The sequence below is a fragment of the Hevea brasiliensis genome, unplaced genomic scaffold (assembly GCF_030052815.1).
Source record: "Hevea brasiliensis isolate MT/VB/25A 57/8 unplaced genomic scaffold, ASM3005281v1 Scaf1, whole genome shotgun sequence".
In the NCBI taxonomy this organism is placed as follows: domain Eukaryota; kingdom Viridiplantae; phylum Streptophyta; class Magnoliopsida; order Malpighiales; family Euphorbiaceae; genus Hevea; species Hevea brasiliensis.
The window spans coordinates 11,227,151-11,299,239 of record NW_026614585.1 but is presented as its reverse complement, the minus strand read 5'-3'; the positions used below and the strand labels follow the sequence as shown (position 1 = coordinate 11,299,239).

Sequence of the window (72,089 nt, the reverse complement as noted above, 5' to 3'; positions counted from 1 at the left end):
GGAATGGCATGAAGAGAGACATAGCAGACTTTGTGTCCAAGTGCTTGACTTGTCGAAGGTGAAGTTTGAACACTAGAGACCGCCGTGAAGTTGCAAGAGCTCCCTATCCCGCAATGGAAGTGGGAAATGATCACTATGGATTTTGTGATGGGTTGCCTCGCATCACGCGAGGATATGATTCGATATGGGTAATTGTAGACCGCTTGACCAAATCACCACTTCTTGCCTGTGAAGACTACATACTCGTGGCACAAGATGCCCGCTCTACATTCGAGAAATAGTCGATTGCATGGAGTTCCGCCCATAATATCCGACAGAGGGCCCCGATTCACTTCTGCTTTTGGAGAAAGTTGCAGGAGGCACTTGGCACATAGCTTGAACTTTAGTACGGCTTTCCACCTCGCATGCACGGACAAATTGAAAGACAATCCAAACATCGAAAGACATGCTTCGCATGAGTGTTTTGGATTTTGGAGGTCAATGGGATGATCACTAGCTTTGGTGGAGTTTGCCTACAACAACGATTATCATTCCAAAGATAGGGATGGCACCCTATGAGGCAATATATGGAAGAAAGTGTAGGTCTCCTCCGTGTTGGACAGAAATGGGGAAGCGAAGGTGCATGATGTAAACCTAGTGTAGTACACTTGAGATAGTTCCTTTAATCGTGGAACGATTGAAAACTTTTGAGGCGTAAGAGTTATGCAGACCCTGACGGAGGGATGTGGAGTTTGCGATGGCGACTATGTATTCCTAAAGGTTTCTCCAATGAAGGAGTCATGAGATTTGGAAAGAAGGGCAAGTTGGCACCTCGGTATATTGGACCTTTTGAGGTTCTTGATAGAGTTGGAGCAGTTGCTCAGGTTGGAGCTACCACCCAACCTTTCTCACGTTCATCCCGTGTTTCACATCTCCATGCTCAGAAATACATTCCGATCCTTCTCATGTACTACAAACGGATGTAATAGAGCTAAAAGAGAACTTGACATTTGAGGAGCAACTGTAGCCATAGTGGACTATCAAGTGAGACAACTAAGATCAAAACAGATCCCTATGATTAAGATTTTGTGGAGGAGCCACTGGAAGAGTGCACTGGAGTCGAACGGGACATGCGTAGTAAGTACCCTTATCTGCTCAATGTGTAATCATGTACTTTATTCTGCTTGTGTAAAATTCGAGGACGAATTTTCTGTAGGGGAAGAATGTAACACCCCGATTTTTATATATTATTATGGACTTCGTAGGTATCCTCGATTCGCGGAAATTCGGCGCTTATCCGGATTCATGAATTTCCGGCATGCACCAACCACGGAAAAGTCTCCGAATTGGACCGAGGTTTTGGCTAGCCCACTATTGTCAGACGTCCCGAGCGCGTTTCCGAAGTCGGAATCGGTAAAGGTAAACCCGAACCTTGTTTTTACGTAATTTTCTAGTGCTTAAATAGGATTAAAAATCCGTAAAATATTCGTGGTAACTTAGAAAATTATGATTCTTTTTGCAATAGCTTAGTAATATTGCTAAGGACCGCGGGGCAAAGTTTTAGAAATTTTAGAGCTTATTTGGGCAGTTTTTGCAAAAATTGTCAATTATAAGGACTAAATTGAAATATTACATACTGTGATGGATGATTGATTTGATGGGCCCAGGAGGGGCTGTGCGATATGATTGAGCTGTGGATATATGGATTGTGAGTATAGAAGTGTGTTTTGAACCCTTTTGCAGGTTGGGTAGGTCCTAGGTATAGGGGAGACTCTGCCGGATTTTCGGCACGACTTAGGACGTATTGGTCTTTTTCTTTGTTGTATTGAGTCATTTGTATTAAATAATTGTAATATAATTGTCGTGAGTGACGCCTTTCTTCCTTCGCCCACCGCCAGGTGATTGTCGTCAAGTCTGTGAGTAAAATATTAATTTTAATTGTAATTTCGATATTATTATATGTTCAGCATGCCCATGCATCACTTATATGCATATATTTATGTAGTTAAACTCTAGGCACGATTTATGTTGCATTGATAACTGTTAAAGTGCCGTGAATGTTGTTGCGGTAATTTGGAGCAGTGTGCGTGCATTGGCGTGCGTGTGATGTGGTGTGGACTATGGATAGGATGGGTAGTCACGGCTTGAGTTCTTATTGATCGTGACACCCTACAGGTATGAAGATACCGAGTAAGTAATGCCACACGGCACACTCTAATATACCTTAATTAATTTATATCATGCTTTTGCATATCATTTATGAAATATACTTTATTTAAGCCATTTAGCAAAATTTTTATTTATTTGAGGTTCCGAAAATTTATAGAAAATCCGGCGGAATACCGACTAAAAATGGAGGAAACCGTTCTTCGGAACCTGTTAAAAACACTTCCAATAAATAAATTCATTCATTCTCAACTCCAATATCAAGATCTCAACATTTCAATTTCAACTCTCATTCATCATTCACATGTGATGATCACATATAAATCACAAGTAAACATTTACTTTTCCATTAACAAATACAATTATCATAATTTACATAAACATCAATATACATTACACAAGTTTAATTACATATGAAGAAAAATCAAAATTAAGTTACAAAATGTCAAAATGACACCTAGTGTCCTACCAATGCAATGAAGTTGAGGTGACACGGACATCGGCAGAAGCTGCGGATGGACTCACCCGATGCGTGGTCTCGGGCTCACGATCGGGATCTCCAGTACCTACGCGTGGCAAAAGCAACGCGCTAAGCAATAATGCTTAGTGGTGCAATAATATAATAGAAGAAAATAGAAAGAAAATGAATGTGTATAGAATGTGTATGCTTTCTTTGTTTGGTATTGGTATATCCGTTATTTCGTTAACGTTGTTCACTTTTATCCATTTGGTTGCCCCAAGTAACCTATACTAGACGCATCGGATTTGGATAACGGGTAACCGCGCTGGGTACCTAGTACCTCGGGCCGTCACACCATCGGTCACATATGCATCTCCCGGTGTGCAACAGAACAGCTAACAAGCTGTAAATAATATCAGGCACAAGGCCAAATCTCAATACAAAGTCAGAATGGCTAAAAGCCATGAAATCACGGAATGGCATATTGCCATGTGCAGTACTGCTAACTGAACCCTATTGGCATGCCAAACTATCCAAACCAATCTTGTTAGGTATACTAGGGCATTTGAAACTTTTAAATTCTTCAATTTGTGAATTTCATGTTTTTGGTGTTACTATTCACCTCATTGGTCAACAAAAATGTTGACTTTTGGATAGAAAATATGTACATTGACTTTGGCACTCCCAACATACCACATTTGGTGTTTAAAACTTGTTGGCATTAAGTGTTAATACCATTTCAAAGTGTAAACCAACACAAGCAGAATTTTCAGTTTTGGTGAGTCAACTTCACTGTTCCATTAGACACTGTTGCTGTAGGAATTTGAAGAAATGTAAAACATGAAAGTTGTTCCTTATTTTGTCTAGTTGAATTTATTTTTTTGAATCACTCCATTTGGAGTTTTGTAGCTCCAGATATGGTCCACAAACCACAGCTGGCCGGATTCTCATTCTGCAGAAATTACCATATCTACAGTAACATGAACAGTAACTTCCACTGCCATTTAGGTTAGGTTCTGGCCATAATTTGAGGTAGATTCCTTCATGAAAGTTGTTTGTCTATGTCTTAACTTATTGCTGTAAAAATTTCAGGTCAATTGACCATATCTACAGTGAGTTATGGCCAAATGAACAGTTACTGTTCATTTGGTCAATTCTGCAGAACCAGTTGCAGGGTATCCAGATTGGGGCCAAGTTTTGGTCCTCTTGCTTTGGTCTTTTGGGCATGGTTTCTTCAGCAAAAATGTGCCATTATAAGCCTAGTTTCATGTCCAATTGGCCAAACACCAATTGGACTAACACAGCCCAAGTTATGGCAGTGCAAGTGGACTGAAATTTCAGTCCCTATGCTGCTGTCCTAGGGCAGCCTGCAACCTCACTTTGGAATCCCATTCTTCAGTCCATTTGTTGGTCAAATTACCTAAAATGGTTACTAATTGACCATTAAAATGCTCTCTAATAATTTCCTAAACCAAGTTTACATTTTGCTCACAAAACCCTAATTCAAATCCATGTTTTTATACAATATGTCTTAGTTAGCTTTTTAATCATTGTTCTTGTATTTATAAACTTCCAACATAACTCTAATTCACTTCAAGCTCATAAAAACACTCCCTCCTATTCCATAGCTAGGGCAGCCGAAATTCACAAGCTCAAACACATAGGTTTATGTTCATTTAAATCACAATTCTCACTAAGTTTCAAGTCCCAAACCATGAAAATAAAGAGTTTAATGAATATAGGTGCACTAACCTCAAGTGGCAGAATTTTTCCAAGCCCCAAACTTCAATTTCCTTCCTCTTGTTGGCTGCCAAGAGCTTGTTTAAGGTGTGGGGTAAAGTTTTAATGAAGAGGGGTTAGGGAAATATGGTGGAAATGATGGAGATCTAAAGCTTGAAAAAGCTTGAATGGAGGTGGCTATGGAGGTGAGTTTCGGCTGGTCTTTTGGGGAGGGTGGCTGCTGCAATTTCTTTCTTATTTTGGTCTTCTTTTATGTCTTTTAATAGTTTAGTCAAATGGTAGATTAATTGTGATTGGTCATAGTTTATAAATGACATCATCAAGATGTCATAAATGAGCTTTTCTTGATTTTTCTTTTCTTTTCATCACTACTCAATTTCAGTTTAATTTCTAGTAATATTTCTTCATATTTATGTCATATTAATTATTTACTTAACTGGACAAGTCGGCCAAAAATCACCTCTGAAGGCGAAATGACCAAAATGCCCTCCGTTTGGCTTAACGGGTCAAAATTGTCTGTACCGATTGAAAAATTTTTCTAGGTATTTTCTTGGCATTCTAATGCCATAGGAACCTCAATAACCCTTCTCTGGAGTCCCAAAAATTATTTTATAATTTTTCCTGGGTCTAGGGCTCCTCGTTGCGAGAACCGCAACTTCCCTCCGGTTACCCATTACTTGGGCACCGGCTCGTTTTACTTGGTTGTATTTTATTTCTAAAATTTTTACTAAATTTTTCTTATTAGTATTTGAGTTAATTATGGTTCCTGACTTTAGTTTAAATATTTTTCCGGACATTCTAGCTATCCGGACCGACACCGGTCACCGGAACAGTAGGATGTACGGAGTGGTTATCGGGAGGGTGTTATAACTCTTCCCCTCTAATTTAAATTTCGTCCCCGAAATTTACCTGATGCAAACAGTTGAGGGAACTGTTTCCTCATCGACTCTTCACTTTCCCAAGTTGCCTCCTCGGTGTTGTGGTGCCTCCAAAGCACTTTCACCAATGGAATTTGCTTGTTTCTCAACTCTTTCACTTCCCGAGCCAAGATCCGTAGAGGTTCTTCTTTATATGTCAAATCCAGCTGTATTTCAATTTCTTCTCTGGAGATGACATGTGAAGGATCTGAGCGGTATCTTCTGAGCATAGACACGTGGAACACGTCGTGGATCTTGTCCAGCTCTGGTGGTAAAGCTAGCCTATAGGCCACTGGACCCACACGTTCAATGACTTCATATGGGCCAATGAACCTAGGGCTTAACTTACCTTTCCTTCCAAACCTCAACACTTTCTTCCATGGTGACACCTTGAGGAACACTTTGTCGCCAACCCCATATTCTATTTCTTTTCTCTTCAGGTCGGCATAAGATTTACATGCATGCGAGGCAACTTTGAGATTGGCTTTGATTGATTTTACCTTCTCCTCACTGTTTCACAGTGCAGCCCTACCGATTTGTCTTCGCCCAATTCAGTCCAGCACACTGGAGTTCTACATTTTCTCCCATACAGTGCTTCATACGGAGCCATTTGGATACTAGCTTGGTAGCTATTGTTGTATGCAAATTCTGCTAGTGGGAGGTATCTATCCCAACTTCCCTCAAACTCAATGACACAACTCCTCAAAGATATCCTCAAGGACGACATATATTTCATGTTATTGTAATAATTTTAATTCATTAATTGTAATAATTCAATTGGTTCAATTGTTTACAGGATTACTCTTTTCGGATTGCCCATCCGTCGAGGATGGAAAGTCGTCTTTGAAATGGAGTTGTGTACCCAAGGATTCATGCAACTTCTTCCAGAATCTCGATGTAAACCTTGGGTCTCGATCAGATATGATGGAAAGTGGAATTCCATGCAGTCTAACTATCTCACTAATATACAATTCTGCTAACCTCTCTAGTGAGTAGTCAGTCCTAACTGGCAGAAAGTGTGCTGACTTTGTCAATCTATCAACTATCACCCATGCTGCATCATGTTTCTTCCGGGTGAGAGGTAGACCACTTACAAAATCCATGGTGACCCGATCCCATTTCCATTCAGGTATGCGTATAGGCTGTAGCAAACCCGATGGAACTTGATGTTCTGCCTTGACTTGCTGAAATGTCAAACATTTAGTCACGTAATCAGCTATGTCCTTCTTCATACCAGGCCACCAATACTAAAGCTTCAAATCATGATACATTTTTGTACTTCCTGGGTGCATAGCATATACACTGGTGTGTGCCTCTTTTAAAATACTGACCTTCAATTCCCCATCATCTGGTACACACAGTCTTCCTTTATAATACAGACACCCATCTGTTTTCACCCCATAATCAGTTGCTTTTCCCTCTGAGATCTTGCTCATAATGGCCATTAACTTTTCATCTGCCTTTTGCCCATCTAAAATCTGCTGTAGCAGGTTTGGCCTCACTTGCAACTCGGCCAAAATAGCTCCATCTCGAATCAAAGATAGACGGGCATTCAATGATCTCAAGGCTATCATGGATTTTCTGCTCAAGGCATCAGCAACTACATTTGCCTTCCCAGGGTGGTAGTCAATTACACAATCATAATCCTTCAGGAACTCAATCCATCGCCTCTGTCTAAGGTTGAGCTCCTTCTGGGTTGGCAAGTATTTCAGGCTTTTGTGGTCTGTGTAAATGTAGCACTTTTCCCCATACAAGTAATGCCTCCATATCTTCAGTGCGAAGATAATTGCTGCAAGCTCTAGATCATGGGTAGGGTAGTTCTGTTCATGTGGCCTTAGCTGTATGGAAGCATAGGCGATCACTTTCCCCTCTTGCATCAATACACACCCTAACCCATTATGAGAGGCATCACTGTAGACCACAAAGTCCTTTCCTGACACTGGCTGTGTTAACACTGGTGCCTCTGTCAACATAGCCTTCAACTTCTCAAAACTAGTATGACACTTGTCATTCCAGTCAAATCTGACATTCTTGTGTAATAACTTGGTCATTGGAGCAGCTATTAGGGAAAATCCCTTCACAAATCTTACCAGAATACCCACTAGCCCTAAGAAGCTTCGACCTCGGTTGTATTCTGGGAGGCTTCCATTCCATAAATGCTTCTATTTTCTTGGGATCCTAGCTAATCACATCAGCTGACAATATGTGTCCAAGGAATGCAATTTCATTCACCAAAAGTCACACTTGGACAACTTAGCATACTGACTTCTTTGCGCGAGGTTTGCGTAACAATCCTCAAATGTTCATCATGTTCTTCCTCGGTCTTGGAGTACACGAATATCATCAATAAAGAACACTACGAACCGATACAGGTATTGATTGAAGATACGGTTCATAAGGTCCATGAATGCCGCTGGTGCATTTGTTAGGCCAAAGGGCATCACCAGAAACTCATAATGCCCATACGGGTCTGACGCAGTCTTGGGCACATCTACATCTTTCACCCTCAACTGATGATACCCTGATCTGAGATCAATCTTAGAAAATACTCCTGCTCCCTTCAACTGATCAAACAGATCATCAATTCTAGGCAACGGATATTTGTTCTTAACTGTCACTTTATTCAACTGCCGGTAATCAATACATAGCCTCAAAGTCCCATCCTTCTTTTTCACAAACAGCACTGGAGCTCCCCATGGTGACACACTGGGGCGTATGAACCCCTTATCTAACAACTCTTGCAACTGAGTTTTCAACTCCCTTAATTCAGTGGGTGCCATCCTATAAGGAGCAATAGAAATGGGTGCTGTACCCGGCAGTGTCTCAATAGCAAACTCGACTTCCCTTTCTGGTGGCAAACCAGGCAATTCTTCAGGAAATACTTCTGGGAAGTCTCTTACTGTGGGTATATCATTCAAGTTTGGCTTAGCCTGCCTAGTATCCACCACATGTGCTAGGTAGGCTTCACAGCCTTTTCTCATCATTCTTCTTGCAACTGTGGCTGAGATGACATTAGACAGAAAATCTGTCCTTTCCCCCACAACAGTGATCTCATTACCCTCTGAAGTTTGCAGAGAAATCCTCTTCAATTTGCAATCAACCATTGCCTGATGACGTGACAGCCAGTCCATTCCCAAAATCACGTCAAACTCGTGGAAGGGCAACTCAATCAGGTCTGCCAAGAATTCATACTCCTGAATCCTTAACGGGCAACCCTTGTATACCTTGTTCACTACCACACTGTGGCCCAATGGATTAGTGACTAGAATGTCTTGGTCACTCTCCCCTACTAGTATCCCCTTTTCTACGGGTAGGTTGATGCAAATGTAGGAATGAGTGGATCCTGGATCCACCAATGCATGCACAGGAGTATTGTAGAGGGAGAACGTACTCGATGACGCCCGGCATCTTGCTCCTCCCGAGCTCTCAAGGCATAATTTCGGCGGTGGTCCATTATCCGCCTCTCTGTGGCTCGGATGCAGCCTCGAGATGGTCCAACGACTTCGACTTGCCGGATTTTCTACCTCTACGTAGTGCGGGGCGGTGCATGCTTGTGTCGGAGCAGCTGTAGTAGTTCTGCGTGGGCAGTTCTTCAGTTGATGTTCTGTCGACCCACATCTCAAACAGGCACCAGTTACTCTCCAACACTCCCCCTTGTGCCATTTAAGGCAGTGTGGACATGCAGAAGATGTTGGGGCTGGTCCCCTGAACCCCATCCCTGGAGAGCTGCCTTGATGGTGTGGGTGACTCTCTTAGGGGTGAACTGTGGCCTGGGCCCCTGAGACTGACCCTGACCATGTGGCTGAGCTGAACTCTGTGCAGGTGGACCCTTGAACTTCTTTCCAAATGCAGGAGCTGAGCTAGACTGACCGGGTCCCCTCTTCTGCTGTCTCTCCCTTCTGGTCTGCTCACTGATTCTCACTTTTTCAACCCTTATTGCTGCTTCCACTAGCTTGCTAAATTCTGTGATTCCCAAGGCAGTGAGCTGTATCTTAATATTGTCATTCAATCCCTCTTCAAATCTCTTGCACCTTTCAGCTTCATTAGGGACTATCTCCCTTCCGTAGCGGCTTAATCGAACAAATTCCTTTTCATATTCGGCCACTGACCACTGCCTCTGCCTCAGGTTAATAAACTCTCTCCTTCTCTCTTCCAGGTATACAGTACCCACATATTTCTTCTTAAATTACGAAGAAAGTCCTAAATTCTGACTTACGCTGCACTTCACTGGACACAGTGTCCCACCATTCGTAGGCATCGTCTTGTAACAAGGATACAATAGCTTCTAAGTTCTGCTCTGGGGTGCAGTGAAGTTGTTTTAGGACTCTGCCCGTTCTGTTCAACCAATTCTCGGCTGCGACAGAGTCATCTTCTATCTTGCCGAAGAAATCCACCGCCCCAAACTTTCTTAGCCTTTCCAGGTGTGATTTCTGCTGTGGAGCTGGTGGTGGTGGTGGGGGTGCTGGCATTACTCCAGCCATCTGTCTAAAGAAGTCGGCCATTTGCTGGAACATGGCCTGTGGAGGCTGAGCTGGCTCTGCCTGAGCTGGCGGAGTAGGTTCTCCCCTACCCCCAGTCTCAGCTGCTGCAGGTGGAGCATGACTCTCCACTTCCTCCTCAACTGCCCTCTGAGATGAAGGGTCCATATCCTATTCAAAATAAGAAAAACAAACAGATCTGCATTAGTGTCACCTCGACTCTTACAAATGCAATGCATGGTATGGACTCAATCTGGGACCAAAAACGCCTAAACCGTGCTCTGATACCACTAAATGTGACACCCCTTACCCGTGTACAGTATACCCGAGTAAGTAATGCTACACGGTGTACCGGCACACTCTAATATACCTTAATTAATTTATATCATGCTTTTGCATATCATTTATGAAATATACTTTATTTAAGCCATTTAGCAAAATTTTTATTTATTTGAGGTTCCGAAAATTTATAGAAAATCCGGCGGAATACCGGCTAAAAATGGAGGAAACCGTTCTTCGGACCTGTTAAAAACACTTCCAATAAATAAATTCATTCATTCTCAACTCCAATATCAAGATCTCAACATTTCAATTTCAACTCTCATTCATCATTCACATGTGATGATCACATATAAATCACAAGTAAACATTTACTTTTCCATTAACAAATACAATTTTCATAATTTACATAAACATCAATATACATTACACAAGTTTAATTACATATGAAGAAAAATCAAAATTAAGTTACAAAATGTCAAAATGACACCTAATGTCCTACCAATGCACAGCAGAAGTTGAGGTGACACGGACACTGAGCAGAACTGCCGGATGGACTCACCCAGTCTGTGGTCTACTGGGCTCACGATCGGGATCTCTAGTACCTACGGGTGGCAAAAGCAACGCGCTAAGTAATAATGCTTAGTGGTGCAATAATATAATAGAAGAAAATAGCAAGAAAATGAATGTGTATAGAATGTGTATGCTTTCTTTGTTTGGTATTGGTATATCCGTTATTTCGTTAACGTTGTTCACTTTTATCCATTTGGTTGCCCCAAGTAACCTATACTAGACGACTGGACTGGATAACGGGTAAACTGGCACTGGGTACCTAGTACCTCGGGCCGTCACACCATCGGTCACATATGCATCTCCCGGTGTGCAAATGTAATGCTAACAAGTCAGAATAATATCAGGCACAAGGCCAAATCTCAATACAAAGTCAGAATGGCTAAAAGCCATGAAATCACGGAATGGCATATTGCCATGTGCAGTACTGCTAACTGAACCCTATTGGCATGCCAAACTATCCAAACCAATCTTGTTAGGTATACTAGGGCATTTGAAACTTTTAAATTCTTCAATTTGTGAATTTCATGTTTTTGGTGTTACTATTCACCTCATTGGTCAACAAAAATGTTGACTTTTGGATAGAAAATATGTACATTGACTTTGGCACTCCCAACATACCACATTTGGTGTTTAAAACTTGTTGGCATTAAGTGTTAATACCATTTCAAAGTGTAAACCAACACAAGCAGAATTTTCAGTTTTGGTGAGTCAACTTCACTGTTCCATTGGGCACTGTTGCTGTAGGAATTTGAAGAAATGTAAAACATGAAAGTTGTTCCTTATTTTGTCTATTTGAATTTAATTTTTTGAATCACTCCATTTGGAGTTTTGTAGCTCCAGATATGGTCCACAAACCACAGCTGGCCAGATTCTCATTCTGCAGAAATTACCATATCTACAGTAACATGAACAGTAACTTCCATTGCCATTTAGGTTAGGTTCTGGCCATAATTTGGGGTAGGTTCCTTAATGAAAGTTGTTTGTCTATGTCTTAACTTATTTTTGTAAAAATTTCAGGTCAATTGACCATATCTACAGTGAGTTATGGCCAAATGAACAGTTACTGTTCATTTGGTCAATTCTGCAGAACCAGTTGCAGGGTATCCGGATTGGGGCCAAGTTTTGGTCCTCTTGCTTTGGTCTTTTGGGCATGGTTTCTTCAGCAAAAATGTGCCATTATAAGCCTAGTTTCATGTCCAATTGGCCAAACACCAATTGGACTAACACAGCCCAAGTTATGGCAGTGCAAGTGGACTGAAATTTCAGTCCCTATGCTGCTGTCCTAGGGCAGCCTGCAACCTCACTTTGGAATCCCATTCTTCAGTCCATTTGTTGGTCAAATTATCTAAAATGGTCACTAATTGACCATTAAAATGCTCTCTAATAATTTCCTAAACCAAGTTTACATTTTGCTCACAAAACCCTAATTCAAATCCATGTTTTTATACAATATGTCTTAGTTAGCTTTTTAATCATTGTTCTTGTATTTATAAACTTCCAACATAACTCTAATTCACTTCAAGCTCATAAAAACACTCCCTCCTATTCCATAGTTAGGGCAGCCGAAATTCACAAGCTCAAACACATAGGTTTATGTTCATTTAAATCACAATTCTCACTAAGTTTCAAGTCCCAAACCATGAAAATAAAGAGTTTAATGAATATAGGTGCACTAACCTCAAGTGGCAGAATTTTTCCAAGCCCCAAACTTCAATTTCCTTCCTCTTGTTGGCTGCCAAGAGCTTGTTTAAGGTGTAGGGTAAAGTTTTAATGAAGAGGGGTTAGGGAAATATGGTGGAAATGATGGAGATCTAAAGCTTGAAAAAGCTTGAATGGAGGTGGCTATGGAGGTGAGTTTCGGCTGGTCTTTTGGGGAGGGTGGCTGCTGCAATTTCTTTCTTATTTTGGTCTTCTTTTATGTCTTTTAATAGTTTAGTCAAATGGTAGATTAATTGTGATTGGTCATAGTTTATAAATGACATCATCAAGATGTCATAAATGAGCTTTTCTTGATTTTTCTTTTCTTTTCATCACTACTCAATTTCAGTTTAATTTCTAGTAATATTTCTTCATATTTTATGTCATATTAATTATTTACTTAACTGGACAAGTCGGCCAAAAATCACCTCTGAAGGCGAAATGACCAAAATGCCCTCCGTTTGGCTTAACAGGTCAAAATTGTCTGTACCGATTGAAAAATTTTTCTAGGTATTTTCTTGGCATTCTAATGCCATAGGAACCTCAATAACCCTTCTCTGGAGTTCCAAAAATTATTTTATAATTTTTTCCCCGGGTCTAGGGCTCCTCCTTGCGAGAACCGCAACTTCCCTCCGGTTACCCATTACTTGGGCACCGGCTCGTTTTACTTGGTTGTATTTTATTTCTAAAATTTTTACTAAATTTTTCTTATTAGTATTTGAGTTAATTATGGTTTCTGACTTTAGTTTAAATATTTTTCCGGACATTCTAGCTGTCCGGACCGACACCGGTCACCGGAACAGTAGGATGTACGGAGTGGTTATCGGGAGGGTGTTACAGGGACCCTCGATTTGGTTATTAAGTGGAAGTCCGAGCTGAGTTCTTCGCTGGCACCAGGTTGGATTTAAGAGAGCTGTATAGGGGATCAGCTCCCATATATTATGATTGATGTTACAGGGTGCGTGATTGCTCCAAATTACCTTTTTGATGTTATGATGTGAAAATGTTGTTGATGTTGCATTTCACTCTACAGGGTGCATTAGTTCTAGATAGTTATAGAGATTATGGTTAAAATTGATATTTTACTCTCTGAGTCGAACGCTCACTCCTGTTCAAAAATTTTTACAGGCCACAGGAGGATATTTTTTGAGGTTAACCTGCTTTCTCCCTCGCAGGTCAATTATTACTATTTGTATAAACTTGTTAAATCTTAGAATTTTCGCATGTGTTAGAAATGTTTATTTGATTTGGGTCTGTAAACTAAATTATTATTTTGGGACCTGTAAACTTAATATGCTATGCATGTTTGATGGATTGGATGAGGGAGCTGAGCTCCCATTTATTATTATGTTGATGAGTATGTGGAGAGTGAGCTGAGCTCCCCAATTGACTACATATTGTGTTTACAGGTCGGGTGAGTCGAAAACTCCCCGTTGGTAAGTCCATTTTATTGCCGGACTCTGTCCGTTTGTTTTCTTGAAATTGGGCCCAAATGGGCCTTAGAGTTGGGTTAATGAACAGTTAGGCTTACTACGGGCCTCGGGGGCTTTAGGCTGGCCCAGGTCCTAGTGCCGGTCCGGCCCATAGGTTGGGTCGTGACATTGCTCCTGCCTACAAGTGTTGTAAGAACAACAATAAAATTTATATGGATTATGATACATGAATAAAAGAAGTAGCTTATTCTTAATATATTTGAGTAACATTATTTATATTACTTGAGATACTTGTTCATATATAATGCTTGTGATATTTTTTTCAATTGATTTATCAAGTTAATAATGCTTGTACTGAATCTTCAGCTTTATATAGAAGACTAAAGATATGTTTAGTTTAATTATTAGACACGATTGATTATTAATAACTAATTATAGTTATATACTCTGAATGTTTGATAAAAATATATATAGATTTGGCTACTTTATATGAAATTAGTATGGTACATTTCATATTATTTATTTTATTATTTAAATAGATATATAATTATTAATTTATTAAGCAGCATATTAAAAATATAATTATATTCAACTATATATAAAAATGAACATTATAATTATTATGTTTATAATATTTTATATTTATTATATTTTTAAATAATCTATTGATATAAAAAATTATTTTAAAGACAAATTTTATAATTAATATTTTTTTTAAATGATAAATTAATTTAAATAAAAAAATAAAAATCAAATTAGCTATTAATTAATAAAAACAATTTTAAAAATAGAGCTAATATAAACTAAAACTATTAACTATCAACTCTATTTTTAGAATTTTATCAAATATTTTGATTGACCTATTTGAGATTATTAAGTTCAATTATTGGGTATCTAAATAGTTTAATTAACATTTTTAATAAAAAATTTTAAAAAGTATACAGGCGCAACTGATAGTTGAAAATATATATATAAATTTTTAATAGTTACAGTTAAGTGTTAATTAAGCTAATTTTTTCTTTGATTTTAATTTTTTCATTTTTTTGGAATGAGTTGATACATCCTCCAAACATAATTTATACATATGCAAATTTATCTTTTAAATACTAATGATAAGAATTAAATTTAAAATAAATAATACAATATAATAAATCAATAATTATATTTAATTTTATAAAAAAATAATATGATATAATAATTTAATAACTATATATTTATTTTAATAATAAAATAAATTATATTATATATATATATATTAATCATTTTACTTATAGTAGTATCAATTAAATAAAATTTTATCAAATGTTTAAATGTTTAATAATAGCAGTTAAATTTTAACAGTCAAATGTTTATCAAATATTTGTTGTTAGAAAAAATAAAAACAAATCAAAGAGCTAAAATGTATCCTTTTTGGAATTTTATCTTGTGAGAATGAAAAGCTAATACGTGTTTAAGTAGGGGAAATCATATAAATGACTTGATTAAATAGTAGTGCGTATATATATATATATATTTATTTATTTATTTATTTTAGATATTATTACAAAAATTTAAAAATTTTTTAATTACAAAATTAAATTAATTTTAAGGATCAAATGGTAATAACGATGGTCTCCTCCAACCGGTAGGAAAAAAATTAAAAAACTCATTCAGATTCAGAGTGTTACGGTTGTAAATAAGCTCAACGCAATAGCGCCATAAGCTGAGGCTGAACATCTCGTATAAAGCACGCGAGGGTAGGGCCGGTTCGCCAATAAAATAGGAAAAGGCCAGCTCCAGTTCTACCACAGCAATTGCCAGCGAGGGACTTGGCAGAGAACGCCAATTTCTTTTCCTTCATTTCTCTCGCTCCCTTGCAAATTCCCTCAATGGCTCTCTCCGATTCTTCTCGCCAATCCCTTATCCCTAGCTTCATCTACTCCTCTGCCTCTCCCAAAACCCTTTCTCTTTCCAAACTCCTCCACTCTAATCCCACCCAACCTTCCCCTTCGCCGTCGCCATCACTCATGAGGAAGACCGGCAGCTTCGTGATCCCCGCTCCAAGCGAACCTGGGAAGATCGCGATGTACTCTCCAGCTTTCTACGCTGCTTGCACTGCCGGAGGTATTCTCAGCTGTGGACTTACTCACACGGCCGTCACTCCCCTTGACCTTGTCAAATGTAATATGCAGGTATCATTTCCTTAGATCTGTGCTCGTTTTTGCTTTGTTTTGGTGTTTTTTTATGGTCGATTAGATCTATATTTGGGTTTGATGCTCTATGCAGCTTGATTTTGATCGTTTTAGCATTTGATCTATGTTGGTTTATTTTTAGTGTTTGGTGAACCTTGTTGAGATTTAGATATCGTTTTTGCTTGATTCGATCGCGTTATTGTTGGATCGGTATTTTATTGCTTTCTTTCTGTGCCTGAATTGCATGGTGTAGTTTTCCTTTTATTTTCATTGTTGTGGTTTTGTACGTTTAGAAATCGGAGAATTACTAGATCTCTCTTCTATTTTCTTAATATATATTATAGATTTGTCAAGAGATCTGTCAGTAGTTTTTTTTTTTTTAAAGCTTTGGAAATGATTTTTATTTCTTTCAGTGTTCTACTTATCTTGTGCTATTGACAGTTTTTTATGGAGTTGTTTTCCTCTAGTAGTTTGTCTGTGCAGATTGTTCCTTTAGGTTCTACCGTGTAATTTTCAATCTCTCACCAAATTACATCCATAATCTTATGTGGGCTACTATATCACTCGGATTATCTTAGGAGGACTTTTAGATTCTTCTGTACCATTTTTTTCTTTAGTTATTTATTTGTTTTGATCATTGCACATGAGGAGGTCTGAATTTTTATTCATTTGGGTGTCGTTGAACGTTTTACTTTCTGCTTTGGATCATACTTTGTTGCAAAAACCGTTTACTTTATACGAGGCAAAACCGGTTACTGTATAGGAGGCATGTTGCCATTTTATAGTACAGTAGCAGGAATGAATTATGTTCAAGATTCCTTGTTAATATGACTTGTTGCAATTACTTTATTCTGGATTGTTTAACCTTGATTTGCTCATACATTACCTGGGTGAGAACTCAAAAATATTAATTATCTTACAGGCTGGCCAATATGTTCTATATCCATGCACTGGTTGTTAGTGAATCGATGGCAATAGTACTTTTTTGTGTCATCTATGGTTCATTATCTTATGCATTTAGAATTTGAATATTAGAATATTCAATATTTGGACTTTTGGATCAGGTTTCTTATGTAACTCTGAGAAATATTTGGTAGAACTGCCAGGATATGCTGCAATTAAAGTGAATGTTTGCTTCTTGAAATGTTATTTTAATCTCATTTTCTTTTTAGCAGTCAATCAAACTTGAATTTTGATATAAAATTATATAATGAAGGCCATAAACTAAATTAAAGATGGTATGGCTTGTCAGATTGATCCTGCAAAGTACAAAAGCATCTCATCTGGTTTTGGAGTTCTGCTCAAGGAGCAGGGAGTGAGAGGGTTCTTCAGGGGTTGGGTGCCAACCCTCCTTGGTTATAGTGCTCAGGGTGCCTGCAAATTTGGATTCTATGAGTTTTTCAAGAAATACTACTCTGACATTGCTGGGCCAGAGTATGCAGCCAAGTACAAGACCTTGATTTACCTTGCTGGTTCTGCATCTGCTGAGGTGATTGCAGATGTTGCTCTTTGCCCGTTTGAGGCAGTAAAGGTACGAGTTCAAACTCAGCCTGGTTTTGCCAGAGGCCTGGCTGATGGACTTCCCAAATTTGTAAAATCTGAAGGCGCGCTTGGGTATGATTATGAAATTCATCATTGATTTTATTTCATTTAGTCTGTAAACTTGTATCTGTAAATAACTTGTCATATTTTTTCAGGTTGTACAAAGGTCTTGTTCCTCTCTGGGGTCGTCAGATTCCATGTAAGTCATCATCTATGCCACTTTTTCTTTTCTTTCTGCATAATTATTTCAAAGAAGTTGAGGATCATCATCTTGCTATTTCTCCTCCTCAGTATATTTGATTTTTTTTTCTGTTCTGTGGTTGATGTATTAATTATTATTTAGCATTTCATTTTTAATAATTATTGATAGCTTTACTGGATTTGATGGCAATGTGTAGGCAGTGATTAGTTTGGAACTTGTCAGTTTTTTCAAAAATAAAAAATAAAGTTAATGCTTTTCTCCTGTGCAAAAGTACTCAAGGTCATTGTCCTGTTCTTTTCACACTGGAGCAGCCAAACTTGAGCTTCCTATCAATGTGAACTTGGTTTTTAGTAAACTTTGCAATAATTATGGTGTGATCTCATGTATTGATCAAGAGGAATTATTATTATTTTTGAAACAAGGAATTTTTAATAATTTGATTGTGTTACAGTGTGACTGCATTTAATTAATATCTTATGTATAAGCTTAGGCTAGGGGTGTAAATGAGCCGAACACGCTTGCATGATGCTCGAGTTTCAGTTGATAAAAGTTCGATCTAATTCATTTTCTTAATGAGTCAAGCTTAAGCCTAATTTTTAGACTTGTTTAATAAACAAGCCAAGTTCGATCTCGTTACTACTTGGCTTGTTAAGGCTTGCATGCCGGCTAACTTGTAGGCTTGTTGAATGGGTCTTGAGTCGGCTTATTGAATAAGCTCATGAATTAGTTCATTAAATTGACTTGTTTATTAGCCTGTTTGCAAGTTCTATAGCTTAGCACGTTATATTGAAATATGGATCATTTATGTTAATTATTGTATTTCATAATGTTAATAAATTATTTTTGTTTATGACTATTCTATGAAATAATATATTATTGATTATTATTTAAAATTATAATATACTTAAATTATTTGAAATATAGTTATAAAATTGAAAATATAATTAAATAGAGCTAATTTTCTTTATGGCATTATTATGATTTATTGAATCCATCGTTAAACAATGTTTAGATAATAATTAATAAAATTATAATTTTTTTAGTAATTTGACTAATTAAGCTTAATGAGTGGAACTTGAGCTTACAAGCTAAATATAAGCTGAGCTCGCAAGCTTGAGAAATGAGCTAAATGTAAGCTGAGTTCATAAGCTCGATAAACCGGTTAAATGCGAGCCAAGCACAAGCTTGAGGAAAGTATGAACGTGCCAAGCTGAAGGCTCAAATCTGAACTCTAACCAAGCTCAAGCCCAGTAAAAGTTTAATGAGCCGAGTTTGAGCTCTTCAAAGCTCAGCTCATTTACACCCTTAGGTTAGCTTACAGAAATGTTGGTTTTTACAGATAAGATTTGTGTTTAATGATTACCATTTCATTCTCAAAAGATCTTACCATTTCTTCCTGTTTCTGGTTCCCTTAAATATCCACTCAAGTCATTTTTTTGTTGCATGCTTCAGGAATCACTTTCTGGCTAACTATGCTGGGAAAATATATGCTAGTTTGATATTCATCTTTTTGAACCCTGTGTGTGTGTGTTTTCTTTTTCTTTTTCTTTTTTCGGTTTTGGGGGAGGGGGTGGGTGGGTTGGGTTGTTTGGAAAGAGTCATGTTGAACAATTCAACACCAGTGGCAGTTTGTGCTGCCTCAACTCTCACTTTGGTGCAAGTGATGGTTGGGTATGGTGTTGATGTGCTGGAATAAGATGAGTTTTTTTTCTTCTCTCTCTCTCTCTCTCTCTCTCTCTCTCCCCCTGTGTGAGCCTGCAACTACAAGTTGCTGTTTGTACTGTGTTTTGTTTTTCTTTGCAAGTCAGCGGTACCACTAGTGGTTGCTGGTAATTATGAGGTCAAACACTTTGTTGCAGATACAATGATGAAGTTTGCATCTTTTGAGACCATTGTTGAGCTGATCTACAAGCATGCCATCCCCACACCGAAGGACCAGTGTAGCAAATCCCTACAGCTTGGCATTAGTTTTGCTGGTGGATATATCGCTGGTGTTTTCTGTGCCATTGTATCTCATCCTGCTGATAATCTTGTCTCTTTCCTTAACAACGCCAAAGGTGCAACTGTTGGTGATGTGAGTATCCTTTTTTTTCATTTCTTCAATTGTGATTCTGTGGAAACTTACTAGTTTGTCCCCTTGCTTACTTTACTATTGTGTTTTTCTTTCTTTGTTCTTTTACAGGCTGTAAAGAAGCTAGGTTTATGGGGTCTGTTTACCCGAGGGCTGCCTCTCCGTATTGTCATGATTGGGACTCTTACTGGAGCCCAGTGGGGCATCTATGATGCATTCAAAGTTTTTGTGGGACTGTAAGTACTATTGATGATTGTTGTGCCCTTTTTCAAATACTTGATTTTGTATTTCATGTTTATGGGGCTTTGATGTTATTTGCAGGCCAACCACTGGTGGTGCTGCTCCTGCTGCTGTCCCCGCTGCTGCTGCAACTGAGCTTGCAAAGGTGTAATTTTGGAAATCAGCAGATTTATCGTGTTGTGTTGTGGAAGCTGAGAAAACAATAGGGATAATAAACGCAGGATTGATGACTCTTAAGCCAGTGGAGATTATTCTTTTACATTCAGAAGTTATTTTCACTAATTTTTCTCTCTGGAGGGATGGTTTTGGCTTCATCCTTCTATAATGAATACGTTCACTAATTAGATCATATATGAAATTTCTTTTTGATGTTAGGATCACAATATCCCCTGTCAAGACAACCAAAAATAATGGGCAGATGGGGGGATTTAATTTATCCTGTCCATTTCCCTTGGGATGATTTTGGTATATGAGAATATATTTGTTTTCTATGTGAATTCATTAATCTTCAGCCTTTGTAGAGGGTTTTATTTCTTCATTTTTAGCACATATTATATACTGAACTTCGTTTTTACTGCCCTATGGAAATGGAAAGTTTGAAATATTTATGGAGTCCCATTGGTAGCTCTTATGGTAACAACAATCGCGATTCCAGCTGTGTCAGCATGGAGGAATCAGGAATGGTGTTTTGATTATTTCAAGTGCAATAGTTCTTTTGATTGAATCATTGCCTTCATTCGGTCTGAAACAAAATACTGGTCATTTTAACCATTGGTATTCTATTGACTAAGAATGGTAAAGCTCGTTAATGTGATTTCTTTCATAGCATCAGAATCTGTTCTCCTCAATAAGTAAGGAATGCATCCTCCATTCCAGTGACGCTAAATGTCTACTAGTTAGGTTGGAGATGCAGGCTTCATCATCTCTTTCTCATGTCCAAGCTTTTGGATGCCATATGGTCGAGATCCAAGTTTTGCTTCTGCAAGCTCTTCCAACGCTTGCCAATTTGTTCAAGCAGGGATTGTGGGTACAAGTGTGTGGGGATTAGGCTTATAACTTCATACTCGTCGGTCGTAGATGAGTTCAAGAATTAATTTCAATTCGACTTGGTTAATAATCAGTGTAGTTTTTACATTTACATGAGTACGTTTCTAGTTCCTAATTTATGAATATAATATATTCTGAGTATTTCTAATAATATTAAGTATTATTTTTATTTTAACATTTTTAATTTTTAAAATTTTTATCTCCCATGAGCATAATGTTGAAGAAACTTTCTAGTTATGGATGAGTATACTTGAATTTTTTCATGATGTCCAAATAAGTTTATTTTAAATTTTTTGGCCCAAACTAATAGTAATCCTTTCATTTATGGCCAAATAAAATATTATTTTTTATACGTATTAATTATTAAAAATTGAAAAAAAAAAATCAAAAGATCAAGTATATCAACCAAGAAACGACGCAACCATTCAAATTCAAAACACACCAACTCAAAACACAGCCCGACAATTTCTGCATCATTCATCACCTAAAATTAAATTGGATCTCTACAAACTCCAAATACAACTCTTGAAACAATCAAACCAAATGGCGAAAGCTCGTCCTAAAGGCTACCCTCCGAGTTCAAAAACAAACCAAAACTTACCATAGTGATCACCAAGAAAGCCTAAATTCTGTTCGCAACCATGTCTTGAAAATCAGCTCTGGCATTGACATCTAAGGCTGTGTAGTTTTAGTTACAACTGAAAACTCAAATCCAACTGAGTCAATTCAATTTTTCAATTTGTTTTTTTGATTCTATCGGTTCTGTTATTAATATTAAAGAAAATAAGTTTTTAGTTCACTTGAATTAAAAAAAAAAAAAAAAAAGAAAGACCAAACACATGTGCAGTTATACACCATGCCTTAAGGTGTTGCCTTCTGCTCAACTCCGCCGAAGGGTCAGTCCGTCATATCCAAACAAAAACCTCAACCCTAAAATTAACCAAACTTTAGAAATCCAAACATTTCCTTATGGACGGAGACAACCATTCTCTGTTCAGTCCTGGAGGAGGGCAAAAATTTTCATCAAGTTTAGGAAGTAGAAGAAACATAAGAAACTCCTGAATTATGATTGTATGAGTTTAATTAGAGCAAAATAATTAAGTTTTGGAGCTAAGAAGACTAGCTTAAATGGGTCAACATATCAGGTAAAAATGTATGAGCTGATTAAAGTAGCAAAATTGGGCCTAATTAGAGTGAAGAAGGTCAAACTCAAGTGAGAAATGAGTGTTTAACTAAAGTGTTTAAAGTTGTTAAAACTCGCAAGGAGTTGAAAAGTCAACTCCAATTAGATAAGGAACAAAAGTGACATACAAAAGAGGATCCTTAAGTTGCATGGAGTTTGAAAAGTCAAGGAGAATATCTTAAAAGTAATCCTAAAGTGGAAAGAATTTGGAAGGCTATTGTAATTAAGAAGCTTAACTTTCCAAAGATTTTTCCTTATATTTTGATTAATTAAATTCTAGATTTGTAATAGCTTAATTTCTTATTTAATTTTAGCTGTTTTCCTACTTGGTTAAGGTTTATTTCTTCCTATTTTGTAAGACTTTAGGCCTATAAATAGGCCACCACTACATGTAATTTGTTTCTTAACAACTTATTGAGAGTTTTAGAATTATTATCAAAATTATTGATTATCATTCTGTAGCGAAATATCTTAACTTATCTTCTTTGGGTGTAGTGTCTATCTTGGACTTTGGAGCATTCTTGTGAAGTCTAGGACTTATCAAGATAAACCAATTTTTTGGTTTTTTTTGTTGCATGGCAACACTCATCAAAGGGATTTGCAAGTTTATCATTCTTGTTTCTACCTTTCTCTATTGTCTTGATTGCATTATTTAACACATAAAAACCATAAAAAGGTCACACTATTTCATCTTTTTTTGCGTGTACTAGTTCGTTTCTTTTTTATGTTCAATTGTTTCATTCTAGTTTAGTTTGTTCTCGCTTAGCCAAGTTGTGTTCTAGCTCTGTTCGTGTTTATTTCATTGTTCTTTGTTTTCCTTTTTATTTCATTATCATTAAAATCTAAAAAGAATGGCTCGTTTAGTTTTCTTTTTGTCTTGACCCATTTTTTCATTGTATTTTTGCTACCATAATGGTCTTTCATCTTTTATGTTCCTTTTGGCACGTCCCCTTACAAAGATTTGAGGAGTAGAAATACAATTTTTTTTCATCTATCTTTTCCATAGAGAGATGATGTTATAGACAAGTGAAATTGCATTGATTTCCAAATAGATCAGACCAAAGGTTTTCTGCCATCTGTAAACTGTGGCATCATGCAAGCTAATCTTGATAATTCATGATTGTTTGAAAATCAGCTCGTCCATTAGCTAGGTAGAGGCAAAGATCTTCAAGAACCTTAATTGATGCAATTACTTGAAAATCTTATTATTCATCTGGTAAGCTAAGACAATGATCTTTAAGAAATTGTAGAGATAAATCTTCTTTCAAGTGAGAAATTCCACCAAGAGACAGAAACAAAAGCCGCATAAAGCCTTAATCTTAACCAAAGGAGGAGAGAAATAATCTAATTCATGAAAAATCTATTGATATGAAAGAATCATCTTTATTAACTAAGAAAATAACTGAAAAACTGAGAGAAAGAAGGACAAAGGGCCACTGCAGAAAGGCCAACAGCAGCCCTTGACAAGTAGTAGGGATGAGAGTGGGTGGGATAGGTACAGGGAAAGTTTGTATTATATATACTTATACATTTCAAATAATATCTCTTATTCCACTATATTTTGTTAACAATTTTAATTATAAATGCATTAAATCACCTTATAGTCTTTAATTATAAGTGTATTTACTATAGCTTTATTTGGCATTGAGTTTCAGAGCTTAAAACTGCTTTTCTGAATAAAAGTATCATTTTAGATGCTATTGAGAAAAACAGTTTGAAAAAATCTATTTTGTTATTTTAGTGTTCTTATGACTAAAACGGATCAAATTTAATTTTTAATTATTTTTTAACACTATCTAACTAGTATATTTAAAAAAGTGATTTTCTCAGCAACAGTTTCAACAGCAATGCTAAACAGACCCTATATTATATAATGTACTTTCTAACAATTAATTATTTATGTATTAGTTAAAAATCATATAATTAAAATACAACTAAAATGTATATTATATAATATTAAAATATAACTAAAATGTATATTATATAATATATTATATATTATTAATTAATTTTAAAGTTCTAATGGTAATCTAAGTACGACTCTCCATGATAACTTGTATATAAAATTGTTTTAAAAAATAAAATTAAATTATTAAAAAATTAAATTGAATCAAAATTAAAATATCAAGGAATCAAATCAAATCAAAATTATAAATTTAGTTTGATTTTAGTTTTAAAGTAGACTTGAAATTGGAATCCTACTTATGTTAAAATGTATCTCCCAACCCAAGCTAGTGGAAGAGACTTCCAAGGCCCATGCTTCCCCTTGGCCATCCTTCATGAGTCGGCCTCCCCTGCCTCTGAAAGTCCATCTGAAAGTCCATCCGGTGGCGATCTTGGCAACGGCAAAAGTTGTTTATTAATAAATGGTCCTAACACCTTCTCAACAGTTAATTGGGTCGGACCAGATCGAACCTATGACAAAACCTAGGGGCCCGTCAAGCAGAAGAAATCCATTAGAAATTTACTTTAATAAAAAGGAAAAGTATATTTTAGTATCATGGGTTTTATGCGCTTTATTAATAGGAATTTGAGATTTTTTTTGACGCACTTTAAATGTCTGTATTATTATATTATTAGTATTTACGGATAAAATTGCTAAACGATATCAATATATATTGACATTCTCCTTGTACTTTTAAACTAGTATAGCAAGTATGTCTCACATATATCAAAATAAGCTGACATTTACCTCTTATTGTAAAAATCAATAGACAGGAAGAATGAGAGAAAACAAAATAGGCTAACATTAATCCCTTATTGTGGAAACAGACAGGCTGGTATATATAGCTAAATATGTAAGACCTACTTGTCATACTAGCTTAAAAGCACAAAAAGACTTGTCATTTCAACATATGTTGACACATTTAGCAATTTTATCCTTAAGTGCTATCAGTGTAATAACACAAGTACTTAAAAGTGCCAAAAAATAAATCTCATATTCTTATTAATAAAATGTGCAAATCAGAGGATATTAAAATGTATTTTTCCCTAAAAGAATAAAATCATTAAAAAAAATAGTAGTAATCAACTGAGACTAGGTAGATTGATTGTATGATAATTGCTGTCCATGGTGAATGATTAATGATTCAAAAGATTCACAAAGTAAAATTAGTGTGAGCCAACAACCAAGCCTTGGATTCGTGGCAATCCACATTAAATATTTCATAAACGAAGGGGAAATGGCAAAGAGAATGCAACAAATCCTGCAAATCATCAAAATACAATAAATTAAGTACATCAATCAAAGTACCACAAACTTGTTTTGCCAGAGATGGAACCTCAAAATTAAGTGTTAGAATACATAATACATATTGATAATAACTAGATCTTCCCCGCAAAATATTTCCATTGCTCATAAACCAAGCACTTAAATTCACATGCTCCAATTGTAAATAAACCAAAGAATTAATCTATCAAATGCTAATATACAGTATCATCATTCCTGTCCATTTATTGATCTCTAAAGGACTCCTTGGACTTAGAATTTGGCACATATATGGGAGTAGGACTGTTGATTGTTCAAGCAAGGTTAATTGTGAACGACACATAAGGATGACCATCGGCATCGCCTCCCAAAGCTGCCATCCCTCCCCCAACTTCATCTTCAGATTTCCAGTATGCGCTGCATTAGCATAGAAGAAAGATGAGGAAATATGTCAGATGCAAAAAATCAAATTCATCATTAACACAAAAGAAAAGACATATGGACTTATGGAACCAGAAAAACCACATCAAGGAAAAATGCAAGCTCTATCAAATGACAAATATTAGGAAACAAGGAGAAAGACAAACATTTGAAGATTGCTATTTCCACAGTTAATACAGCCAGAGAATAACAATTTTTTTTTTTCTATCTCAGGACATATTCCTGGCCATTTTGAGCTGTGGATTTAGCGTCACCTTATCAATTTTGAAAACCAGATTGTTCTTGAATTTGAAGATTTTGTTTACTTAATCTCCTCAGAGATGCAGAATCTTAATATGGGAATCTCTTGTAAGAAAGAGCAAGTAGAATTTCAGAAAAGATATAAATCAGACTTTTGAACACCTCCCTCAATATACGATGAAGAGTGCTCACAGTGAAGTCCTCCAAACCTTTATTCACCACGTGGAATAGTATAATTTGATTCCAAACAAGATCACAAATGTTTGCCTCGAATAAGATTTTGAAAAGCCGGGCAAATATTCTGAAACTCCTTTGTCCATAAAATAAGTGCATTGAGTACCAGGAACAATCAGTCAAACCTCAAGCAGTGGTTTTTTGCAATTATTTGAAAGTTCTTCCGATACATGTGATATAAAACATTTTAAGAGTATATAAAAACTTGCCTGTTTGCACCGTCACACAATCCTTCAAGGATAGAACGCACTTTCTTCTCACCTTTCACAGAAGGAGCTAAAACACAAGCCTGAAATTATGCCAGTAACCAATGCTTGGTAAAGAACAAATGCTGAATAGGAAAATCATGGAAAATTATAATATAGAGAGCATTTACCAAGAAAGAGGGTGGCAATCCATATCTTAGAATGCTCTCCGAAAAAACACGTACTGCACAAAAGTGCATCCAGGAGCTGAAAACCTGCATGAGATAAACTTGATCTGTTTAAATGAGAAATGCAATGACAGCAATAAATTAACAATTGTAGATACGGAAAATTAACAGAAATAACAAGAATGCTAAGATGAGTCATAAAAGCAGCGACGAAGATATGAGTAACTCTAGATACCACCATATAGGTCTCATGGCTTATTTTCCTTTTTAGTTGGATAAATTGATCTGGCTCTTTAAAGCCATTGGTCCCAGTCACATGAAAATACACAAAAGTGCCAGCAGAGGAAAATGTCAAATTCTGAAGTCCAAAGAGGCAGCCAAGACTTGATGTTACCAGCACATAAACAGAATAATCTCATTCTTGAAGATCTGTGGGTACTGAGTACAAGCAGGTTGGGGAGGTGAACATCTACTGACAATACAAAAAACAATTAAAAGATCAGGAGACTGATCAAACATGATACTATGGTACTTTTTCTGCTAGGCTGAGGGTGTAGAATGGATATGACCCATAGTTCCAATGGATCATCTATGATACTCAGTAAACTCTAAACTCTGGTACCTTGGTTAATACCATGTATTGCCATTTTATTTCCTTCAAACATCAACGTAATCAACCCCAATTCAATTTACAATTCCTCAACATGTTTCCCCATAAGTATAAATCTTAAAATCCTTAGATTCATAAAGCCTTAATCTTACTCTATTAAAAGAAAAAGAAAATGAAAAAGGAAAGCAAAGGAAATTACCTCTCCATAACTAGTATAGCTCCATTGCAAAAGCGAACTTCTAAAGCTTTCTTGGTCTTGCATTAATCTTTCCAACTCTTGCTTCCTACTCTCTTGTGCTTCTGGACTATATTCAAAATCACGAATCTGAATCATGTACAAACAGACACAATCATAAATTAGACGTTTCCCAGCAACCCAATTATTTAGCATAAAGCATTTACTCATGCTGACTTTTCAAATGAAGATGCCAGATAGTAGCATAGTGCATATGGTATCAAACATGAGATGGCACTATTCTTTTAAGCATTTAAGTAACAGCTAAAGGAAAAGAGCAAAGCTAAATATACTCACTTGGAACCCTTTTTCACGTGCACTTGTTCTAAAGTTGTCTGCAACACGGCGAAATAGAGTCACCGTGTAAAGAGTATATTCATTATCCTCATGTAACTTCTTGGAGGACCTGGGAACCTGTAAGAGCCAAGCCAGACAAGTCAAGCTGAAGTAGAGAAGCTTTAATAGTAAAATAAAATGAAGAAATTTGAAGAAACAGTTAAGCTAAAAGTTATACATTTAAGTAAACCTAATTGTATTGATCTCCAACATACTGACATTACCGTTATAAGTTGTGAATTGTGATACATGGCCTCAGGTAAAGGTATGTTCCCAGGTGTTGGGTTTTTCTATTTTCTAAATTTCACCAGACTTCCTACTAATTTGAAGTCAAACAATAAAAGTTTCATACCCATGTCCAAGTATCTTCATACAATAGTGGTACATTAGCGTAAAATGAAGAATTGAAGTAACTATAATACTATGGATAACAACCCTCATTGCAGCAATTAATGGACTACAAATTTACAAGCCAAAGGAAACAAATCTTACCACATAGCTAGTCAATGTTTCATAGCTTGCCAACCAGTCCTTCTGTGAATACTTGGGGACAATTGCAAGCAGTGTCACAAGATGTTCAGAGGTAATAATATCCTCTGGTTTCACCAAATTGGAAAGATCACGAACAGCTAAGCTGAAATACACCAACACCAGTCATACAAAGAATAAGAATAAAGTACTCATATGTTACATGAATCCATGATTATCAAATGGATACTCATACCTTCCACTTTGCTTTCGATTAATGGCATTGAGTTGACTGCGCACATTGTTATACTCAGCAACACGAACCTAACAGAAAACACAAAGCTTAAAGGCCCAAACTTCCAATCCCATACATGAGTCATAACATAGACCACATTTACACCTTGTACAGCTGTCACCAGATTATTCTTGGCGAAATAATCAATAAAATACTTGTGCCTTTCACCAGTGACTGCAGAGGAGAATGCAAAACTAAGGCTCATAGCCACTCACAATCATGTACAAATAATAATTACATCTAACAACATCATAGCATATTAGTAGGAAATTGCCACGCCAGAAAATGCATATGCAGATGAGCTCAACAATCTCAGTATTTGTTTCAATTAGGCTGAAAATGAAGAAAAAAAAATCACATAATGGTTGCTAACAATGACTCATAATTCATAAATGTCAAAAGTTTTCTAAAAGTTCATGAAACCATGCTGTTGCTTCAGTAAATAAAGGGAAAAGAAACCAAACAAAACAAGTCTAGCAATTTTTCTCTCCCTAGATGCCACATTAAAAATAAATCAACCAGCAAAACCCGTGTCTCTTTCTACATAGAATTTTCTCATTGCATGATACTTTGGAACTTGCATTTAAAAGTAAATATTATCTAAAATAATCATCACCTTGAGATCATCTTCAATCTTCGCCACTTGGGTATGAATGCTGTCCACAATCTCCCTTAGAGGCGACATAGTTGGATACTTAGCTTCATCCCAAACAAACCTATCATAACAATAGACAAAATCATTGATTTTTTTGTCTTTTTACAAAAAGGAAACAAACTCAAGATCGTATTCACATCGATACTTCATCGAATCATAGTATATTACCTGGTGAGATACGAATCCACAGGCACACCATCAACAGTCAAAGCACTGCTCTCCACACCAGACACCCTCTCCAATTCCTCGATCTGTCTCCTGATCTTGTGAGACACTCCTTCTATAAAGCTATTTGACTGCATATTCAATTGAATCAAACAAAACTAATGAAACCAAATAATTGCAAAATCGCACAATATGATCTGACATTCCGAAATTCCATTGGGAAAACAAACAAAATAGCATGAAATTTGCAAAATTTTGATCATACGAATTAAAGATTATAATCGAATAAAATCAGCATTTGACTACCTTCAAAAGATCATCGCTGAGAGAGAGCAGAGAATCCAGGGTTCCAACACGGAGATTAGGAATATTGAACTGAAAGGGAAAAAAAACCAAAAACAAAAAAAAAAAAATCAAGAGAGAGATAATTGAAATTGAGAAATAAAAAATCAGATCAAGTAAAGTGGAGAAGGAAAAGATAAGAGATGAGAGTGTAGTAAAAGCAACCCTGTAGAGAGGAGTATCAAAGGAATGCTTGGAGATTTGGTCTTGCAGACGATTCCATAGAGTGGAAGCAGAGTTTTGAACCGGCAGAGACACCACCCAGTATCTTGTCGCCATTTTTCTTCTTCTTCTGAGCTTCTTTTTGATTTTGGAGCTTACACAGAGGGGCTTGTACTTGCAGTTATGGAGGAAATGAAAATTTCACCTTCCTGTGTTTTTATATTATTTTTCTAACTGTGGTTTTTATTAAATTTTAAAAAATTATAATTATTAAATATTTTTTTAAAAAAATTAATAAATATAATTATTTTTTCCAATTTATAATTAACTTATTATTTTTAGTTATTATAATATAATTATTATTTATTTTTTATTAAACGAGGATACTATATAATACTATTCTAAATTAAAATTAAAGATGTGTAAATTTTACCTAAATTTTGATTCAGCATTGATTTTAAATGATTCAGTTATGTATAAAGAATTATATATATATATATATATATATATATATATATATATATATATATATATAAATAAAGAAAATACTCTATTAGATGGTGGTGGATTTTGACATATCTTAAAAAAAAAAATGCATTTTTTGTTAGCCCCATATTTTAAAGGAGCATAAATTTTAATAATACAAAACTCTTGGGTACATCTAATTATTTTATTAAGCAAATTTCAGGTATTCAAGAAAGTAAGCAAGGAAAATTAACTAATTAAGGTCTCCAAACCTCAAGGAAGCTAAAGGGATACATCAAGGAATGATGGATTCCAAAGAAAATTAATCAAAAGTCACGGAGGTAGTCCAAGCTAGGTTAAAAGCCTTAGCACCTTAGGTTTAGGTTCTTTGTAAAAAGAATGAGAGAATTATATGCCAATTTTAATTTATTTTTTCAAATGATGATGTAATAACCTGAATTTCTTTTAAAATATAAATTTCGTATTTTCTACATTATTCAAATATTATTTTAATGCTATCTAGCTAAATTATAATTTTTGTAATATATTCATTTATGCATAAATTTTAATGTTATTCTTAAACATATTTTGCAAAATCATTTTAAGGATTCAATTTTAAATAAAATATATATAAATTTGTTTTAAAGTATTAATATTATCATGCTTTTTAATTATACTTATATTTTCATTTATACTTAGTTAAATGAAATAACATAAATATTTGGTTACAGTATTTAAATTATTAATTAGTGCATTTTAAGGGAATTTAATCAAAAGTTATTTAATTGTTTGTTTTAATGGATTTGGTGAAATAATAATAATAATAAGTTAAAATGAATTTGGACTAATTTGAAAAAGTTTTGGGTTTACATGAAAGGTCCTTAAAAGTTTAGGATTTAAAATAAAATTTTACATAGATTTATGCATGTGTAGAATGAACCTAGACACCACTATGTCTAGGTTCATCCCTGCCAACAACTCTCTTTTTTTTTTCTTCTTCTTTTTCCTTCACCCGAACTCCAAGTTGCTCATTTCCGGCTAATACCGATTTAGAATAAAAATTCAAAAATATTCGTGGGTGATTATAAAATCATAATTCTTTTTGAAATAGTCTTATAACTCTATTAAGGACAGCGAGGTAAAATTTTAGAATTTTTAGAACTTATTTGAGTAGATTTTTACAAAATGTCAATTATAGGGATTAAAACATAATTTTTCAAGTTTATGACTATTATTTGATTTGGAGGGCCCAGGATGGGCCATATGATGTTGATGAGATATGATCGTGGAAATTGAGAATTTAGAAGTATTATTTGAATATTTTTGCAGGCTAGGTAGATTCTAGGTATAGGGAAAGACTCAGCCGGATTTTCAGCACGACTTAGAGTGTCTTTGATCATTTTTAAATTTATATTGAGTCAAATATATTAAATAATTGTAATGAAATTATTAGATGAGCCGGGACAGCCTTCATACTCCGCCCAGCCGCCATAATGACCTTGGTTCAAGTCTGTGAGTAAAATATTAATTTTAATTATAATTTCAATATTATTATATATTCAGGCATGTCCATGCATCACTTATAAATATGTATCTATGTAGTTAAATACTAGGCACATTTTATATTGCATTCTTAATTGATGAAGTGCCATAGAAGTTGTTTATGGTAATTTGGAACAGTGTGCGTGCGTTGGCATGCGTATGGTGTGTGGTATTAGATATGGATAGGATGGGTAGACGTTGCTTGAGAGACACTCGTTGGGACCGGTCCTTTATGAATAAGTCAGGATAGGCACAGATCAAGATGATCTAGCTGGCCCCCGCATTTGATTTATTAAGCAAAAGTCCGGTTTGACAGACACTCACTGGCAGAGATTGGATTAAGAGAGTTGTTTAGGGGATCAGCTCCCATATATATAATATTTGAATATTATTGGGTGTGTGAGTACTCCAAATTACCTTTTTACTGTTATGATGTGGTTTGTATGAAAATTTTGATGGTGTTGCATTCCGTTCCTTAGGATGCATTAGCTCTAAATAGCTATAGAAATTATAGTTAAAATTGGTATTTTACTCTCTGAGTCGAACGCTCTCTCCTGTTCACCTATTTTTCAGGCTATAGGAGGAGTTATTTTACAGAGCAACCTACTTTCTTCCTTGCAGGTTTAACGTCGATTATTTAATTATTTTATTATTTTTTCAAAATTTGAAATCTAGAACTCCGCATGTGTTAGTAGTAGTATGTACCTTATTAGAAATTGTGTTAATTTAAATTCTTGAAATTAATAAATGAAGATTTGTATAATATATAAACAATTTGTAAGTGATGGTATCAGGGTTGAGCGGGGCTCCCCTGACTTCAGTTTTTTGAAGGTTATCTGGTTGGGTTGATCCAAATAAAAATATTTTATTTTATTTAATTTTATTTACATATTGGGCCTAAGTTTTTGGATCTTGGTTATGGATTTGGGAATAGTAAGGCTTACTATAAGCCTCGAGGGCTTTATGCTGGCCCAGGTCCTAGTGCCGGTCCGGCACATATGTTGGGTCATGACAGATGACCTATTTTAAATGTTTACACATTTTTAGACACATGAAATATGATGCTTTAAAATGTCGAAAAAATTTTTGAAGCCATCTTTTGAAAGCGTAAATTTTTGAGATAGTAACGAAAGTATATCATGTTATTTTTCTTTTGAGCAAAATCCTCCATGAGACAGTAATCTATTACTTTCAAAAGTAATGCGTTATTTTTTAACCTGACAGTGTTTTTCTAACTAAGTTTGCTAGAAGATAAAATAAGGACTATATTTTCACTTTTTAATGGACTTTGACTTTTTAAAATGTATCTAACAGCTAGCTTTTCAACCCTACCTATATAAAACACTATTGTACTATTTGTTGGGCATGAAAGTCATTTCTCTAATGCATTAAAGTTGAAATTTCTCTTTAAAAGCTTTCAACCCCTCAATTAATTATCTTGAGCTAAATTGGCGTAACTTCTCTTCATTCTTCATAGATTTATTGTTGTATGTTTATTGTGATTGAGAGAGATTTAAACACCACTTCAATCATATTTATTGTGGCTTTGAGAGAATATTCAAGGTGTTGAATGGGAGTTGAGAGATTAGGTATGGAGTTCTTTTGTGGATGGTTACCAAGCTCCAAAGAAAAGCTTGTGGGTGTATTTGACTTGTTCTTGCCTATGAAAAGAGTCCAGTAGTGGAGAGGATCTCAAAATGTGATTCTTGAGGAAGTGGACATAAGCCATGAACACCAAACCACTATAAATTGATGTGTTTAAGCTATTCTTCCTTTATCCTCATTTAATTTCAGTTTATATATGAGAATTTGCTTGTTTTACTTGGGCTAAAATTATTGAAGTTATTTGAATGGCCTGGATTCTTTATTATCTCTTCATGTGGTCAACTCTTTACATGCTTTTTTTCATAGTTTTAAGTGTATCACATGTGTGATTGCTTGAGAACTTGTTTATTGCATTTGTTTGTTAGCTTGGACGTTGATATATTAGAGTTGTCATACCGTTGCTAGTGTGCTAGGCTTCCATTCTTCCAAAAGCTTCAAGCAAGCGAAAAATCGAAATTAGTCCAATTCACCCCCTCTTAGACTCTCTAATTAGGACATCCCTATTACAAATAGTAATAATTTAATTTAGAGATGTTAAATGTTGACTAACATTTTTATATCAATGTTAAAAATATTTTTAATATACCGATACTTTTTATTAACATCGAATACATATATCGATATTTTTTTATTAATGTTGAGAACATATCTTATGTGCCAATACTAGTACTTTCATATTTAATGTTGAATATATATCTAATATGCAAATGCTTTTTTATTATATCGATGTTCTTATTAATTTCAGAAAAAAAAAAAAACGAATAGACCCCTTTTGTTGCAGTGTGCTAATCATCTCCAGCTGCTCATTTGCTGGAGTCAGCTTCATGACATTCATAAGTTGGCATGCACATTTATTGTATTGTTCCAAAAATTTATGATAAATGAAAAATCAATAGTGCTTACCTGCATTAGTGGGATCAATTGAGGGAGTACTATAGCAAAGTCCCAGCAAATGAAAAACTCATGGTTTTACTACAAAGCAATTCCGACATTTCTCTTCTTGGTAAGTTCCCTTGCACTATTCAAGATGATGCAAGATGTTTATAACAATAAGATCTTTTAATTCGTGAAAAGGTAGGTAAATAGCATAAAAATCATGAGATGAGTCAAAGAGAAGCACGCAGTGTAGGACATTATAAAATCCATGCCACAAGTTGTAACACAAGCTACCTTTTATTACAATTATAGGGCACTTGAAAAACTACACTCCTTAGTGAAGTATGAAGTCTCTCATCATACCCTCCATTCGATCTTATACTTTCAGGTAGTGCATACCATGTTCGTTTAACAAAATGCACTTACCTTGACAAACATTATTAATAATTAGCCTAACTGAACTCATCTAGCGACAAGCTCTCCACGGATCCAAAGCTTTCCATATGTCCGATTCTTGAATAGTTAGTCAACGATCCACCCAAAAAATCAAGTGGTGAGTCGTCGGAGAAGTTGGTGGTGTCATAGATAAATGACAAGCCGGTATTGTCCACCATTGGATAATTCATGTAAAAGAAACTGGATTTGTTAAACTCATAATCGTGAAGAAAGATATCATTAACAGCAGTGCTAGTTATATTAGCATATACATCTTGATCGGAGGCCTTCTTAGCCTGAATGACCTGAGTAAACATCATAAATATGCTGCGATTAGTATTTAAGATTTACCGAAACAAATTATTAAGAGAAGTCTTCACATAGTCTAAGAATGTAGAAGAGTAACTTACATAATTCTGGTTTTGATTGTCCTTATATACCATAATAAAGTCTCCAAGTTGTAATCCATGCGTGTTAACAAAGTCCCCTGACAAAATTCAATACAAGAACAGTGATTTGTTAATTGTTGAAAAGAAGAAAAAGCAGAGAATTTTGAGAGGCAATAAAAGGCTATACCGGTATTTTCAAGTACATACATTCTGCTATTGTTATTAGGCCAGTACCTGATGACAATATATACAACTTAATTATAAGTGGATCACATAGATGATGTTTGATCCATACATATGCAGAAATTTAATTTCCATTTGACATTAAGTTAATTGAAAGATTTCTGGTTGAAGAGATAGGAAGAAAGGAGCTTGTACCTGTATTTGAAGCTCCAAACATGCAGACCATCCAAGTCATCCATGGTGATAAAAATTCCTTCTTTCGACTCCAGGAGAGGGAGATGTGCCTCAGCTGCTTTCTGAAACACGGTGCCATATATAGCAAAACATATAATTAACGTTCCATGAAGAAATTGTGACTGCCGCGGAGAGCATACACATTTATAGGAGCTATAATTAGAGTTGATTATGAAGAGAAAGAGAAGTTACAGCTACAAAATCTTTAACAGAGGAGAAATACAGATACTAATTAGACCTTTGGGAGTATCATCCTCTTCAGGGAGCTTACATCACTGTTCTTAAGTTCCTTTTGAAAGAGGAAACTCAATCTCCTTTGATCAATTACCTATGGCATAGGATCACTTGGAAGTCATCATCACGAAGATTTTTGTGAAATAGATATATAAATCTAAATGTAAATGAGAAAGAAAAAGTAGTTGATTTCAAACCATCAACAAGCATACAACAATGATACATAACGTCTCCAACACAGCAGTAAATCAATGGTGTCTCAATACTTCAGCATACCTAGGATCTTGGAGTACATCTCACAAATGGCAAGAACATAGGAATATCCTCAAAATAATCATGAAACTCGGCGATTAGATCTCTACTATATTTAGAATAAAAGCAAAGGACAACCGTAAGCGCATGCGCCAGTAAAAATATATTAAGTTTAAATGCTTAAAATCTGACTGAATTATATATTAGATACTCTCTATGCATTAATTTTTAGTTTTATTTCATTATTGTTTCAATGCGATGGCTATAATCTAAAATTAAGAAGGCAACTTATTAGTGACTAATTTAGTTAATTGTTAAACATCTGAATAAAGTATATATATTACATATACCTGCCTGCAGGTTGCAAAACTCACAATTTTTCAGTGATAACTCTTTAAATTTCTATTATTTTAACTAGAAATGCCTGCAATTGTATTTTCTTTTCTTAATTTATTTTCTTATGAATCCACAGACAGACACTAGATCTTGGATTAATTCTAATTTCAGATTCCTATGTGAAGGTATAGATTTTTCTTTAAGTTGCCTGTAACAATCTTGGAATGAATTCGACATAAATTCTTCCAAAATTCACAAACCCTTCCATAAACATCTATTATATATGAAGCCGTTTATCTAAACAATATAAAAATAGTCAAATGTAAGGAAATTCTTTTTAATTACTGGAAAATTAAGCTTTGAAAAGAAAATTAATAGACAACACAGATGAATGGGAAGAAAGAAATTAATTAATTAATTAATTAATGACAGATACTAATTAATAAGCTCACCCGAGTAACAAAACACTTGCCCATGAATTAGCACCAAAAAAAATGTAGTAAATAACCCAACAAAAATAAGGACATATAATTAAAATAAGAGCTACGATACGAAAATTAAAAAAAAAAAATTCTCACACGTGCGGGGAAAGAGGGAAGGTGGTGCAGAGGCGAGGGGGAAGGCACGTGCGAAGTGGTGGTGGAAGAGGAAGAGGAAGAGGAAGCAGCAGCAGTAGCAGTAGAAAAAGAGAAAAGGTGGTTGATGGAAGAAGATGGTCTCCTCTGTCTGGGCATCCTTTTCTTCCTTATGACACCAAAACCAACCACAGCAACAAGGTCATGACTACGGGTCATCCCGCCCCGATCCGACCATTCACGGGCCTTGTCCCCCTCCGCAGTAACACCCTCTCCACCTGCCATCCAAGCACACGCCTCGGGTTTCTCATGACCCGCCCCTTGTTCCATCATCATTAGCCTTACCACAACCTTCGTTTTCTTTCCTTTTTCTTTTTTTTTCTTCTCTCTGTGTACTTTCCTTATATAAAAGAAAAGAAAAAGATAAAGTCTCAGACAGTGAGTGTGTTTGGATTTCCGTGTCTCTCTCTGCCCTGCTCAGATCGAAACACTACCGGTGATCGACGCTGGGCAATCACGAAATGGAGGGGTTTAGAGAGAAAGCTGGAAGCAGAGAGGTGGGTGGGTGAATAATGGGGTGATTCTTTTCTTTGAAGTGGGCTTTTCTATTTTTCTATTTTTAGCAAGGGCATTTGATGATCATACTTCACACTACCTGGTTCATTTGACATTTGTTCTTCTTCCATTCCTTCTTCTTGTTTGATCTTTTGTACCCATATTAATGTTACTATATTAGCACTCACATTACCCTAATGATCATCTCACAAAGTGACAACAATGGCTTTGGGTGATGGGTATGAAGAAAAATCTTGCTAGGTAGAAAGAGAACAAGGTAGGGTTTCTGGGTTAGGGTTTGGTTAAGTAAAAAGTGCAATGTGGATTCATGTGGTTGGGGTTACAAGTTGAGATCTTTTAGTTCGGTGACAAACTAGACCAGACATACGTAACTAGGGTTAGCATTGAGAAAGGTGAAGAAAGAGTAGCGGATGTGGGAGAGAAGAGAGAAAAATAAAAATGGTGATAAGGGGGTGGTTAGATAGTGGCCAAGAAAAGGGTGACGAATTGAAGGTGATGAATAAACAGGTGTTGAAAAAGTTCTGATTCCTGTCTACAGAAATCAATGGCGTTTTGGGTTTATATTGAACTCTCCGTCTTTCCATGTGGAAATACCACTCTCCCTCCAAGAGACGACTGGTTTTTGAATTCCACTCTTTAAATATACATACACTATCATCACATATGCGTCTCAAGTGTTGTTTTCATACCCAAAACCTCTGTGTGCCTGCCTGTGAGATTCTGTAAAGTGTGTGTTTCTCTTCTTTTATGAGCAGCAAAATGTGGATTATAAGCTGCGGATGAAGACACGTGCTGCCCATGCAAATACGCAAACAAGGTAATAATTAGATGAAAGGATCGTTTACGGTGGGTTGATAGTAAAAAACTTAAAATACCTCTTTGATTCAGGTTGAATCCCCTCTATCAATATTTTTATTGTGTAATATTTAAATATTTATTTTATTATATAAATAAAAATTAATATATCTATTTTGATTTTATTCAAAAAATTTATAATAATATTTAAAAATATTTAATTTAACTTAAAAAAAATTAAATTATAATATTTTAGTAATTATAAATTATTTTTATTTTTATTTTTATTAGACCATTTTTATTTTTATTTAGAGAGGAAATAAACTCCTCTTTCTCCTCTCTTTCCAAGCTCTCTCTCTCTTTCTCTTAGTTGCTTATAAAGGGTTATTGCCGATCTTTCTTTAGATTTTTTAAAAAATTTTAAATATAAATGGATATAGAAATATAAATAGATTAATTTTCTTTATCTTTCTGGTTTTATTTCATAATTCTCCTTATATTAAAGAAATCCCTTTTATCTAAAAAAATATAATAATTTATTGACAAAAAATTAAAAAAATAATAATAATAAAGGTTTTGCTGTGGCAACCGAAAAACGACATGTCGTTCGTGGACAAGTGACTTGCCAAACTCGAGCTCGCCAAGAAAGCCAATAAAAGCCCCTCCTTGGCAACCAAAAATAAATAAATAAATAAATTGATGGGTGCAGAAGATCATCAAAAACCCTAAAAATCTGCATTTCTCTAGTAAACCCCATCAAAATGGCTGACTCTGTATTGCACAAAGAAGAAGGATCAATGCCAGAAACTGAAAATAAAGACGAATCCACATTGCCTTCCAAGCGTAAACTCGATTCACTTCCAGTTTCAGATGGCAAAGAAGCAGTCCCAGAAGATCAACCTAACAAAACTCAAAAGCTCCAATCTCTCACCCACAACGGCAATTCACTGGTCATCGAGGAGAAAATCACCGGAAACCAACCGCTACTACCTTCTAATGACAATTCCTGCGCCAATTCTTCCATTCCCCAAGAGAAAAGCAGCAGTAAAGCTGTGGCAGAAGATGACGACACCAGAGAAGGAGAAGAAGAAGAAGAAGATGATGATGGAGATTATGAGGATGAGGAAGAGGAGGAGGAAGACAACGGAGAGGCGGCTGTGGTGGATAGGAAAGGTAAGGGGATAATGGTAGAAGAGGAGGAAGATGATGATAGTGATGATGACGACATTGATTCGAGTGATGGTGGAAGTGAATTGGACGGTGATGGCAGTGAGCTAGAGGATGATCCTTTGGCTGAGGTTGATCTGGATAACATTCTACCGTCGAGGACGCGGCGACGGGCTGCGCAGCCTGGGGTTTATGTTGCTAACGACCATGGTAACGATGACGATGATAGCGATGATAGTGATGCCTGATTCAAGGCAGGTCAGTTGAAAATTGAGGTTATTGGTTACTGAATTTGGGGTTTACTAATTAGTGTTAGTGATTTTGGTGAGACTATATCTATTTCACATTTCTTAGATTCAATGCAGGAAGATTATTGGACAAATGTTGTAACTTTGATTAGTTTTTATCTTCTCTTTTTCTTCTTCTTCTTCTTCTTCTTTGCATTTAGAGTAATATCCCATCACAATTTATCGAAAATTGTAGAATTTTCGATTTGTTATTTTGTTTCTCCTTTTGAATTGTATTGAATAAACAGCATAGGGAAGATAGACCAACAAAGAAGTTTCAACCATTCGGAGTTTATTCTACTAATTGGTGATGTTCCCTTGGGAGTTTTCTTTTGCTTTATCAAAACTCTGTAATTTCTTGAAAGAAAGAAACGATCCTTAGGCAATTGATGTATGTTTGGAGACAAACAAACACTTGGATGCAAGTTACACTAGATTAGCTGCCTTTAGTGGATTATTATTACCACATATAAGCCTTGTTCTCCAGCTTAGTCAAAACTGACGTATAGGAAAAGTTAAAACATAGAGATATAGAAAGTCTATCAATTCATGATGCGGAAATTGAGTAATGCATTTAGAAGTGGCCATCCCCTATGTATTGTAGAATCCACCATTGATACACGTGTTTCTACGCTGACAAGTCCAGCTTTGTTCTGTATCTTCATGAGAAATTGAGTTTCGCATACTTCTCTTATTCCCCACCCTAAACTCTGCTGGGGTGTGCTTAGGATATGATTTTATCTCTGGCAAATATCTAGTGAGGAGTGCAATTTGCTACCATGGTACCGTTAGATTATGCTTTTATTGAGATGCATGTTGAGTGTGCAATTACCCTATTAAAGAGAGGGAAATAATGGTATTAGTTTGTTCTTGTAAAAGGTTGACTAAAGAGCTGTGTGTGTGTGTGTGTGTGTGTGTGCGTGTGCGTGCGCCCGTGTGTGTGTGTGTGTGTGTGTGTGTGTGTGTGTGTGTGTGAGAGAGAGAGAGAGAGAGAGAGAGAGAGAGAGAGAGAGATTATGTAACCCTTTATGTGAAGTGTGTTTCTAGGAGAGATCTTCCTTTCCATATGGTACTTAACACTATACAAAATTTTGAGGATCCAATATGTGCTAAGAAGTAAAAATTTTGGGTTTCTAATGTGCCCTAAGTTTCGTGCAGTGTTATCATTGCATTGGTAAATGATGTGAGGAGATTAGTGATTACAACTCTTTACAGGCATATAATTTAGACTTTGAGAAAGAGGCTAATGGGTTTGATAGGTATGGCAGTCCACTTTTCAAAAATAAAGTTGATTTACAATGTTTGTCGCTTGCGCATTTGTCTCTTGTATATATCAATACAAAGATCTCTCTGTTTTTTCCTGAGCTTCCTTTTGAATAATTATCATTGATTTTTATCATAGGTTATCAATGTTAAGAAACTAACTAGCCTATCTTTTTGGTTTCTAGGGCCCTGGTTCCTTTTGGCAGCAGCCTTGTCTCAAGGTTGGGCTGGGTTTTTATTGATCATTAGCTAAATCATGCATGTGCCAAGTAATTGAGATGAGAATTTTTAAACTTTTATCTCTGAATATGTTACTCAATTTATGTAGTTGAAAACAGTCTTTTGTTTTGGAACCTCCTGCCCACACTGTCTGTAGTCATATAGTCAAGGATGCTTGCATCTTTATTAGGCCATTCATGGTGTAATCAAGGTTACCTGGGGTGTGGATCGCTCTGGTACGTGGAGTGAAACAAAATAAAATAAATGTAGTTAAGTGTTTAAAATATTAGTGTGGCGTAGCTTACAGTTAGAGACATACTTTTTATAATCAAATTAAATAAAGAAAATATTTAAAAGAATTAATTATGTGGTAGTTATTGATAGGAAGTTTATATATAACATTCTGTGTGTGTATTTATACACAATAGTAACTCTAATTTTACATAAACTTGACCCCAAATCTCACGACTCGCTTCTCTCCTCTCTCATCTTGTTCGTCTTCCCCAAAATTTCAATTCTTCTTTGTATCCTTTCTTGGTACTTATGAAAGAAAGCAATGAACACCATCAATGGATGCCGACAAGAACTAGGAAAAATAAAGATTTCAGGAATGCCGAGTAATTGATTATAAATCATAATATAGAAGAATTGGATTTCATCTCTTATTGTTGTTAACCATCGTCCATCCCTAGCTATCAATAAGCAAGTAATTCAATTTCTGGGCTCTTTTTCTTGGTCATTGTTCATATTTAATTCTGTTTTTTATTCCCTAGTTGATTTTCTTCTTCTCCCTTCATATGGTTTATTTCATTCCAGAACACAATTTGCTTTTTTTTTTTTTTTTTTGGGTTGGGGAGGTTGGGGGTGTTGTTTCCATTTTATGGTAAACCTGAGCGTAATTACTAAACTACTAGAAATGGTTGCTAACATATGGAAGTCAACTCGGTGAATATTAATGTTGAAAATCCTGCCCCACTTCTTGGTCCAACATGTTTGGCTAAACTATTCAGCCGCGTTCTATTCAGACATCTGATTTTCCTTGATAAAAGCATTAGTACCTTTTGTTTTTCCTGTTCCTTTCTCTTCTGGTCTCAGATTATTAGGGGAAGCGGATTATGTTTCAAGCACCTTAAGAAGAGAGAGAAAACCCACTGCTATCTGCTTTTTGTTATTGTAGTCTTTGTTGAGTTCCATATGCATTAGAAGAAAAGTAACAAATGCAAACCGTATCTCTAGCTGGTTTTTTTTGCCCCTAGCTAGTTGTTTTGTATATTTAGACTTTAATATGTTTCTGCATTTGGTGGCGCTAGAGTTACCTCTTGGATGAACCATGCTGCATCCTGCATGCATGTTTGTGCTGGTTATTTGTCTGGGTTTCTGGATTTTTTAATTCAGGGTTGCAGTGGAGTTAGCCCTTGGTGATTCTTGTGTGCTGGTTGGGCCTGCCTTTACAATCATGTTATCCTTTTGTAACCATCATTTAGTTCTTAAGCAGATTAAACGACTGTCCCAAGAAAATTCATCCCACATCAATTTGTTGCAATAGGATTAGCTGTCCAAGTATATTGGTGTAGGATTGGTATTGTCCTTTAAGAGTTGTATGCTTAGCAATGTACTGAATTACTTGTGCTATGATCTTTGGTAGACTGGTACAGGGACAGTTAAGGACTGAGTAGCAGAGCAGATAAAATATTCTTTTAATCTAGGTAATCCTGTTGAATTGAGGGCTACTAGAATTTGATCCTTACATAATGGTGTCACATTTGAAGAAACTGTTTTTGGTGAGTTTATATTTTGTGGCTGGATCTTCTGAAGACTAGAGAACATAATTATTTCCTTAATATACAAATTTGAATCCATATTGTTTGGTGGATATTGAGTTCTTCAAATCTGTCCAAAATTTTCATGTCTTTTCCTAATTGTCTCAAGCCCAAAATTATAGTTATTTGCCTCAAGCCTTTATGCTATGCTGTTATTCTTTTATTAATGCTATGTCTGCTAAGAAATATAATCTTTTGGTCCAGTCTAATTGGTTATTGTAGTGTCTGAAACTTTTGTTAGTGAGCACATTTGTGTACATGGTCAGGGCTTGGGTGTTGCAATTGAATGTTCATAATTGAATTTCAGAACTTCATATTATTTTCTGGTGATCTCAGGATTCCCTATTGATGGGTCTATAATTCTGTGTAATCTGAAGATGCAAGTTTTCTTTCCATGGTTGGTTATGTTAGAATACTCAAATGAACTTACCATTGTTTTTTAGGTCATACATGTGCTGGTGCTTGAGGTCCTATGTGATTTTCAAGGTCCAGTTTTAGCATTTGTTCTAAGCATTGCTTATATTCTTTGCAGATTTCGCTGCCTTTATAGCAACTTAGTGGATGCGTATCCTGGAAGGTCAAGAAAGTTTACATCATATAAAGCAACTGTAAACATGATTTCTTATGTTGTGAAATTACAATGTGATTTAGAGATATTAGATTCCAATTTTCTAGCTAGTTATCTTTAATTCAACAGTACTCAGAATAACATCACACTTGGTCTTGTTGAGTAGCAGAATTTAGGCATGCAACGTGTCATCTGGTTCTGGTGTTGTGTTTCTGGTTGGGAATGCATGTTAGCTGCCTGGATGTATGCTTTATCTCATGGTCCATGTTCTAGTATTGGATGTATATTACTCTCAAAGTTAGGCTAGGGTCCATAGTTGATCAGGCCTGGAGTCCATTATCCAACTGGGTCGATTGGTTTTGCCCCTCCTATGTGTTGATGAGAAGTGATACTTAATATAAGCCCTCACACTATGCATCTGCATTTTTAGTTTTAGGCAAAATTCACTATGAAACCTTTACTTTTTCTAGTTTTTGTTATTCATCCATCTAATTGAAGGTATGTTCTATTTAATCCTTTAATTGTTCCCAACTCCTGTATATAAAAGGAATCAACCCATTTTGTTAAACAAATTGTAAATATCATATTCATATGTTTGTAGACTTGTAACTTGTTTGCATTTAGGTAGAAGAGTCGAGTGAAATACAATTTCATATGTTTATTTAATGTGTTCTTCCTTGGTTTTAAAAATCTCCCTCTGGACTGGACCAGCTGACTTAAGCTGAATACTATACTATAGTCACCAAATGTGCATGTATTAGGTTCTTTCAAAAGGTATCATGGATGTGGTCCTTGGCTTCACCCTACCCCACTCTTCATTTTTCGTTTGCCTCTTTGTTGTATATGGGGGACTAAGACTCCTTGTCCTTGTTGCTCTCGGATTACTTGCAAAAGTTGTTAGTGGGACAAAACTTTTTGGACCATTTGAATCCATAAAGGAAACATCTTATATTTCATCTCCCTTTCAATAAAGTCATCCTTTTACTCTCAGTAATACGTGTCATTGCTATGGACCGCCGTGCACTTCCATGCGTTATCATCTCGCATGCCCATTCATTTTCCAATATTTTTCATGCCCATGGATTGAATCATACCCACATCTGCATATGCTTTATGCTTCTCCTCTTGAAAAGCATTTACTGTATTAATCATGCACCAACTCCACTTCTTATAGATGGATCTTATAACGAGGAGGTCGGGAAAGTGGAGATTTAAACCTGGCTCGTTAAGTTAGTGATTGGATCCAATTCGGACTGAGCAGATGGATCTTGTACTTCAAAATAAATATTCAACTTTGATGCACTTCACATGGAAGCAATTCTAGTAAATGATGGGAAAGAGGCAAATAAAGTATTTTTTTTATAATAATATTATTATTATTATTTAAAGAAAGATTATTTATTTATTTATTAATTCCTCCCTTTCACTTTCAATTATGTTCTTCTGGTTGTAATTATATGCAAGTGGGGCTACAATTAAAATAGATTTTAGGCTAACCACTCCCTCTTCAAATCCAAAATTCAGTCCCCTTATTGGACATGATTTATCTTGTGGTGCTCCCATTAACGTCATTGCTTACTTGTTTTGTTTAGTTGATTTGTGCAGCTGCCTAATGCCAGACAAATTTTGCCAGCCTCCACTCCTCTTTCTCTAATCCTTTTTCCTACTTTTACTTTAATTCCATTCAACTTCAACAGCCAGCCTCTCTCATATTTTATTTCCCCAATCACCTCTATAATATATTCATGACTCATACAGCCAAGCTGAAAGGAAAATGAAAGTTCACGTTAAGCTTTCCTTTGATTCTCTACTCTGTACCTGCTTGTGTGTGAGATGGGTTTTCATTTCTTTTAAAGTCTCCATGGAATCTTGAAGATTTGTGATTTTGCACCAAACCCAATCTTTATATGGTGATGGTGTAATATGATTATAATGAGTCAACAACACCCAATCATCGGCAACCACCTCTCATCAAAGACAAGGAAAAAATAAAAATTAGTTGGCATATGTTGCATTACAGTTGGGATTTTCTGCAATTTTATAACAATATTGTTGCTTATAAATTTTCCCGTGATAACAATCTTTTTCTTTTCTAATAAAAACAGTTGTAAATGGAGTGGAGAACTAATGAGTTAAGAAATGTTTGTTTGATTACCTAAATGTAAGAAAATATCAATTTTAAATTAAAACTATGTGATAATCTAACACTAATGAGATCTTAATTTAATAATAGAACTAAATAAGATTGACACTTTGAAATCAAGTTTTACGATTTTTGTGATTTGATTAATTTTTATTTATTTTATAATTTTAATTATAATTGATACGCCTATGTGCGTTTAATGTAGTGATAAATATATACTATACCTTGTGAATTGATTAATTAAGTATTCGATTTGTAGAGTCAATCGTTTAAGAAAGATCTTACTTTGCATGTTAGCGCTCGAAAAATGAATATGAAGAGAATATCCTGATTAATGTACTTAAAAAATCATTATAATTAATATGATGATATATATTTTACCCCCCATCTCTAATGCAAACAATTGACAATCAGAGGTTCTGATATGGTCCGAGTTGTTCCAAGTTGTTAGGCATGTTAGGCCATCTAGCGAAGAAGATGAACAAAATGAAAAAGGATGGCCCACATCACATGGCTACTAAATATTCATGCTACTTCGGAAGTGGCCCACATTAAAGAACATATCAGACAGCAGTCAACACCACCCACCGGCCACCGTGGAAGGTGGAGGGACTTTTAAGCAAGGAAGCCTTTAGGCAATGATCTAGGTAGGCTTCTAATTCTATAGGGTAAAGGTGTGAAGAAAAATAGACATTGGTTGTGATTGGTGACAGGATTTGCCTTATCAAAACTTTATCTCTCTTCTCTCGCTAAGAAAGAATCCATTTCATATCAAAAATTCAATAGAAAGGACAAAATTTTCATTGTCAAATTGGTTATCCAGTGTGGACACACACCAGTTTGCCTCTTGAGTCATGAAAATGGCTTCAAAGTGGACTTTCTATTTGAATCAGATGCAAACAAGCACAGTTTTCCATGGGTCATTTCAATTTGGATTCACCCATTACAAATTCTGCTTTTAATTTTAATTATTAATTTTTAGTTATTTAATTACTAACAATCCACCGTTAAATATTTAACTTTCGACTGTAATTATTGTTTAATCTATTATTAAAGACATATTATTTATCTGATAGAGTTATATTTAAATTATCACTCTCTCAATTTTCTATTAAAAAAAATATGATTCGAAAGAGAAGTTTACAAAACTCATATTAATTAGATGAACTTAGTTCACTAAATTAAGATCGAAAGAGACTTGAATAGAACTTAGTTCACTAAATTAAGATAGAAAGAGACTCGAATAGCTTATTTGATAAAAAAATAATCAAATATTAATTATATAATAATGTTCAACTCAATCTATAATTGATAGAAAATAATGGAAAGAAGTTATCTCTTGAAAGAATATTTAAAAAAAGAAAAAGAAAAAAGAACTACTATATGTGAAGACATCTCTGTAAAGCAAGTTTAGAAAAGGACGTGTGTTGAAAATATGGGTTTGATTAGCTGGGGTTGATTATGTAGATCATTTTCATTTAGAAGAAATAAATAGCAATGTGTGGATGGAGTTTGATATTTGGACTCCAAAGATTTTCATATCAAGAGGAGTTTGACTATTGCCTAACTTATTCGCTTGCTTTTCTGCTTCAAATTCTTTCCTAATTAATTGCTGCTGTTCATGCTCTTATTTTCTTAATTAGGCCCTATTTAGTTTTGGAGGTTTTTTTTTTTCTAGTTTTCTTTTTATTGAAAAACATCTTTAAATTTTTTTTAATTTAAGGTGTTTTTTGTTTATTTTTTTACTAAATTTTTAAAAAATCCATTAATGAGTTAAAATTTTAATTAAAGAGAAATTAAAAAAAAAAACTCAATACAAAAATGTACATGATTCTATAATTCTGTCATTCTCTTCACAAAGAAAAAAAATTCTATGAAAATTTGTGAAAACTCGTATATTTTACATTTTCATTACTTACATAAATTATATAAAATTTAAATGTTTTAATATTATATATCATATACTTTGATCCACATGATTAATCGAATTTACATATAAAAAAACTTAATGTAATAATTTTCATGGTTCTACGCTACTTTTTACAAGGAAAAAATAAAGAAAAAGAAAAAAAATAAGTGAAAAATTTTATATTTAAATCTAATTTATTATGAATTATAATATCAATTAAATAAAATACACAACTCAACTAAGTCTTTATCTCAAAAATTTGGAGTCGGCTATATGTATTCGCTTTCTCCACTCTGAACGATTTTGGGTTAAATTCTCAGAAATGTGTAATGCTTCTAGGTCATGTTGTACTACTCTCCTCCAAGTCAATTTAGGTCTACCCCCTTTTTTTTTCTATCCTCTAACCTAATGTGCTCTACTTGTCTAACTGGAGCCTCCATATGTCTACGCTTTACATGATCAAACCACCTCAATCTCCCTTCTCTCAACTTATCTTCAATTGGCACCACTCCTACCTTTTCTCTAATACTCTCATTACGGACTTTATCTACTCTAGTATGGCCACTCATCCACCTTAACATTCTCATCTCTGCAACTCTTATCTTAGATGCGTACGACTCTTTCAGTGCCCAACACTCACTGCCATATAACATAGCCGGTCGTATGGTTATACAGTAAAATTTTCTTTTCAATTTATTGGAAATCTTACGATCGCATAAAACTCCCGTGGCATGTCTCCACTTCAAAAATTCGGCTTTAATCCTATGATTAACATCCTCCTCACATCCCCCATCTACTTGAAAGACTGAGCCTAGATATTTAAAGTGATTACTTTGGGGTAGTATCACTCCATTCAAACTAACTCCTTCTCTATCACTAGTTTGGCCTTCACTGAACTTGCAATGCATGTATTCTATTTTCGTTCTACTTAACTTAAAACCCTTTGACTCTAGAGTACTTTTCCAAAGTTCTAGCTTTCTATTGACTCCTTCTCGTGTCTCATCTATCAGAACAATATCATCCGTAAACATCATGCACCAAATAAAATACACATATTCACTAAAATAAATTATATATAAAATATACATTTTATTTAATAGATGTTACATGAGATGTGTTCTTTTCATTATATACTCTTTTTAAAATTACTTTGTAAAACGGTATGGATATATTTTTACATTTTATATTTGGATACATAAATTATTTGGCTTGATTCAAAAGATAATTACATTAATTAAAATTAATAAAAATAATTTTTATTATAAAATTTCGATTAAAAATAAAAAATAAAATATATTTTATTTTTAAATATAAAATTTAATAACTTTTATTTATTAATCAAGTAAAACTTCAAATACTATATTATAATTTATCATTAACTTTTCAAATTTAATTTCACTCCTTTGGATATAATATAATCGTAACAAATTTAAAGGTTTTGCTATTTCACACAAGATTAAAAGATATTATTATAAATATAAATTGACATAAATATTTAGTATGTTTTATTCAATTGGTTTTGATTTAATGAAAACATAATGGATCCGAATGACAATTATAGGCTATACAACAGAAAGTAATCATTTTTCAGTCTAAACATAAAGATGAATAATCTTAGGATACAGACGGGAAGATTAAAACTTGAGATCTCTTAACTCTCTTCACTTTAAATATATATAAAAAAAATTAATTAGGCTTTTAATTAGCAATTATTTTTTTTAATTAATTATTATTTATTTTTCTTTTATTTGTGAGCCAAGAAAAGGGAATCCCAGATAGATGCTTCATGCTTGGGCTAAAAACAAACCCTCTCGTCAACTTCAATCTCATATTTCACTATCTAAGCTTTGTTTCTTGCTTGTGATAGAAAATGTCCAAAGCACGAAGACAGTAGGCAGTAGCCAGTAGCCATTTTACCCTACAACTTACACAATATGAATGGCATTTATTATTATTATTATTATTATTATTATTATTATTTAAACATGATTTACAGAGAACTAAATATATAAATATATAAAATCTAAGTAAATAATATATATATATATATATATATATATATATATATATATATATATATATATATATATATATATATATATATTGTGCAGAATATATGTCTGTTTTTAATTTGTTCTTTCTTTATCTTTTGGCCGTCTTCATCAAGGAACTGCAAATACTATAAGAAAAAAACAAAATTAAAAATAAAAAAATCAGTTTCAAAACATTAAAAATTAATTTCTAATTAGAATTAAAAACCGATTTGAAACTAAAATAACTTATCTCAAATTAAAAAAGAAAAAAAAATCAACAAGAAATAACTTGTCCCAAATTCATAATGCTTATTTAGCATTTGATTTTTCTTTTTATTTTTATTATTTTCTTGGTATACATTTGATTTTATTTTTTTAATTAATTATTGTCGCAATAGATTTTGCGGTCGCCTGGACGATCACTCACCGAAGTGGGAAAAAGTGAGGAGTCGCCACCTTAGTTTTGAGGGAAACTAAAGAAAACCATTTGAGAAGTTAAATTAAAAATGAAACCACTTCAAAACAGAGATTCTAAGTTCGGGGTCCGTAAACGGGTGGGGAAGGTGTTAGGCACCCCACCTCGTCCCTCAACAAGGGTAAGTAGATTTAATTCTGCGTCCTTTATAAATTAGTTAGGAGGGCTTAGACGGCAATGTTAATCCTTTTGGTAAAAGGAATATTTGATTTTTCACTAAATTTGGATCACCCAGATACATAAGTAAATGAGACAACCTTAGTGAACGGGTGTGAGAATCGGATAAGAACTCTCCTCCGATCTCTTTTAAGTTGTTTATTAAAATTTTGAGGGGAGACCGGATAAGAACCCTCCTCCGATCTCTTTTAAGTTATTTATTAAAATTTTGAGGAGACGGATAAGAACCCTCCTCCGATCTCCTTTAGAGTTATTTATTAATGTTTTGAATTGAGACCAGGATAAGAACTCTCCTCCGATCCCTATTTAATGTTTATTAAAATTTTGAAGGGAGACAGGATAAGAACTCTCCTCCGATCTCTTTTACGTTTATTAAAATTTTGGATTGAGACAGGATAAGAACTCTCTTCCGATCTCTTTCAGTTAACAGAGCACGGAAGGGATTTCTCCGATCTCGGATTTTTAATTTCAACTACATGACATAAGAACCTAAAGCTAAGGATTACGGCTCTAAGATCTTTGGGGATAAGGCTTCGATACCTTTTGACTAGATAGGGAAAACTAGACTTGATTTACCGACCTTCCATGCGTTCATTTTACCGATATCTATTAATGACCGATCTACTCTGTTTCGTTTACTTTGGTCTTATTCCACTTTATGACATCTTTGTCGAATTGCTGTTTCACGTCGGCCTAATAGTTTGGCTATCTTCCTGACGTGTTATTCATGTTCTCTCTTTTAAAAGAGACCCCTAAGTTGCAGTTACCTACGTTTACCCAACCACTTACATACTACTAGGAGTTAGAAAACTTGCTTTCAAAAAAAGATGAAGATTAATAAAAATGAACTGATCACTAAATAGATGATTTGGGAGTGTCATTCTTTGGGGATCGTTTGTGCAAAAATAGTCTTGAAGAAAGTTGCAGATGTAAGAAGAACACAGGAAAATGCGGAAAGTAAATGCAGACACTCGATAAAACAGTGGTATGAGCTCTTACAAGAACATTCTTTGGGGATTGTTTGTGCAAAAGTAGAAAGTCACAGATGTGAGAAGAACAAAGAAAATGCGGAAAGTAAATGTAAACACTTAATAAAACAGTAGTATGAGCTCTTACCTGTAAGGAGCCAAATCTACTAAAATAACTATGGGGTGTCAAATAGTGATAAGGCAACGGATTGATTGGCCTGAGGGGTGGTGTTCCTCGTGAACTGGAGGGTGCTTAGCTAAAATGCGATCAGATCAAGATGAAAAGAACCGAGTGGAATGAAGTTGAGCTTGGACAATGAAAACAGAGATGGTAAAAGGCAGAAAGTGAGAGTGTGACCAGATAATGAACAAACTGGAAATGTAGAGTTCAAGTATTTAGAATCTTTTCAAGAAAAACACTTGAAAACTAGTTTCAAAAGTCTTTTGATTGACACTTCTAAGTAGCGAGTAGCAAACTAAATGAAATTTGAGTTCCTCTGCTATAATAATGACCTCTCTTGTCTATTTTTGCAGTCCCTTGAGCAGTTTTTATGCGGTATTTATAGGAATCGGGTGCTCTTCGTGAAGGGTCGATTTATTTGAGGGAGATGGAGGGTCGAGATTTGAAGGACATGATCGAAGGTTCAGAATTAAAGAGAATCAAAATGAATGGTTGAGATCACTCTTCATAATATTTGTCCTTTTCTTCTTTCCATCTGCGGGTCCCTAATGTCGGTGTGCGGAACGATCGGAGGGCTAAGAGCAATAGACGCGGGTATTGTCGTCTTCTCTCTTGTTCTACGGGTTCCGGGTTTGTCCTTACAAGTGGGTTCAACGGTGGAGATTGGGATGTACACGACTGTCATGAAATACCCTGGCACCTGTCAGCATTGCGGGTGATTCTTATGCGTGAGGTGTAGATCTCGTGCAACGCCTTAACTACCTCGGCTCACGATTCGACGGTTATTGGAATTTGTCTTATTCTTTTTGCCTACCGATCCCTCCTATTTCTGATCTCTTTCACATGTTCTTTCCGACCTTTCATGCTGGTCTCCCACCTTCCGATCTACTATTTCGATCTTTTCCCTTCTTGGTCAGTCCGGTCAAAGTATTAATTGTCCTCGATTCCCGGCGTTAAGCCGTTTTCGCTCAACAATAAATGCTCATTTTCCCCTATATATACTCCTGCCGTGAGAGACATTTCTTTCATTTGATTTTCCTCTCTTCCTTTCTTACTTTCCCTGTTCTAGCTGCTCCGGTGGAAGTTCTGGCTATAACTGTGGCTTTGATCTTTTTCCGATGGACTTCTTTACTCACCGATTGAAAATTTATGATCCCGGTGATCGAATGACCTTAACTGACGATGGTGAGAGGACTGGATTTGACCGATCTATATTGCGGACCTTGGTTGTACCGATCTCGAGTCGCTCAACTGAGTTCATTCGGTTTCTCATCACATTGAGTGTTCCGACAGCGGTTTTCCTCCACATTGGGTGTTCCGACAGCGGGTCGGTTTCGGGTGGTAACATCGGTGACGATGTCTCTCATCTTCATGGGAGTCATAGTCACCCCATCTGAGCTGCACATCTATCCGATGTCAACAGCCGGTCTCCTGGTCAAACACGTCTTTTGATTCAGCCACGAGACTAGGCTTTGACATAGGCCTTTTAGATAGGATGTTCCACCGGTCTCTAGAGATCGCCCAAATGATGTAATCCTAAAATGTAATCAGATCTCTAGAGATCGCCCAAATGATGTAGTTAGACCTTTATTGTAGTCCGATCCCTAGAGATCGCCCAAATGATGTATTTTATTTTCAATGCAATCCGATCTCTAGAGATCACAGAAATGATGTGATCCAATTTTAGTGTAATCCGATCCCTAGAGGTCGCCCAAATGATGTAATCCGATCTTTTGAAAATAAAGACTTTATTTTGTCGGTTATCATCTTATTATTTTTGCATTGATTATTTTCCGATCTCTAATGTGGTTATCCGATCTGGTTCTTTACCTGAATGACACTTAACTGATCCTTTATTCAAAATATTTAACTTATTATGCCGATCTCCAATTAACCGATCTCTGAACATTCGGATATTTGAGAGAAGTGTCAACAAATTGCCGAGTCCCACCAATCGATGCGCTGCCTAGAACCTCGCGAGCATTAAATGCTCGGACTAGTATAAATAGGGGTGGGAGGGTTAGCTAGTTGTTTTCTCATTCCATTTTCAATCCCCTACTCACAACTTCGAAGTTCTCTCGTTTTCTCAAGTTCTTCCGACGCCGATCAGACTCCGGTAAGGGCTTTGATCCTCTTTTTAGTTTAAATTCTTTATTTCTTTTGAAAATGAGCGGTGCCGAAGGTCGGAGAGCGGCGAGCCCTCCTTCCATTCAGTTCTCGTGGTCATCGTCTGATGAAGAAGAGGCAGTCGGGCCAAGCGTTCAACAAGAACCTCCCAGGGCCTCCACTCCAACTCGGGGCGGTCATACCATCAAGGCTCGCACCTTCTTCGGAGAGAGACTCTCCTATAGACGAGCTACCGTCGGTTCTTGAGAATCCGACCGCAATCGTTAGCCTAGAATATAACATTCGGCTGATTAAATGCGAGCTAATCAAGTGCCACGGCGATCTTCGTGTCGATCACTCCTTTGAAGAGAATGACATGGTTATGGTGTACGAGGAACAGTTAAAGGCCGGTCTGAGGTTCCCTCTAGACGACTTCTACAAGGAGGTCTTAAAACTTCACCGAGCGTGCATTGCTCAAATTCACCCCAACTCATGGCGGATCTTGGTAGCCTTCCGAGGTCTATGCCGAGCTAAGGGAATAACACCTACGGCTAAGGTGTTCGCCGAGTTGCACAGGCTAACTTCGCGAAAGGACGATGACCATCTGGTTCTTTCAGCGTGAAGCCTCATTGCGGGCTCTTTTCCGATCTGCCCTCGTCTCTCAAGAATTGGAAGAACCGTTTCTTCATCCTGAGGAGCAAAGATCCGAGCCGCTTTGAGGACTTCCCCCGCAGCTGGTGGTACCAGGGGCCCTTGCTTCCGAATCACATTACCCTGAGTCAGGAGGAAAGCTTAATAGTGATGGATCTGAAGAGTCAGGCCGCCACTCAAAAGTATTCTTGTTTGGATGCGGTGACTGCCGAGCTGCACCATTGGACTATTCAATTGCTCACCGGCCAAGACCGCGAACTTCCGCTCTCTGACCTCGGCATTGGTATTTTCTATATCTCAGTTCTCACGACCTTAGCGATCTCACTAACCTTTTCTTTGTGCAGGTATGGCGGGTGGTGAGGGTTCTAGGAAGCGGAAGAAGGAAAGAGAGATCTCTCGGAAAGTAAAGGAGATGAAGCGTTCGGAAATGCTTCGAACACCCGGTCATGAGCCTGGGGAGATACAAAGAGACCCGCCTCAACCTTCGGGTCCGCCGACCTCAGAAGCTGTCCGATCTCCTCCTAGAACGGAAGAGCAGCCTCCACCTCTCCCAATTGTTCCAAGCACAGAAAGGGGGCCTACTCAAGCTTCTGGGAGGACCTCCTCTCGTGGAACCCAAAAGTTAATGGAGTCTCTGAAGAATAACCGGACTGTTCGGGAGAACCCCGGTTTTGCCCAAGTCTTGGGGTCTTCCATCTTTCTTCGGGAGGATTGGGACAGGCTATTTTCGAGCAGCCTTGATGATATCTTGACTCACTCCATGAGTCTGAATGTGGAGTGCCTGGTGAATCAGACCATGGTTTGGGAAAAGGTCCAGCGTCTGGGTAAGGAGATCGGGAAGAAAAATCAGGACTTGGCTTCCCTCCGATCCCAACTCTCATCCGCTCGGGATTATATATCTCAAGTTGAGGGACGGGCAAAGTACTATGAAGACAAGCTGGCCGAACAGACTCGTGTCCTGGCTGAAAGGGATCGGGCTCTCGGAGAAGTCCAGCGCCAGTGCCAACGAGCGCCAGTCGCCCAACTCATCGAGGAGCTTAAGGAGAAAGACGAGGAGCTTAAGGCGAAGGATGAGGAGCTTAAGGAGAAAGACGAAGAGATGGTGACAGGGATAGCCGGAGCCTATGTGAATGCTCACAAGGACCTCTTGGCCGAACTCCAGAAGCGCTACCCTGAAGAGGACTTCTCCTGGATGGCCGACCTGGCTCCTGAGGGCGACGATGAGGACAGTGAGGAGGAAGCCGAGGGTGAGAGAGAGAGTGAGCATAATCTTGTACAAATTATGAAATGAAATGGAATGCCTCTTTGTTCAATGAATGGTTGTGATCGGAAAATTTTAAACCATTGTTTGTCTGAGTATTTGATTGTGTGAGCACAGCAAGACAAGAACTTAAATGCAATTATTAATCTAAGTATAAGAGATCGGAAAGCACCATAAGCATGAGATCGGTGGACTTGATTAAAATTGAAAATTTAACTTGAAAACTTAAGATCGGAACCCTCGTTAAACCGAACCAAAACCTTAGCTCTTAATCTTCCGAGAGATCGGCAATAAAACTGGTAAAAAAATCTAATGCTAGTTCACTTCATTTATCAACAGAGATCAGGGATATACCCGACGGGTCCGGAAATTCGGCAGCGGGTTTGAGAGATCGGTAAATGATTTGAGAGATCGGCAGGGCTTTAACGAATGTTAGGTCTTAGCATTGATTCAATTCCTTTTAAGGAGAGTTCGGAAATATGGTCATCTGGTAAAGAAAAATGAAGAGAAATCGGAAATGTCATTGGCTGGCCCAGGGAGACCTAGTGCTGGGGATCGGTTTCAAAGTCTTGTTGATTTTGGGGATCGGCCAAAATATGGTGTCGACAATTATGATATTATAATTTTTTTTTGTTTTTTTACAAGTACTGGCTAAACAGGTAATTAAGATTTACTACATTCATTTCTTTAGGAGTTGCTAAATGGGAAATCACATGGCCATGCTATGTTAGTAGACTTTCTAATAGACTGATGCTGAAAATAATTTCACCTTAACTTTAACTTAGCACTTGCTTATTAAAAAAAATAAAATAAAATTAATTAACTTAGCACTTAAGATAAATTTAGATGATGAAAGAGTGAAAATTTATCATAAATTTGTTGTTCAAGAACCACATTATTAAAGTGCATAAATTGAAGACAAATTTTAGATTTCATGAGTATTGAAAAAAAAAAATCAAGACACTAATATATAAATAAATAAATAAATCTTCACATATGATAATAACTAAAAATACATATTTAATGAAATTAGTAGCATATTAATGGGACAAGAGTTTTTCTGAAAAAATTCTTCAGAAAAAAAAGCATCCATCTATTGAAAAAACAAAACCACAATTTTAGGGTAAGAAATAGGCAGACAACTATATCCTTTGTTATAAAGGCATGTTTTGAATCAATTCAGAATTATCGGTTCTAATTCATCTAAAAGGGTGAATTGGAATCAGAATTAGAATTATGAATTCTTATGATTTAGCTTTTAGTCTAGTTCTGATTCTAGTTTAATCTAAATTCAAATTGAACGGTCTAATTTTTTTTTTTTTAAATTTAAATGAAAAAAAGCTGTTCGGCCGAAATCATATATTTTGATTTTAATTCAAATTTTAGTCTGATTTATTTACGATTTAAGTCAGATATGGATTTGATCAATTCTAGTGTCATTTCAATTCTAAATTGACCTTGAGCTAGGTCTAAATAGAAGAAATATGTACATATAAGTTGCGTGAACAGAAAATTCTTGAATTTTTATTTTTTTTATAATTCTTATCAATTGAGAACCATTGAAATTGGTTATAATAATTTTGGTTCCTCCATGCTTGATGATATAAAGTTGAAGAAAATTTTAGGTGAAATAATTTTGCAATGATCACAATAGTTATGTACTATATAAGCAAATATTTTGAACCAAAGCTTTGTTTCTTTTGGGAGAGCCATTAATGTTATGATTTCCACCAAGAAAAAAACCCTAAAGTTGGTGTTCATTCTTTGACAATTTGACTAAGATAGAGGCAGCTTTTAAGCCCACAAATAACTATTGGAACAAAAGGGAGATCATATTTGAGCCTATGGTTGTTAGTCAATGTGACAAATGATTGGGAACAACACCATTAAGGGATTTAAACTTGGTTAATTAATAGCTCTTTTTAGCTACTAATCAAGTATCTTCATAATTTTAACATTAGTTATTTTAATTACCATGGAGCTCTTATGCTATATGTTGGTGGAAAATTGTTGTTGTTATTATGAACTTTGATGAGTATCAAATCCACTCAATAGTTCCTCCATTAATTAAATTGAATCCAACCATTTTAAGTAACATTTAAATTAAATATATATATTCTCATTTAGATATTAATAAATATTACAATTTATAAAAAAAATTAAAAATTATATTATTAATAAAAACTATTATATAATTTATATATCAATTATTCTAGCCATTTCTATATATTACCATTTTGAAGTAATCTAATGATCATATAAGAAATTAATAATTTTTATATATATAATAAAACATCAGATTTTAATAAATGATAATGATGTCAATTACTAAAGAACAATATTTTCATATCAAAATAGTCAAAATTTGATGATTCTGATATGTAGGTATGATTGAATAATGCACACATATGTATCCTATTTTTGAAGAAAATAGACAACGAATAAATAAAACTAACAGTATGTATTTATTATCAAATATCTTGCATAGAACCATGAAGAAAACAAACTAAAATAGAAAAATAACAATAAATAGAAATTGAAAAAAAAATCAAAATTTAATCTAGAGGGACTATGCTTTCTCTATAAACCTCTTATTTTTTAATTTTTTTTAAATTTTTTCCTATTTTTTTCTTCTTTCATTCCTTTTATCCCTTTTTAAGGTGGTCATTTCATCAGCAACGATTCCTCCCTCTCTTTTCTTTTTTATTGTTTTATTTTTTTAATAAGTCTCATATTCATATCCGTTTAGAATATATTTTAGGTATATCTCTTCATATCTGTTATTATTAATAAATTTTAAGTGAATAAATTATCAGATATGTTTTTAAGTTTTTATAATATTTTCTCTTATTTAATAAAATTATTATATATTTTTGTTAATAAGATTTTTTTCTTAAAAGAGTGTTCTATGAGTGTAAATAGTTCCTTCAATATGTTTAAATTTAAAGAATATCTAATGAAGCTTGTAAAAAGATCAGTAAAAAAATTAAGCGTGTAATATGTTTATTGTTTAATCTACTTGCCAACACTATTGAATAATCTAAATTTTTTTATAAGTGATTAATTTAAGTTATATAAAAATATAATATATTAATTTGTATTTTTTATTATATTTTTAATTAATGAAAATTAAAAAAGAAAAGAAAAAAGTTTTAATAGTATTTCTTTGAATAACTTCTCTAAAATTTAAAATTTAAATTTTTATTTTTTATGCTAGAAAAACGAAGCATAGCAATAAGTTTTAAGCTTTAGCTCCAGGCTTTTCCGGTGGCATGTTTTTTTTTTTTTTGGTTAAACCTCACGTGATTTTATGATTCACAAAAGCTTTTACAATTTTATTTTTAGACAAAATTATTAATTTTTATTTAATTTTAATTAAAAATTTAAATTTGTGCAATAGTTTACAATTTTAAAAATCCACTATAATATATCACCAAGACACAAAGCTTAAGAAAGGAGGGTGGTGGGTAGCCTAACAAGTCCAAACATAGAAGAGGAGAAATGAAAAGCTGGTCCATGATTTCTAACCATCACACTCTTCAAATCCCATTTAGAGCCTTATATAATTAGGTTCTTCATTATTTAAGTCGTGCTCTTCAAACTTTTGACTCTATCATACAATGATAATAATAATAATAATAATAATAATAATAATAATAATAATAATAATAATAAGTTGTTACATTTCTTTACTCTACCATATGAGCATCTAGTTTTCAATTGATTAGAACACAATAAATATATAAAATTCTTAAGATGGATACAACTCCCCACATTTGAAGAAGACATTAAAAGTGAAATAATTTAAAATAATAAGAAAAAAAATTAAATAATTTCATGTACATTCAGTCTAAAACTAAATAAGTTTAAAATCAAATTTTGAGTTAAATAAGCCTTATATATTATAATTAAGGCTAAATAAATCATAATATAAAAAAATACTATTTGTTAATAATAAAATATTATTTTTTTCTTTTTTAATAATTAATTATTAAAATAATAATTTTAATATTAAATAATTTTATTATAATTTCTTTTTTTTAATTTTATTTTAATTAAAAATACTGAATAATTTCTAATATTTAAAATTAAGAAAAATAATAATTTATTAAATGAGAATTTATTTGACCTTAATTAGAAATTATGTCTTATTTTATCTAAAACTTAATTTTAAAATTATTTAACATTAATCGACTTTTTCCCAAAATAAAGAGAGTTATAATTGATTAAAATATCATTTTAACTAGCAACACTATAATAATAATAATAATAATTGTCACGACCCCACCTATGGGCCGGACCGGCACTAGGACCTGGGCCAGCCTAAAGCCCCCGAGGCCCGTAGTAAGCCTAACTGTTCATTTACCCAATGCTGAGGCCCATTTGGGCCCAATTTCAAGAAAACAAACGGACAGAGTCCGGCCATAAAATGGACTTACCAACGGGGAGTTTTTGACTCACCCGACCTGTAAACACAATAAACAATCCATTGGGGAGCTCAGCTCACCCTCCACATACTCATCAACATAATAATAAATGGGAGCTCAGCTCCCTCATCCAATCCATCAAAACAGACTTAAAATATTAAGTTTACAGGTCCAACATGATAATAATATTACAGACCAAATTCAAATAATTACTGCTAACACATGCAGAAATTCTAGGAGTAAATAAAATTACACAAATATCGATAAACAACCTGCGAAGTATAAAAGCGAGTTAACCTGAATAAAATATCCTCCTCGCTGTAAAAATTTTTGAACAGAGTGAGCGTTCGACTCGAGAGTAAAATATCAATTTTAACCATAATCTCTATAACTATCTAAAACTAATGCAACTGTGGAATGAAGTGCAACATCGAATAAATTCACATCATAGCATCGTAAAGGTAATTTGGAGCACTCACACACCTGTAGTATCAATCATAACATATGGGAGCCGATCCTATACTGACTCTCTTAAATCCAACACGGTGCCGTAATTACTCAAGCTCGGACTTCCACTTAATAACCAAATCGAGGGTCCCAGTAATTACTCAAGCCGTGACTACCCTCGAAGGATCGTCCCAGTAATTACTCAAGCCGTGACTACCCCGCCCTATCCATAGTCCACACCACATCACACGCATGCCAACGCACGCACACCGCCTCCAAATTACCACAACAACATCCATGGCACATCATGATTATGAATGCAACATAAATCGTGCCTAGAGTTTAACTACATAAATATATGCATATAAGTGATGCATGGGCATGCTTGAACATATAATAATATCGAAATTACAATTAAAATTAATATTCTACTCACGACTTGACGACAATCACCGTGGGCGGTGGGCGGAGGAAGAAGGTCATCGGCTCACGACAATTTTATTACAATCATTTAATAAATCGACTCAATACAAACAAAGAAAAAGACCAATACGTCCTAAGTCGTCGAAAATCGTGAGAATCTTCCTATACCTAGGACCTACCCAACTCGCAAAGGGCTCAAAACACACTTCTATATCCACAATCCATATATCCACAACTCAATCACATCACACACTCGTGGGCCCATCAAATCAATCATTCATCACAATATGTAAAATTTCAATTTAGTCCTTATAATTGATCATTTTTGCAAAAACTACTCAAATAAGCTCTAAAATTATAAAACTACTCGCCCACGGTCCTTAGAAATATTACTAAGCTATTGCAAAAGAATCGTAATTTTCTAAGCTACCAAATATTTTATGGATTTTTAATCCTATTTAAGCACTAGAAAATTACGAAAAAGCAAGTTTGGGTTTACCTTTGCGATTCCGACTTGAACAGCGCTGGGATGCACGACAATGGTGGGGTAGCCAAAACCTCGATCCAATTCGGAGACTTTTCCAGTGGTAGTGCATTGGCCGGAAATTCATAGATCCAGACAACTGTCGAATTCCGCGAATTGAGGATACCTACACGAAGCCCAATAATAATATATAAAAAATCAAGGGTGTTACATTCTTCCCCCCTTACAGAAAATTCGTCCTCAAATTTTACACAAGCGAGAATAAAGTACATGATTACACATTGAGCAGATAAAGGTACTTGCTACGCATGTCCGTTCGACTCCAGTGCACTCTTCCAGATGGCTCCTCCACAAAACCTTAACCATAGGGATCTGTTTTGATTTTAGCTGTCTCACTTGGTAGTCCACTATGGCTATAGGTTGCTCCTCAAATGTCAAGTTCTCCTTTAGTTCTATTACATCTGACTGTAGTACATGAGAAGGATCGGGAATGTATTTCCTGAGCATAGAGATGTGAAACACGGGATGAACGTGAGAAAGGTTGGGTGGTAGCTCCAGCCGGTGAGCAAGCTGCTCCAACTCTATCAGTAACCTCAAAAGGTCCAATATACCGAGTTGCCAACTTGCCCTTCTTTCCAAATCGTCTGACTCCCTTCATTGGAGAAATCTTCAGGAATACATAGTCACCATCGCAAACTCCACATCCCTCCGTCTGGGTGCGCATAACTCTTACGCCTCGAAAGCTGTTTTGATCGTTCCACTGATTAAAGGAACAATCTCTGAAGTGTACTGCACTAGGTCTACATCATGCACATACGCTTTCCCCATTTCAGTCCAAACAGAGGAGACCTATACTTTCTTCCATATAGTGCCTCATAGGGTGGCATCCCTATCTTTGGAGTGATAAGCTGTTGTTGTAGGCAAACTCCACCAAAGCTATTTGCTCATCCCATTGACCTCCAAAATCCAAAACACTCATGCGAAGCATGTCTTCGATGTTTGGATTGTCCTTTCAATTTGTCCCGTGCATCGAGGGTGGAAAGCCGTCTTGAAGTTCAGCGTGTGCCAAGTGCCTCTGCAATTTTCTCCAAAATCGAGAAGTGAGCGGGGCCCTCTGTCGGATATTATGGGCGGAACTCTATGCAATCGACTATTTCTCGAATGTAGAGCGGGGCGTCTTGTGCCTGAGAATATGTAGTCTTCACAGGCAAGAAGTGAGTGATTTGGTTAGGCGGTCTACAATTACCCATATCGAATCATATCCTCGCGTGGTACGAGGTAACCTGATCCACAAAATCCATAGAAATCATTTCCCACTTCCATTACGGGATAGGGAGCTCTTGCAACTTCACGGCGGTCTCGGTGTTCAAACTTCACCTTCGACAAGTCAAGCACTTGGACACAAAGTCTGCTATGCCTCTCTTCATGCCATTCCACCAATAGCTATCTCTCACATCATGGTACATCTTGGTGGAACACAGGTGGACAGCATGCAGTGTATAGTGTGCCTCTCGCATGATTTCATTCTGAGGTTGTCCACATTGGGCACACATATCCTAGAACCTTGCACTAGGCGCCATCATTGGCAAATCCAAACTCACCACCTTCACCTGCTTGTACTCTTTCTATGATCTTCATTAATTGTTGGTCTCTGTGTTGGGAAACTCTAACTCTATCTCGCAAGTCCGCCTCACCGAAAAATGAGCCAACAAGACCCCCTCATCGAAAGATCTAGGATTAAACCTTGATCCATCAACTCATGTACTTTACGAATCAACGGTCTCTTCTCTGTGAAATGTGCGCCAAAGCGCGGAAGATTTTACGCTTAAAGCATCTACTACTACATTGGCCTTCCTGTGGTGGTGCTGGATGGTGCAATCATAGTCTTCGAGCTCCATCCATCTCCTCTGTCTCAAGTTTAAATCCTACATTTGGAAGATGTACTTCAAACTCTTATAGTCGGTGTATATCCCGCACACTTCACCATACGGTAGTGTCTCCAGTTTTTAGTGCAAAGACTACATAGCTATTTCCAAATCATGGGTGGGATAGTTACGCTCATGCCTCTTGGTGCCTTGAAGCATAAGCCACTACTTTTCCATTCCGCATCAAAACACACCCTAGGCCAACTCAAGGCGTCCACGATTACACGGTGTATCCTTCACCGCTCATAGGTAGTGTTAACACGGGGCGTGGTTAGACACTCCTTATCCTCATCATTATAAGCGACTCTATCGAGCTCTCTTCACATCCTTTGGATCTTATCCACTTCCCTTTTCCTATTTTTGGTATTGTTGGTATCTTTTCAACTCTTTGTACTTATTCCTTAATTTTAGTCCTATCTCATCCTTATACCTTTTCCTTCAAAGATGTCTATCCCATCATCAACTTTAACTTTCTTTTTATTTCTTAGTCTTATCTTGATTACTAGTTTCATTACTTGAGAATTCTAACCCTATGATTTACTCCTACCAAAGACATTCTTCACCTTATGTAACACTTATAATTACTCATAGAGAATTTTTTTGTACCTCCTTTTTCCAACTTAACTATCGAACATTATCATTCCCTACCAGCCTTAGTAGGAAATTGATTATCTGGATGAATATGAGCCCCATAAACTATAAGTTCCATCCGAACTAACACTACTGTAGGAAATATGTGTCATGCCTTAATTCCAAACAAGATACTTCACGTGTTATTCTCCTTAATATAATCACATATACTACATATAGCTTTCTAAACTTCAACCTCAAATTATCCACCAGCAACAATTTCATCTATTGAAACTCATCCATAAATAGTACTTCCTCTAGCTCATAGTTTAAAACAGTGGCAAGCCTTGGTAGCTAACTCGTTTTGACTCCTGTCATTACTCTGTTCGTCCTTTCATACTTAATACTAGGTATGCACTTACTGTCATTCTCATATCAGAAATTATGTATGAATTTGTGCCTACCAAACTCTCAATAACTAGGTCTCCTTGACTCGGTTTACATTTCCTTATATAACCTTCTAGAACCAAAAGCACAAGCTAAACTTGAAAAGAAAGAAAATATCCTCTTATATTCAACTACACCCGATTGTCATATTATAACGTTTCACTTAAGTTTCTTGGTCTTTCTCTCCAAATTTCATCATCTCCTAGCACAATTATGCTCTACCTATAAGGTATCATCTGCATGAACCCTTTCTGCAGTACCATTTTCCTTCTTGACATAATATTTTATAATTTATTAACTTTACTTATACTCGACCTATGATTCATATCTATCATCGTTTTTATTGTGCCCTTAACTTTTGTTGATTCCTGAAAGATTTCTCTCACTAATAAATTCTTCCAACACTAATTCCACCCTTATCTAGGGTCATTAATTTGATCCTTGAACTTTCTAGTGATTTATAACCATCCGGACTTGTCACTTTTTTCTACCCCTACTATTGTCCTGTCGTTATTGCTTCACTACAAAGTGATTACGTTGATCACACTAAAAATGTTTGCTGACATTCATAACGAACCTCTAACTACCTTCTCACTATCTCAAAAGTCTAACCTAAAACCTATGTGTCATTATCTATCATTCTTTTCCTCTCATCATACCTATTTGATCCCTTAGTGGCTTTTATTCAACTTACTTACTAACTTCTCTTTCTCTACCTATTTAGGTAGTCCGCAATACCATCGCACACCTTCTAACAATTACTCATTATTATTGTATTCCATACCCCCATCACTTTTCTCACTAATGTGGTCCCATTTTGGGTTTTCCATCCTTGTCATTCTCCTTGCCAAGAATAACACTTAGCCTATCCTATATCTTAACTTTGTTCCTTTTATTATACACTCTTTAGGTTGTTCTTTCATTTATTTCCTTTGTCTTACCCAAAATAGAACTTGACTATTCTATCCTGGTTCCATTCTTCTTCCTAACATAATAAATTGTACTTGCTAACTATATCTTTCAGAGTTTCTATCGCGTTATCATATGTCTGTGCTACTCAGATTTGGTCCTTTGACCACTCTAGCTAGTACTTCCACTAGAATTTAGATTATATTGCATCTGCAATCAATTGTCCAAACTTTCATTCGCACTTTCTTTATCCATTGGCCTTACGTGATTTATCTTCACTAATTTATTACTCTTAACACTATTATAATTAGATTATACTATTGTTTTGAATAATTTGAAATTAGAAAGGAACTCAAAGAAATTACTGTCATACTTTTATTGTATGATCTCTATTCTTATCCTTTAGCTTACATAATACCCTTACCACCTCGAGAACTGATTCTGTAGTAATTTTATTTATTTGTCATTATTATTATTATCCATGTTTACTCAATTAGCCAAAACTTAAGGTTCCGGGCACCCAAACCCGTCATCCAATTCAAAGGATTTACATCCATCGTGATCTGATTATATATGATTCCTATAATAGAACTTGCATCCTCTGCAGGATACCCGAGCCAACTATTCTCTACCACACTCTACAGTCCTATCTTGGGCACTATTTTGTTGGTCACCATTATTAGTAATAACTTTCGATCCCTTCTAAAAGATAGGACTATACCTAACTTCATGCAACAAAGATACTACATTTACCACCTTGCCCAAAACCATGTCAAATTAATGACTCTCCTATCATATTATAGCTCTGTGAATCATCAATTCATAGTTTCGACCTTCTCTAGGTAGTAGAGTTGTACTTTATTCCATACTGATACACACAAGGGATACTATTCTCACTCTATAAGTGTCACATTTACTTTGCAACTAGTCCGAAACCTCTGGTCTGATGGCAACTCTTGATGTAACTCTAGCTCATCTCAGTAATCGAGTCATGACTCTAGTTATCACCCAACTGTGACCTTTCAATATTCTAACTCTAGACTCTTAACCAGGAGTTCCCAACTCCTCTGCAAATATAGAACTCTGTTCTGGCATAACTGTACCAAAACAGAGACTGCCTGCAAACATCCTCATCATAAGCACTACAAGGAAGTACGCAGCTCTACACAATAATCTCATATCGGTACTATAATATGCAGCTTACAGAGCAGACATCGAGAACATTGTATAGTTACTACGATACGTCCTGACAGACTAGGTCTCCTAATTTCTTATCTCTCCTGAATCTTCTATTATCACAAACTTATTATGACTGGGTCATCTACTGATGACTGCCAGTAGTGGTATCCTCATCCTTATCCAGGGCAACTGTACTTTTAAGACTCACTTTTATGTACTCGTGCCTTACACGAAATGGGCACACCATTTAAACCCATACTGACAAAAATATAACATTTCTTGGAGTACGTATCCTCATGATAGACCTCACATGTCTACTAACTCTATTTCACATTTCTGTGTACTCCATGAAAATCAAGACACTAACTGAGGTAATCTTATATTTTCCGAGGTATAACATAGAATCTAGAAACAAAGAATTACAGGAAAAGACGAAACAAAATCCTATACTCCGCATGTGACTCCTAGTAGACTCTTCCCAACACTTAGATAATTTTTCCCTATGAATGGAGCCTAAGCTCGATACCACATTTGTCACGACCCCACCTATGGGCCGGACAAGACTAGGACACAGGCGACCTAAAGCCCCAGGGCCCGTAGTAAGCCTAACTGTTCATTTACCCAATCCGAGGCCCATTTGGGCCCAATTTCAAGAAAACAAGCGGACAGTCAGGCCATAAAATGGACTTACCAACGGGAGTTTTGACTCACCCGACACTGTAAACACAATAAACAATCCATTGGGAGCTCGGCTCACCCTCCACATACTCATCAACATAATAATAAATGGGAGCTCGGCTCCTCATCCACTCCATCAAAACCGACTTACAATATTAAGTTTACAGGTCCAACATGATAATAATATTACAGACCAAATTCAAATAATTACTGCTAACACATGCGGAAATTCTAGGAGTAAATAAAATTACACAAATATCTATAAACAACCTGCGAAGTATAAAAGCAGGTTAACCCAGAATAAAATATCCTCCTGCGGCTATAAAAATTTTTGAACAGAGTGAGCGTTCGACTCGAGAGTAAAATATCAATTTTAACCATAATCTCTATAACTATCTAAAACTAATGCAACTTTGTGGAATGAAGTGCAACATCGCAATAAATTCACATCATAGCATCGAGAAAGGTAATTTGGAGCACTCACACACCTGTAGTATCAATCATAACATATGGGGCCGATCCTATACGACTCTCTTAAATCCAACTTTGGTGCCGAATTACTCAAGCTCGGACTTCCACTTAATAACCAAATCAAGGGTCCCGAATTACTCAAGCGTGACTACCCCTCGAAGGATCGGGTCCCGAATTACTCAGCCGTGACTACCCCGTCCTATCCATAGTCCACACCACATCACACGCACGCCAACGCTGCTTTGCTCCAAATTACCACAACAACATCCATGGCACATCAACAGTTATGAATGCAACATAAATCGTGCCTAGAGTTTAACTACATAAATATATGCATATAAGTGATGCATGGGCATGCTTGAACATATAATAATATCGAAATTACAATTAAAATTAATATTCTACTCACAGACTTGACGACAATCACTGTGGCGGTGGGCGGAGGAAGAAGGTCATTCCACACGACAATTTTATTACAATCATTTAATAAATCGACTCAATACAAACAAAGAAAAGACCAATACGTCCTAAGTCGTCGAAAATCCGTGAGAATCTTCCTATACCTAGGACCTACCCAACTGCAAAGGGCTCAAAACACACTTCTATATCCACAATCCATATATCCACAACTCAATCACATCACACAGCCCCTCGTGGGCCCATCAAATCAATCATTCATCACAATATGTAAAATTTCAATTTAGTCCTTATAATTGATCATTTTTGCAAAAACTACTCAAATAAGCTCTAAAAATTATAAAACTCTGCCCCACGGTCCTTAGAAATATTACTAAGCTATTGCAAAAAGAATCGTAATTTTCTAAGCTATCACGAATATTTTATGGATTTTTAATCCTATTTAAGCACTAGAAAATTACGAAAAAGCAAGGTTCGGGTTTACCTTTGCCGATTCCGACTTCGGGAACGCGCTCGGGATGCCTGACAATGGTGGGGTAGCCAAAACCTCGATCCAATTCGGAGACTTTTCCGATAGCTGGTCTGTCTGGCCGGAAATTCACAGATCCGGACAACTGTCGAATTTCCGCGAATTGAGGATACCTACACGAAGCCCAATAATAATATATAAAAATCAGGGGTGTTACAATAATAATAATAATAATAATAATAATAATAATAATAATAATAATAATAACACCTTCTTAAATTAAGGACAGAAATCCAACTAACCAAGCCCCATATGTAGATCTAACTGGGGTTTAATATACAATTTTATCAAAATTATATTTGAAATTGATCAATAATTTTAAATATCAAAGTTTAATAAAAATCCTATAAATGAAATTATTAATTTAATTATCAAATAAAATGAAAAAAAAAGAGATAATAGTTGAAAAAAAAGTTAAGCATTGATATTTTGAACTTTTAAATTGTTAAAGGTATTAATCTGATGAGCTAAAATTTATTTAATTGATAGTTTAAATTATGAAATGGATCGAGTTAAGAATACAATAACAATTCAACTTAAATATTAAAAATGAAAAATTGGAGAAATTCAATATTCATTTGATTCTAATTACTTTCACGCCTTTGGGTGTTAATAGATATTCTTGATGAATTATTTGATAGGCAATTTTCAGAAAAGTAAAGCACATTCCCTTGGATAATGATGAAGATGAAAATTGAAAATCCACTCAAACTCAACCGAACAAAGAAGAAAAATCCCTAAAATCTAATATTTTCAAAATTATTTTACTAATATTCATTTAAATATTGAAATTTAAGTAAAATAAAATCATTGTGATCAGATTTTCAAATTTAAGGAATAAATTAGTTATGAAACTTTTAGGTGGTATAACAAAAATAAAAATAAATATCTGATTGAGGCGAATCTCAATAATAAACTAATACAAATTCATTATTTCATAAATATATGATAGTGTTATATTGGCCTAGTGGTTAATGACGAGGTGAGTTTAAGAGAGATTTCAGGTTTGTGTTTGGGAGTTATAAGTGTACCGTTTGATTCAGGGTTTTACAGTTTGCTATCTGACTCTCATGATTTTCAGGCTATTGCGGGATTTCAGAAGGTGATTAGTCTGATTAATTAACAGCTGGAATACACTTTCTGACGATAATTAAAAAAAAAAAACTTGTGACTTTAATTATTGAATTATTTGTGAAAAAATTTGTGATGTTTTAAAAGTTTCTAATGATTCCATATATGTATATATTGAAGTTGTAAATATAGAATTTATTTTAAAATATTTTGTCAATTTTTTTAAAATAAATTTCAAAGTTAGATTAAACTAACACCCATAATTCCAAAATTAAAATCGAAATTGCCATCAACCCCAAAACCAGAATCACCCAAATCAGAACCGATCCTTGGCTTCTACACCATCCAACAACTTTTAGTTCATGGGGTTTTGACTTTTGATTCAATTTCTCATATTAACAAATCCCAAACCAACCACCAAATATAGCTTCAAATTATATATTTTATTTTTCATGCGTGTTATTTTCTTTATTTTCTTAAAAAATTGAAAAAGTCATTATCAAAATTCAAAAATTTTAATATTTATTATAAAATAGATATTCGACCAATTACGAAGGTCTTTAATAAACTTATAATGAAAGTAATGCATGCCTGTTATTAAACAATGATTTAATAAGACAATGATAACAAAATTTGAAATTTTATACCAATGAAAGCTCAGCCATTTTATAATAATATCCAAAATTGTAAAATTTTAATCAAATTTAATTTTAAGAAATTGAAAATTTAAATTTTTAAAATTTAATTGAGTAATAAAAAATAAAGATTTTGTCAAAGAATTAGTAAGAAAATATATTTTTTAAAATGAATAAGATAAATAGTTTCATCATAATTTTATTTGTTATAAAATAGATTTATTCAATAAATTGATAAATTATAAATTATTTTTTTAAAAATAAAATAAAAATAAAAATACCAATAAAATAAAATTATATAAAAATAATAAATATGAAATTTTCTTTGCTTTGCTTTGAAAAAGCTCAACAAATCTCTTTTCATTTATCCACATAGAAAACGATATGATTTTTTTTTATTATTTTTAGGATTTATTTCTTGTATAATAAAACCCATTCTCGAGAATAGAAATCTAATGCAATCGCTTCTTTTTATCCAATCATGGTAAACTAGGACGTTGAAATGCCCCCCACATGGTGGTGTCTACGTTAGAGAGAGCGAGTACAGAACAAACGCGCGAGTACAGAAGCGACAACCTTATCTATGATGGCATTCTCGTAATATTTTGAAAAGGCAATGCCATTTCTCTGACAGTGGCATTACTGGTCTCTTTAACAAGAGTTTGGCAGTGAGAGAGGCTCACTTCGAAACCAGAGATAAGGACACATGCATGACACTCCGATCAACGGCATAGATTGTCTGAACTTTTTCATCAGATCATACGCACCGTTAGATCTAAAACCCCTGGATAACCATGGTTAAAAGACTTAGGTTATGCAACTTGACCATGGTAAGCTCAGCCTGAGTTAAACTCAAAGCTCAGGTGCGTATGTGTTTCTGTAAGAGAGAGAGAGAGAGGACAGATGAGGATAGAATCTGTACATGGTCTCTCTCTGTAGCTTCATTTCCTATTATTGGGTATTATTGTCATTGGATTTTGATTTGCTTAGCAATTTCCATTTATGGATTCTTAGATCTCTGTTATTTGATCTGTTTTTTTTCAACGTTTTTTTCCTTTTTTCTTTCGATTTCTGTAATCATCACTTTTTGATTTAAACATGATCACTCATAACCCAATAGAGCATTTTCCTGCACTTTCTCGGGAAAATTGGATTACTTTCTCTCTCTTCTCTCATTTCTATTAATACCCATGAGTTATTTTTGCACCTTCAGATCTACTCTCTTGGCTTTGTGCTTCTTATTCAGGATCTAGCTAAAATTTTACGGCTTTAGATCTGGTCGCGTTCTGTATCAAAATCTCTCTAATTTTTTCTTTTCTAGATTGAATGTGTATTGTCCATTTTTAGTGGAGGGAGAAAAAAGAATGAATTATTTCCCAGACGAGGTATTAGAGCATGTGTTCGATTTTGTAACATCACACAGAGACCGCAACTCGTTGTCTCAAGTATGTAAATCATGGTACAGGATCGAAAGCTCTAGCAGGCAGAAGGTGTTTATAGGAAATTGTTATGCGATCAGTCCAGAGAGAGTGATCGAGAGGTTTCCTGGTTTAAAGTCGATTACTTTGAAGGGAAAGCCTCATTTTGCTGACTTCAATCTTGTCCCGAATGATTGGGGAGGCTTCGTTTACCCCTGGATCGAAGCTTTCGCCCGGAACAGGGTCGGCTTGGAGGAGCTCCAGCTGAAGAGGATGGTGGTTTCCGATGAGAGCTTGGAGCTACTCTCGAGGTGTTTTCCGAATTTTAAGTCTTTAGTTCTTGTTAGTTGTGAAGGGTTCACTACTGATGGGCTTGCTGCTATTGCTGCTA

General features: G+C 35.3%; 5 protein-coding genes across 8 annotated transcripts in view; 3 read left to right on the top strand and 2 right to left on the bottom strand.

Moving 5' to 3' along the window:
• Positions 1-15,434: 15,434 nt before the first annotated feature.
• On the top strand, positions 15,435-20,446 carry LOC110650761 (mitochondrial phosphate carrier protein 3, mitochondrial-like). The gene is made up of 6 exons (XM_058141312.1): positions 15,435-15,894; positions 17,147-17,508; positions 17,592-17,635; positions 19,498-19,712; positions 19,821-19,945; positions 20,031-20,446. Exons 1-6 carry the CDS (start codon positions 15,592-15,594, stop codon positions 20,098-20,100), a joined length of 1,119 nt encoding a protein of 372 aa, XP_057997295.1. The 5' UTR covers positions 15,435-15,591; the 3' UTR covers positions 20,101-20,446.
• Positions 20,447-25,392: 4,946 nt separating this feature from the next.
• LOC110650763 (V-type proton ATPase subunit C) lies at positions 25,393-30,153 on the bottom strand. The gene is made up of 11 exons (XM_021805886.2): positions 29,947-30,153; positions 29,746-29,814; positions 29,443-29,570; positions 29,236-29,335; positions 28,581-28,648; positions 28,349-28,490; positions 27,818-27,934; positions 27,485-27,610; positions 26,679-26,762; positions 26,512-26,591; positions 25,393-25,804 (listed from the first exon to the last, which is right to left on the bottom strand). The coding sequence occupies exons 1-11, from the start codon at positions 30,058-30,060 to the stop codon at positions 25,702-25,704; spliced, it is 1,131 nt and encodes a 376-aa protein (XP_021661578.2). The 5' UTR covers positions 30,061-30,153; the 3' UTR covers positions 25,393-25,701.
• A 4,556-nt stretch (positions 30,154-34,709) lies between these two features.
• LOC110650764 (B3 domain-containing transcription factor FUS3) lies at positions 34,710-38,330 on the bottom strand. 2 transcript variants are annotated; one of them, XM_058141418.1, is made up of 6 exons: positions 37,073-38,330; positions 35,944-36,000; positions 35,634-35,734; positions 35,443-35,489; positions 35,277-35,353; positions 34,710-35,171 (listed from the first exon to the last, which is right to left on the bottom strand). In XM_058141418.1, the coding sequence occupies exons 1-6, from the start codon at positions 37,403-37,405 to the stop codon at positions 34,884-34,886; spliced, it is 903 nt and encodes a 300-aa protein (XP_057997401.1). In that variant the 5' UTR covers positions 37,406-38,330; the 3' UTR covers positions 34,710-34,883. The 2 variants fall into 2 exon arrangements, with proteins under 2 accessions (XP_057997401.1, XP_021661580.2); XM_021805888.2 differs by having other exon boundaries at positions 35,911-36,000; positions 37,073-38,327.
• Positions 38,331-39,114: 784 nt separating this feature from the next.
• On the top strand, positions 39,115-43,975 carry LOC110650762 (uncharacterized). Of its 3 annotated transcripts, none has more exons than XR_009146427.1 (2): positions 39,115-41,378; positions 43,729-43,975. XR_009146427.1 is itself a non-coding variant. In XM_058141350.1 (2 exons), exon 1 carries the CDS (start codon positions 39,202-39,204, stop codon positions 39,853-39,855), a length of 654 nt encoding a protein of 217 aa, XP_057997333.1. In that variant the 5' UTR covers positions 39,115-39,201; the 3' UTR covers positions 39,856-39,861; positions 43,729-43,975. The 3 variants fall into 3 exon arrangements, 2 of the variants coding, with proteins under 2 accessions (XP_057997333.1, XP_021661576.2); XM_058141350.1 differs by having other exon boundaries at positions 39,115-39,861; XM_021805884.2 differs by having other exon boundaries at positions 39,116-39,865.
• A 26,991-nt stretch (positions 43,976-70,966) lies between these two features.
• The window catches only part of LOC110646869 (protein AUXIN SIGNALING F-BOX 2), a 3,678-nt gene continuing 2,555 nt past the window's right edge, over positions 70,967-72,089 (top strand). The window contains exon 1 of the mRNA XM_021800448.2: positions 70,967-72,089. This exon is cut by the window's right edge and continues 7 nt beyond it. Within this exon, the coding sequence (XP_021656140.2) occupies positions 71,645-72,089 (445 nt within the window). The 5' untranslated portion in view covers positions 70,967-71,644.

Bases quoted from the DNA above. Each gene is read 5' to 3' on its own strand.
- LOC110650762 (XM_058141350.1), top strand. From the start codon at position 39,202: ATGGCTGACTCTGTATTGCACAAAGAAGAAGGATCAATGCCAGAAACT.
- LOC110650764 (XM_021805888.2), bottom strand. From the start codon at position 37,405: ATGATGATGGAACAAGGGGCGGGTCATGAGAAACCCGAGGCGTGTGCT. The intron at 36,001-37,072 runs GTGAGAATTTTT...CCTATGCCATAG, and splicing joins TTCCCTCTTTCCCCGCACGT to GTAATTGATCAAAGGAGATT. The intron at 35,354-35,442 runs GTATAGCCTTTT...GAATTTTGTCAG, and splicing joins GTATGTACTTGAAAATACCG to GGGACTTTGTTAACACGCAT.
- LOC110650761 (XM_058141312.1), top strand. From the start codon at position 15,592: ATGGCTCTCTCCGATTCTTCTCGCCAATCCCTTATCCCTAGCTTCATC. The intron at 17,509-17,591 runs GTATGATTATGA...ATATTTTTTCAG, and splicing joins AAATCTGAAGGCGCGCTTGG to GTTGTACAAAGGTCTTGTTC. The intron at 19,946-20,030 runs GTAAGTACTATT...TGTTATTTGCAG, and splicing joins TTCAAAGTTTTTGTGGGACT to GCCAACCACTGGTGGTGCTG.
- LOC110650763 (XM_021805886.2), bottom strand. From the start codon at position 30,060: ATGGCGACAAGATACTGGGTGGTGTCTCTGCCGGTTCAAAACTCTGCT. The intron at 28,491-28,580 runs GTATGAGTATCC...GGTGTATTTCAG, and splicing joins AATCGAAAGCAAAGTGGAAG to CTTAGCTGTTCGTGATCTTT. The intron at 25,805-26,511 runs GCAAGTTTTTAT...ATGCTAATGCAG, and splicing joins TTGTGTGACGGTGCAAACAG to CGCATACTGGAAATCTGAAG.